General features: G+C 40.2%; 2 long non-coding RNA genes across 3 annotated transcripts; one reads left to right on the top strand and one right to left on the bottom strand.

Moving 5' to 3' along the window:
- Nucleotides 1–12,934: 12,934 nt before the first annotated feature.
- Nucleotides 12,935–49,275, top strand: LOC135438103 (uncharacterized). Of its 2 annotated transcripts, none has more exons than XR_010437843.1 (4): nt 12,935–13,149; nt 25,871–25,924; nt 35,575–35,609; nt 48,032–49,275. It is a non-coding gene; the product is annotated as an uncharacterized LOC135438103 (long non-coding RNA). The 2 variants fall into 2 exon arrangements; XR_010437842.1 differs by lacking the exon at nt 12,935–13,149 and adding an exon at nt 18,826–19,107.
- Nucleotides 13,763–44,995, bottom strand: LOC135438104 (uncharacterized). Its single transcript, XR_010437844.1, has 3 exons — nt 44,873–44,995; nt 44,655–44,770; nt 13,763–14,564 (listed from the first exon to the last, which is right to left on the bottom strand). It is a non-coding gene; the product is annotated as an uncharacterized LOC135438104 (long non-coding RNA).
- Nucleotides 49,276–72,089: the final 22,814 nt, after the last annotated feature.

Raw genomic sequence — 72,089 nt, 5'->3', positions numbered from 1 at the left:
CGGTACCTGTATCTGCATCTGCATCTGCATCGACATCGGCATCGGCATCAGCATCAGCATCAGCATCTGAATGCGGTGGCACGATTGATAAGTTGCTTGCTGCGTGGCCATGTTCAATGTCCAAATGCTGGCACAACATGTTCTGGAACTGGTCACACACACAAAAAGACACACAGACAGGCTTGCCCTCTACCCACCGCAGCAGCCCAAGAAATCAGTGCGAAAATTTATGTTGGTCCGCTGGAATTTTAATGTGCGTTGCCTGCCAATGAGGAAGCGATTTTGCATGCACAGCATTTGGCCATAGTCGTCGCCGTCGTCGTCGACGTTGTTGCCGTTAAATGCCGTTTAATTGCGTTGCAAAAACCGTTTGCTTTTAATTGGTCAGCTTTTGGTACCAAATGGCAGGCCGGCTCCGTTCAAATTACAAATGCCAGGCAGATAACTCAATAAATGTACAGATTAGTTACAGGCGCAATCAATCAGCGTCAAAAGCCAGCCGCACTAAATTGTGAGTGGCAAAATAATTACAAATCTATGACTTGATAATACAAGCAAAACACGGCGCATGAGCCAAGCCTGCAGATCAATCCTTTCTATTCAACAAATTGCAGTCACAAATTATAAAAACACAATGACACTAGTCGCCAGTGGCATCAAAATGTAATAGATACAAAGATGTGTTACTTACCTTACCTTAATTCAGGACTGTAGCCTATGAGAAGTGCAGAGAGAGGTCCAAGTGAGCATACATTGATTAGACACTTATTATTATTCGTTTCATTCTTTATCCATTCCACATAGAAGCAAGCTTAAAGGATAAAAATAAAATGTATTATGATTATTTTTATTGTTATTTATATTTTTATATATTTATAGATATTATATTTTTTATTTATAATATTCTTATTATCATAATTCGATTATTAAATTACATTAATATTAATAGTAGTATAAGGCTTTCATTTAAATAATAATAATAATTAAATTAAATTTAATCAAATCCCATTTACTCCATTTGCAGTTTACAACTGATTCTACATTCTGTTTAATTAATTGAAAACTTCAAAGTATGACTTTCAGCTTGTGTCATAAGAGATGCAATGCATCTCATCTATATATATATATATATATATAATTAAATATATATATTATGTGTGTGCGTGTGAATCTGTTTATGTGGGCTCGTAATTTGGTTGCCTTTCACAAAAGGCATTTGACGTGGCCAACAAGACGGCGGAAGACAGCGGACAGACTTTGTTGACAACGGACATGGCACATGGAAAACGGACAGCTTTGTCGTCGCCACAACGCCAGTCAGTCGTCCACGTCCGACAGTTGGCAGCCCGTTGATCATCATCGTATGTGCTATGCATTTTTTACGAGACACAAGATGACGCCGCGCCGCACCACGCCGCGCCGCAACCGTGGCCGTAGCCGTGTTGAGCGCCAACTGCGAGCTACATAAATTTTTGTGGCGACCGGCGAAAGGCAAAAATTAAAATGCGCTTATAAAGCAATAAAAATTCAACATAATAATAATAACAAATAATGACCACATAATGAAAACGTACGCAGAGATACTCGGAGCTGGCCGGGCAGATGCATAGATACAGATAGAAATACAGACGCAGACACAAGTTGCACACAGATACAGATGCACAGTTACGTGGATGAGACAGCCGCCATAAAGTGTTGTATTTGTGGCTGCGTTAAGCGAGAGGCTGTCAAAGGCTTGCCTAAAATGGCAATTGTATCTGATAGGTACAATATCTGTGGCCGATTCGTTCAAGCGATTGTAATTAAACTGACAGGCATGTAAAATGCATTTCAAATACCAAAATGAAAGTTAATCATCTATCAAATATACTGCATAAGATACAAATGTATCTCGAACAAGCCACAGTGGAATAATATCTCAGACACAAATCTCTTGCAGCAAAACTATGTAACAGATGCAGATTGGATTGCCATAACAGAGAAACGTATCTCACATGCTGACCGCGCGCGCTGTCAACGGCAATTTGCCAGAACATAAAATCACACGTTTACACAAATGACGCAAGTATCTTAGCCGGCGACCCGCTCAGCAGGTGAGCGGAGGCTCGCTATGTTCGGACCTGGACTTCTGTGATATGGCAAGCGTTTGGCGCCGGGCATTAAACGGGGCATAGGGCATCCTTTCTAAATTCAAGTGCATGTGATTCAAATCGTGTAACTGCTTTTTAAACCGATCTCCTTTATTTTCCAGCCACACACATCAATTTCTTGCCAAAGCAACCAGAGCAACTCATCAAGACTTCAACGTGGTAGCGACAGCAGTTGGCAGTTACAAGGAGAACAGCACAGAATCAGGCCAAAAGCAGCCGGCTACAACGGGTAGAAAAAATTAAATAATGTAAAAACGAAATGCTACAGAAGATTATTTTTTCTCTTTTCTTCCACAGGGCCGCTTCAAAAATCCGAAACCCAAAATCAAAAAACTTCATCAAACTTTCAGGGCACGTTTTACCATTAGGAGGCGTTGCACATTTGCCGCTCGCTGGGCGTGGCTATGCAACAGGCAACGTAGCCAACTTGATACATTTTAATTTGCCCGACTTAATTAATTTTTTTCAACGCTTTAAGCCAACTCCCTGGACTTTCAGTTGTTGCTGCTGCTGCCGGTTCTGCTTGCAATTTGGCGTTTTAATTAATTCTTTCTAAGTGAAAGATTGCATGGCTTTCAGCTGTCTGTCTGTTTGTCGTTTAGTCTGTCAAAGTGAAATGGGTCGGGCTGTCAGCTTGAGCTTTGGCTGTGAGCGGCATCACATTCGAAATTGAGTTTTCTCAAAGCAGATCCGTGCTGCAAGCTGTTGCACATGTGACAAACCAAATGCTAGCCAAACCAGACTCCTGACCCCAGCTCATAAAGCAGCCAGTCCAGCTAATCAGGCTGCCCATTAGGCAGCCCAAACGTCAACACTTAACAGCCAGCGATAAAAACTCAACAAAGCATTGGCAGTTCGTCAGCCAGACATTCAGTCAGTTAGTCAGTCTGTCAGTCAGTCAGTGGCAACAATCGTCGTAAGCTCCTCGGGTATCTTTCAGATGTATCGCAACGTGCATTGAGGCGATTTATGTGCGAATTTCGTTTGTTTGTTTGTTTGTTTTTGCTTTGGCTGCCCTGACTTGCGCTTTGTATGCAAACTGTCAATCAAAGGCAGTCGCTCAATGGCTCAGGCCTGCCTACCTGGTTGCCTGCCTGCCTGCCTGGCTGCCTGCCTACCTGTCCGCCTAGTCTCCTGCCCGCCTGATGCTAATCAGCGCACTGACCGCCAGTTTATGTACTGCGCCCGGAATTGGTTGCCTGCCACAAGTTATGGCGCCATTATATGACGCTGAGCAGCTGCAAGCAGATTGGAGAAGCTTTAGCTGGTTCCTAACTCTCGTGACATGTCACACAAAATGTCAGCAATTGGCATGCCCCGGTGAAAACATATTGAAAAAGCTGCCACGGCACAGCGAGCGGGCGATATCCTAAGCTACCGAATAGAATAAATAAAACCACAAAAAAAAAATTGTGAAAAAAAGAAACGAGAGAGACAAGAAAACCATTTGCCAAAGCCCAAAAGGCTGTAACTAAATGCAAATCACGGCGGTTGTGCGGCTCAAACGCCGGTGGTTAACACTTTGAGCGAATGTATCTAACAGATACTTTTAGCCTGGGCGCACATAGACAAAGTAACTTGGCAATCAAATGCATTTATTTTGCATATAATTGAAATGATAATTTGTGTGCAGCCAAGTGCTTTTGTAGCTGCCAATTGTTGTGGTTGTTGCCGTTGTTGTTGCTGCTGTTGCTGTGGGCGTTAAGGAGTTGTTGCTGCAGTTGCTGCCTTTTCAAAATGTCAACTTGTGCAGTTCTGTCAGATAAATCAATCAAGTTGATTAGTTTTTTGTGTTGCAGCGGGTAATTAGCGTGGCCCGGCACTGGCGGGTGTGACTTGATCTATAAGACTGTAACTGTCTCTCACACTAGCCGTCAGTCAGTCAGTCTGTCTGTCAGTCGGTCTGCCAGTTGGTCTGCCAGTCAAGCGGCTGGAAAATTATAGAGATAATTCAAGGTTAGAAATCAGCAATAGGAATTGTTTTAATTTAATGTGCTGATATTTCAATTGGCAATTTATTAAGTGAATTGCATTTAGCCACAAATTCGAACAAATCGTATGCTCTTAAGGCGCAATTGGTCTTTATATTTTGCAGCAGCAGCTTAAAAAGTAATGTATCCTGCCACTTATACTTCCTGTAAAGGCTAATGTGCAAAAAGCAGCTCTTGCCCGTTGTCTATACTCTTTTTGCCCCTCGGATAATGTGCTAGCATAAAATTTTAAGACCAGACCCAACATGCATATATGTATGTCTATACATACGTATCCATAAGCTACTGTGGCTTTTTTCTTATTATTAATTTTTTGTCTTTTTTGTTGAGTGCCCAGACAGACGGGCGACTTTGGCAAGTATTGAAGCCAATGCCAATAACCGAAAGAAAAAATGTCTATAATCCGTTTATGGCTTTAATTGCAGCTTCAAATTGTCAACTCAAACAGTTAAGTGCGAGCAACTTCGACTTATCGCTGGGTAAGTAGACATGTGCGCATTGTTAAGTGAAACAAATATCTTAAAATTTAAAGATACCGAAGTCTATATACCATCAGCGAGGTATAGAGTTCCTACGTGCAAATTGCAATAATCGTAGGAACTTAATACCGTGCTCTTGGAGGGCTGTCGACCAGCAAGAAAAACAATAAAGTGACAAAGTGAAACAAAAAATGTTTGAATATATTTTTAAAGTGAAATATTCGATTTGAAACTTTTTAGTGTTATGTAAGTTATGTAAGATATTATTAATAAATCTTGTATATCTGGGTATATGTATTTTAAAACTGCTAAAATATTATCAAATATTCTGGTTCTTCTAGCAAGACGAAGCTAAAACTCCTTGATATAATCAATAAATCTTGTTCTTCTAGCAAATTCTTATCTGTATCTATCTCAACTCTAAGTAAATTACCCCTAGAGAGCGATTCTTTTCCCAATCGCCTTTCTTCAGTCGGAACTGATATAGAACTTCTTCGCAGTTCGTCGACCTTTGTGCGCTCCTTAAAGGGGCGCACATGACCCTTGGATTGCGGGCTCAAACAACCCCTTCGCCTTCGACCCTCTGCGGCTCGAGGACCGTCGAGGACTCCTATCGCATGCACTTTATCTGCTGGCATTTGCATTACAGCGTTTAATTGCGAATGGGTTGCGAGCGCGAAGGATGCGTTTCACGCACCCGTTACGTAATTGATAACGGTTCATTTGGCCGACACGACGGATTTCCACTGCGTATCAGCTTGATTAACGGTAAAGTAAGCCAACGGGGTCTATCCGTTAGCCAGAAAACAAATGTGCCGTTCGATTTTGATGAGTTCCGCGGCAATGATGCGTTAACTTATGAATATGCATAGGGTAGAGCTGGGATGTTCGATGGGGTTGCGAATTTCAACCGAGGTGATCCTTCGCACAATACAAAAGAGACAAATATATAAATATCATATGCACGGCATTTGCAAGATGATCGCAAGCTCGGACAAAATAAAAGTTCCTCTAGAGAGCAGCCTAGTCAACAATTGTTGAAGAAATCAATGAACATTTTCACTCTTTGGCTTAATGTAAATATCAACAAAAATTGCAGCTATCCACTTTTTCTGTATATGCATCTCTCTTGATATCCTATCATTTCGGATAGGGTAATTGTAATGAAGCATTTATGACTGAGGTCGAAGTGTAAATTATATTAAAAATATTAATTATTATGAAAACGACAAGCTCTGTTAATGTAGCCAAGTCCGTCTGGCTGTTAGTCTCTTCATATCCCAAATTTGTTTTCTCAATTGAAGGTCTATCTTCATGAAGTTTGCGTAGTTCCGTCTTTTTGTTGCAGTCAAGAGGATCGGTTGATATCAGGTTCTTGCATTTACAACCTTTTTGATGTATTTTTATTAGATATCGTGACTTAACTTGGCCATTGCAAGATTCGCTATGTTTAGTATGTTTGGACGAAATCCAATCACTTTCTCATAGGAAAGCGGGTCAAAAGTTACTAACTTAAGTCTTAACCAAACTCGTAACAAGCTTCACGACTTTTTTAACATATAGGCTAGATCTAATGAATAGCGGACTGGTACTTCATGTCGGACTGCTATTTGATATAGAACAAGAGCTTTCAAATTGATATTTTTATATAATAATACTGTCAAGCAAAAAAATTGCTCACTTTTGGCATGCCCCACCTCAAAGATAAATGTTATTTGTTGTTTGCCTCAAAATTAATGACAATCCGGTTATAAATTAATACGCTTACAATTTCTCACAAATTTAAGATTCTCACATTTTACCTAAGAAGTTAATTGTTAAGTAATAAGAGAGCGCAGCTAAGGGAAAGGCGATTGTCAAGCAATCGAGAGGTCTCAGGTTCATTCTAGTATCTAATCAGCGTAGTCATAAAAAAATCAACTAAATTAATAACTTATACTCTCGCCTTGTGTTATATGTAATATAATATTCATTAAGTTTGTAACTATTAAAATAAGTATAATTCCATAGGATAAAAATTCAGAGTAAAATATTTATAATAATTAAAATATAAGAAAATAATTTCTGGTTTATTTCGACTAATGAAAATAATCAATAAAATTATTTAGAATTAAACATTGTGTTTTTGTATATACGAGCTTTGATCATTGTTTAAAAATGCAAAGATTAAGGAGCGACCAATTTCATCATTGTTCTAATACATACTTCGATTTTAAATAAATATAACAATAAAAAATGTTTTTATATATAACTCAATATAATTGTTTAATCAAAACCAAATGAACATGTTTAAATATATTAAAAACACAGCCTAAATGAAACTCTCGTAATACATGGATTTCAGCATCCTTGCAACTAAAAACAGATTATTTTACTTAGCGGAAAAACTTGGGAAGCATCAACTTGAAAACCAAGGCCGCTTCTAAATATCATCCTAGAACAGAGTTCTCAAACTCATTTCATCGCTCATTATACCCTTGTTTTGAGTATCATTTTATTTCCCATCCTAATAATCACAATCTTAATCATTAATTTAATAACTTTAATTAAATTATAGCGTGTCATATATATGGCCAACGTCTGTGAACCTGCCGCGCATGAGAATAATTATATTGGGTTGGAAAATTTCGATTTTGTACATTTTACGTATACAAAGAATATTTGTTGCTCCGATAAAGAATTGTCTTTTTTGAACCACTGTAAGCAACTTAGAGAAGTTCCGCACCTTCTAACGCACTTCAAATCGCATTTGAGGAATTTGACCGCCAGGACATGACACAACTCACATTTGTGACGCTAGATGGCGCGCATTATTTATCACTGCGGGATGGCAATTCAATCACTGTCTGATTTTCGCTTCCACATTGCCCGCCCCTGTGCCCGCCGCGCTGACCTGTCAGACGGACTTGCGACGGAAAGCGAATAACCCGCTGCACATAAAAATCAATTAACATGCAACATGAGGTTGCAAATTTGCAAATTTGAAGCGTTTGCCATTTGTTGTAATGAAAATGGCCAGCATGCGATTTTCAATGTTTATTGGATTTGGCGTTTGGCAAGCAAAACAAATATAGAAAGGCACAAGCGGGCGCTGAGACGTAGCCTGAGCCTTGACAGCATTTGCGTAGCCGTCCAATGAAATGGGAAATGGAAATCGATGGGGCTGCTGCTGCTGCTGTGGCTGCGGCTGCGGCTGCGGCTGCTGCTGCTGCTTCTGTTGAACTGGCGGCCACCTGCTGCGCCTTTGTGTGCGCTTGGCCGTGCCCAGGCGAGTCATGATAAGGGGGTATGCAGGAGGCACTGACAGTAATCTTGGCTTGTGTCTGGCGTGCGCATCAATTATGTTAATTTGTCGCAGCAATTACGAGCAGTTTTTTAAATTAAACTAAACGCGCCCGGGCGCGGCTGTCAAAGCATTGCGCGAGATCTTAAGACACCATTCGACAGTTTTATGGAGCTGCTACGGAGCTTCCAGTTATTGGGCGATAATAAAGATAAATGTTTGTGCCTGTTGTAGTCTCTCTAAGTATTAGAAATTAATTTGCAACTTTATACGCTCGTCTTAAATATCAGAATGTCACTCACAGGAAAAACATAGATTTACATGGCAAGAAAACTCACTCAAGGCACAAGTATTTAGCGGATACACCCACCAGCAAAATCACAGGCTAGCAAGGTTTCCGCGCGATGTTTTCTAAGGACCTGGGAACAGTTTTTATGCAAGCGCATAGAAAAACATAGCAAAAACAACGCAGCCAAATCAGTGGCAGACCCCGCCAATCGATTTCACTCAACACAAGCGATTCCACTCAAAGCGAGACAAAACACAAACACAATACGAAAAAGTAGGCGGAGCGCTCGGCACACACGAGTGAGCGGCGCAGCAGCAGCTGCTGGCGAGCCAAACAGAAAAACATCGCAAGACATCGCCGTCGAGTGGAATACCAGCATAGCTTGCCCCTTCCGTGCGTTTCGAGTGGATTTCGAATGGCTTTCGAGTGGATTTCGCTCGATTGGCGTTGAGTGAGCCAAGGACCGTTTGCGGCGCGGAAACCCACCCCTGTCCACAACACCACAAAACGAAACTAACAAAACAGATCTCAACCCTTTGGCTAACCCCCAAAGGTTGACACTTTCGCGCTGACCACACGTTCCACATGCCGCAGAGCGCGGGAGACACTCTGCCATGATATGGGACTGCCATGGGCCGCGTTCAAGGAAAACGCAGTAAAGGCGACAAGAGCTGGCGCCACTTACAGTTCACAGCCGTATTCAGTGGCTGAGTTGTTTTAAGTGCGTGCGCTGTTTGTTTGTGTTGTTTTTAAAAAGCCCCCCTCCCCCGGCCCACAACCCCTAATTTCTAACTGCGTAGAACGCGCTCAACCCTTTAATGCGTGTGCCCAAAATCGAACCAGGTTTGAGCGTGGAGTATACAACAACAACAACAACAACAATGGGCACGCAGCTTTTGCTTTTGTCTTTTCTCTTCTCAAGTGCCGGTCAAATTGATGCGTTTTTCCGCGACGGCGGCAACAACTTTCAACGCCGACAGTTTGCCGGCGTCGCTCGCGTCGAACAGAGAAACCCCAAAGTGTCCGGGTCCGCTGGGGCTCTCGAGTGCGTGTCGAAAGGGTTCAAGCTCTGGCCATAAAAGCCTTGTTAAACGTTATTGCTAAAACTGTGCTACTAGCGTGCGAGTGCGTGCGAGTGCGTGTGTGTGCGTGTGTGTGTGTGTTTATGTGTTTCGGGGAGTGCTTAAATTAATTTCATAGACTTTGCTTAATTTTAACTGAGTAAATTTGCTTAAGAGACAATTTTTAGTCATGTTCAATGCAAAGACATAAAAACATAAAACAATTTTAAGGAATATTTGCTGGTCATTCGTCCAAGGCTAATCAAGCGAGGAACTTCAAAAAACCTATCTATTAAAACAGGAATTTAAATTGAACAGCATTCAAGCCCGTGAGTTATATTTTATATATTTTTCAAAATAATAACATAAAATTTACTCAAAATCTGTCACTATTTGCAATGAACACTCGTAACATCCACAAATATTTTTAAATTATTGCAGCCAACTGCTGGCAATATATTAATAAGCAATAATTAAACTATCAGCTAGCCAAAAAAGAAATAAAATGTATTTAAAAATTTCGAGTCAAAGTACAAAAGAGATAACGAAACGATTATAATTTCCAGTTGGCCGAAACAAATGAACGGCAAACTAAAAACGATTGTCGTTTATAATGACATTTTAATGGGCCGCAAAATGAGCGCCGATTTGGACTGAAATTAATTAATTAAATTAAAAATATGCATGTGTAATTTGTTGCTATTTTCGATTTGGCCATTCAAGTTTCTAACGGATTGATTGCTGTAAATTTATCATACGATATTAGCTCGATTTAATTGCCACCGCCAACTGAATACGAATGCGAAAACTATTTGGGGCCCCGTCAAGCGGATGATTATTACATTTTCTGAATGGGGAGCAACAAAAGTTTATGGCCAAATATAGCGAAACTAGATTAAAACGGCTGTTAAAACAGACCTGCAGGCTTAAAGAGCCACGAGGCGAGATTAATGATCGGCCAGAAGCATGGCTAAAAGCAGCTTTGGCTATAAATATACCGTAAACTTGGCTAAGCGCACAACTAGTTAGTTCCATGCTAAAAATAATAGTTAATAGTTGGCCTAAACTCTGGGTAATTTCATAATTTTGAAATAATTAATTTGCAGCCTGCAGAAGGCCTAGAAAGACCTGATGACACATGTGACCCTTAAACGCAGAATCTACACACATGTGCGCGCATATGTGTGTGACTCTAACTGTTGTTTTTGTTGCTGTTGTTGTTGTTGTTGTAGTTTTGCTGCCTATGGCAATCACTTGCTAAAATGCACACAATAACATTTTCAAAATGGCGTCAAAAGTGCAAAGCACAAAAAAAAAGAAGAAGAATAAAATAGGAGAGGAAAAAAAGAATTGCAGAAGCCGCAAAAAGAAACACGACAACAACAAAAACTTGCATTACGTGCTGGCCGCAGCAGTGGATGGTAGGCAGGGCGCAGGGTGCAGGGGTTGCAGGGCTGCAGCCAGCTAGTGTGAGTTACAGGGGTTGCTGCAGGCGTTGCTGCCGCTGCACTCTCACATCACACTCAGAGCCGCGAGCTCAGAGTGCAAAGCAACTGAGTTTAATTATATCGAGGCTAACGAGTTTTTAGATGGCGCACAGACTCAGCGAACCGTTAATAAGCATTTAATTACTCAGAGCGTGCGAGCGAGCAAGCGAGAGAGCAACAACACATCAGCCAAGCGCTCAACGATATCACGATGACACTCTCCCTTGACACTCTCCGCTGCCGCTGCCAATGTCGCTGTCACTGCTGCCGCTGCCGCTGCTGCTGCTGCCGCCGCTGCTGCTGCTGCTGCTGCTGGCGTTGCGCCAGCATTGCTACCTTCGCGCAGACGCTTGTCTTGAAAAGGGGGCGGAGTTTTTTTCTTTTTAGATATAAATTCTGCGCGCCACTTGACGCCCACCCACCCCTCAACGATGAGCGCCCTTCTGCTGCGTTGCCAGGGCAAATAAAAGTTCCATGTACATTTTTTTTAACGTTCTCATTCTTGTTGTTGTTGCTGCTGTTGTTGTTGTTATTGCGCGCGCTCTCGCGACGACGTCGCCTTTGCTCTCGGCCGCTTTGGCAAATTGTAGCCATATTGGATTTTTAGTATATTTTGTTGTTGTTCTTGTGTTTTGTTTTTTTCCTCTCTCTTCTTTTTTTCTTTTTATTTTTTTTGCCAGTGACTGTGACTCAAATGCCGGTGGTTTTTGTGGGTGGTTTGTTGCGAGTCACCCTCATTTTGTGGCAGGGTGGCAAACATTTTTTCCCTTATATTTTTGTGTTTTTTTTTCTTCTGCTTTTACCGTTCACATAAATTTTGTATATAGTGTGCGGCACGTGTATTGATGGCTGCTGCTTCTGGTATTGGTGAATAGAGAGTTTGGGTCGCTCGCTGTTGCTAGGTGAATACACGCATACACATGCACACTCTATATACATGCATTGATGTGAGTGTGCGTGTGTGTTTGTGTGTGCATACAATTGTATTTTTATTCGCGTGACGCCTGCGTTTGCGAGTTTGATTTAGTAGCTGTTTAGATTGGCAGCTGTATGTATGTGTGTGAGTGTGTGAGTGTGTGTGTGTGTGGGTGTGTAGGTGTGTGGGGTTGTGTGCGTGCTCCTATATATTGATGTATCTTTTGATTCACTAGTCACCCATTCACTCGGTCTTCTGTGCTTGTCCATCTTCCATTTCCGTTGCCATTTGTTTATCATTTCTTTAGCTGGGGTTGCTTTATGTTGTTTTTGAAAATATATTTTTTTTCCCCTATAAACTTTTAGCATTTTTAGGAGCATTCTCCGCTTTTTTGAGCTTTGAGTGCAACTCAAAAATCGCTTCATTAGAAAAAACAAATGATGGCAGCGCTGCTGACGCCGGCAGCGACTTGCGTTGTCCTGCGGTTAACGTCGCCGCTGCTGCGGCTGCTCCATTTTTATTTTCAACACCAACAAACTGCCGTTAATTTGCATATGCATGGGTGTGTTTGAGTGTTCAGCATTGAGCGTTGGTGTGCACGGCTTTTTTTTTTCTTTCCATTTTGGTGGTTTGCGCAACCACCAACAACAAGGCAATAAGAAGGACCAGGGCCAGGACCAGGGCCATGGCCAATGCCACCCCCTTTGGACTATGGTCGCTGTCGACGTCGCCGCGAAGTGCGCGGATCGTGCGCCAGCTACAAGTTCGGGCCCAGGCTCCGTGGTTTATCCTGCCCGTTGGCCTTGTGCAGTATGACAACAGCAGCCGCTGTTGCCAGTTCTCAGTTGCCACAGAGCGCGACAAATAAATCTTAGTCATAGTCAAGAGCAGGCTGGCCAGTTGGCCAGTCAGCCAGCCAGCCAGCCAGCCAGTGCCACAGTAAGCACCCAGTAAGCCAGACCAGAACAGCCTGTCCCAACTGACTGCTGACTGTTGCAGCAGCTAGCGACGAGCGACGAGCAGCGAGCGACGACGACTTTGCAACTTGAAATTGATTTATGGCGCAAATTTTATTGTCTGGTTCGGGACTGGAACGTGGACCACTTGACAGTCTGGTGTCTGGTGTCTGGCCAGTTTCAACTTGTTAGCCACTAACTGTAACTGTTCAAAGTGCGTATGTGTTGGTGAAATGTGCGCGTGTCCCTGTGTTGTTGTTCTTGTTGTTGTTGTTGCTGCCGCTGCTGCTGCTGCTGCTGCTGCTGCTGCTGTTGTGCCTGCTGCAACATTGACTGAGTTTGGTGGTAGGGGGGGACAAAAGGCAGTTTTCATTACACAAACAAACTAAATAAATACTGGAGTGCACCTTTGTACTGAAAATCGATATAAATTAAGTGGCGCGCAAATTCATAAATTTAACTAAACAAGTGGAAACTTTCGCTGAGTCAAAATAAACACACGCCAACAGCAGGGAGGATCCATAAAATGGGCAACAAGTAAGTCTTAATTCATTTGCATAAAACCATGTGTAGACAACATTTGACAACTGCAAATGTTATTCAATTAATTAAAATTTTATGTGCTCATATTGTGGTTATTTTGATAATACGACTATATTCTGTTTATTCAATTAATTTATTTAGTTTCCTTTATGTTATGTGTTGAGTTTTTTAATGGCCAATGCTAATTATTTAATTTAATTTAGTTACATGTTAATTAATTATATTTGAGGTATTTTTATGGTCAAGCTTGATTTAAATTATTTTATTTAATTTAGTGTCCTAATTAATTTGTGTGTTAAGTTTTGCTTGTATTTAATTTAATTTAGTTTCGTTTTCGCTTTAATTTAATTATTTTATATAATTTAGTTCCCTTTATGTTATTTTATATTAAGTTTTTTATGGTCAATGCTTCTGTTTAACTATTTAATTTATTTCTAAGATTTTGAATGTTTAAATATTTATTTAAGAATATTTAAATGTTTAGCTTAAATTTATTTTTGGTCCGAAAAAAGAGTTATTTATGAGTCAACTAATTTATTTATGTATTTATTTATAAAAACTGATGCATTTTTAATATGTAAATATACTTTTTTCTCCTAATTTATATTCTATATATATTTTTATATAAATACTTTAGTACGACTTATTGGTTTGTTTGGCATTTTAAATTAATTGAGCAACTTTTTTTTTTAATTATACAACTGATTTATGCATTTAAATCAATACTGATTAATTCATTTGTTATTTAAAGCTTTTTATGGCTCACTTTTGATGGTCGCTCATTTGGTTTCTTGTGCATTTGCGGAATTCTTTAATTACTTGAAAGTATTTATTAGCAAGTCCTTTAATTTCTCAATGCAAGCTGCAGGTGCTTGCCACTTTAACATAAGTAAATTAAATCAGTGGCATTTTTAACGCCATTCGCAGCACAACGCGGCAAAGGAAATTCGAATCTCGGTGCTTACGACTATCAAATTAAATTGGTTGTTTTCTTTGTTGCTTTTTATTATTTTGTTGTTTTTGTTGTCTTTGTTGTTATTTTTTGTGATTGCCCCAATATTGATATTCCATCCGCGGGCCTGGCCGAGAGTGTGCTTTAAAATGAACAACAACATTCGATGCGGCCAGCATTGCTGTGTACTTTGGTAAAGCGCATTATGGCATTCGCATTACGTTGCCCGGCCGCTTATCAAGGACCACTTAAAATCCTCACCAGCTTCCCATCCACGTCGAATCAACCTGCAGCTGACTTGTCCAGTGGATCTCGTTCACTTGTTTTTGGGTGGTGCCGATGACGCTGCAATTTGCGCTGCGGTTGCGCCCGGCTTAGGGGTGCGGGCTGGAGCGGAAGCGCTCAGAACTGGACTGACAGCAGCATTTGGGGTATGGACTGGTGGCTGTGGTCGGTGCTGGTCAATGGCAATAAAATGTTTCATCATTAAAAAACCAACGTGAGAGCGCCAAAAAGGAAAAAAGGAAAAATGTTAATTTCGTATAAAAACAACAACAAGAACAAGAACGAAGCAAAATAATAGCAAGTGAAATGTGTTTGTTTTTTATATATATTGAGTATGATGATGATGTTGAGAATGATGTGAATGTGGTTGTGGATGAAGATGGCTCTCCCTTGATGAGCGTATGTGTGTGTTAAGTGCGTACACAAAGGTGTGGACCCTTGAATATGTGTCTCTGTGTGTGTGTGTGTGTGTGTGTGTGTGTGTGTGTGTGTATCCGCATAAATTAGTTCCATGGTGACCCATTTAAATTTCGGATTGTGTTGGGATTCTCCCGTATATGTTGTTTTGAGGTATATATATATACATAAGAATGTTAAGTGATTGAACTGCGTAATGCACATAAGGAAGGCAGAAAAAGATTTCGCTGATATCTTTGGAATATTTTTTAAAAGAATTCATGTTAAGGTATTCCTGTTTAGCCATTGGTCAGCTTTGATCATAAAGTAATCAATTATTGTTTTATATACATAACATTCTTTCTCATTCTTCAACAATTTCCCTTTTTCCAAAATGTCACATTCGCATAAGATACTCGAATTTGCTTTGATTTCAATCTTAACTTTGCTCATAAGTAAAATAAAATGCACTTCTTTCTACACAAAATATGTCTCCTTTCAGCTCCATTCACTTCTTTATTGAATAATACTTTCAATTTATCCTTCTATTGATATTTTCTCTGCTTGATACATTCGCACAAGATAATCGTATTCGCTTTAACTTTCGTTCTGAGCATTTTATCATATTTTCTCAATGAATTTTAAATGATCCCAAATGATCTATCCTTTCCGTATCATTCTCTCCTTTAGAAAATAATACTTTTCCATTTCCACCCGAACGATATTTCCTTTCAGTTCCATTCACTCCTTGAATGAATAAATCTTTTCCATATTATTATTATATATCTTTTAAATATCATCATTTCTCATTCTCTTTATATTTTCTCATCATGACGCATGGCAAAGCGCAAGATAATCGTATTTGCTTTAACATTCATTCTTAACTTTTTGCACTTACAAGTTTCTACACATAAATTGATTTCATCTTGTCAGCGCTTTGTCAATTAATTTCCCCCAAATGATGGCTCCTTTCAGTTCGAGTCGCTCCTTTAGTCAATAATCCTTTGCCATTTTTGTGTGCTTCCTCCGGTTGCTTTTGCTTTGAGCTGCTATGCTTTTAATTTTGAGCTGATCTTTTGATTAATGCCTAAACGGAAGGTCCTTTTTGTCCATTCTCGACTCCTTTATGCAAATGGCCGGCACTTTAATTAGAAAAACTCCGTTTGCTTCGAGGGGAGCAAGAAAAATGCCTTTCATTTAGCTACTCCCCTCGGAAAGTTGTCGCCAAGTTTTGCTCATTATGCTCAGTTTTTTTTTGTCGTTTTGTTTGTCATTTATAAATTGGAAAAGTTTTCTTAAGCAAATTATGCCATTTTTTTGTTTTCAAGAGCCGAACCCTTTTCGAGTAAATGTTCGTCTTTGGTTTTAATCGGGCAAATGTTTTTCCTCTTGCTGGAAATTCGTTGCGCTTTGCCATGCTGCAAGAATTTATCTCTAAATGCAAAGCAGCATCAAGCTGCGGCATTTGGCTGGCTGAAAAAAAAAACAGCTCCAACTCAACGAATTCAACTTTAACCGCTGCCAAGACCCTTTCGTCCTTGCAGCAGAGACAAACAAATTAAAGGGGGATTATCATCATTTCATCTTGTTAACTGACGACTGCCCCTGCTCCGCGTTTTTCTCGTTCTTGTTGAACCCTTTGTGGCCATCGCCATCAGCTGACGTTTCTCAAGCGACGACTGCGTCACTTGGTCGCCAGCCAGCCAGCCAGCCTTTCAGCCTTTCAGCCTTCCAGCCTGACTGCCTGCCAGTTTCCTTTCTTCTTCTTGGTTTTTTTTTTTTTGTCATGTTTTTCCTACTGCGACTCAGATTTGCCTCCCATTCGGACCTGGCTGCGGCATTGAGGTAGGCAAGGGTTAACTACAGCTAACTCCAGCATCGAGCTCGGGCCCAGCTTCAGGTTCCCAAGCGACGACTTTTGCATCCGTTCGCTCGCTGCTGGTGCATTCAACTTTATGTCTTTGATTTATTGTCGCTGCCCCTTTCCGCTGGCAAGGCAATGAAAGCGAAACAATGGCTGGGACGGGCAACTGCAGGAGCAGCAAGAAACGAGCCCTTGTTCTTAAGCCAACTGTCTTCCGTCTAGAGGTTTGCTCCGTAAGTAGGTCTATAGGCTACCGTGGCACTTTCAGTTTTCAGTCAGAGCCGCGTGGGTTTAGCCGTCTGTGATTGCTTCTGCTCCCTTTTGGCTTCTTGTGATGTAATAAATATGCGACCCTTTGTCTGCTGCAGATCGCTATCCCAACGCCTCTCCCTCTCCCTGTCCATCTCTCATCTCGTTTCTTGTGGCTGCATGTGAAAATAGTAACATGTGTTGTTCAAGGAAAGGGAAATGCCATAAATACTCGTTGAAAATCTGTTGATTAGTGAGCAAATAAATTCTTGTCTATTCTGTGGTCAGCTACGTCCGCACCAGGCTCACAGACGGAGCCACAGAGATTATGTAATAAAGATACTCGCAGAGGAAACAAGTGTTGCTGCGGGGCGTATCCATTGTAATTAGCCAAGTAACATAAATGTGGCCTACAGTTTGAGGTTCATCAGCTTGTTATTGAAACCTTTTTTGCTGCCTGCTCGAATCGCCGCCTTTTGCTTATTTGCCAATCCGACTCGAATTCTAATGGTTGCTGCAAAACGTTTGTGTGCGTGTGGGTGTGTGCTGCAAAAGTAGACCACAAAATTGTTGGTATTGCTATCAAGCAACCCCCCAACAAGCTCAGTGTTAAACCAAAACACAGAGCAAACAAATAACCACACAAATTTGTGACATGGCTCACAGCAAAGTTTTTCTGTTTGGGGCGTGCAACGCATACGCCGTGTTGCCTGCCACAGACTTAAACCATAAGCACATCCACTGGCAAATGGAAAGTTGTTGTTGCTGCTGCTGTAAACGTGATTGAGCGGCAGCAATTTGATTGATAACTGTTGTTTGATTCATTGAATAGATGTGCATAAAATAATTTGTTAGTCATATTTAAAAGTAGAAACAAATCTTTTAAAAATGATGCTTGACAGCAGAGATAGATGTGATTTGTATATTGGCATTCAATTGGGTCTCACATAAGTCTGAAATAATATTTCAATATTTAGCGCAGTATTTGCATGCAACACCTGCCCATTATAATTGCGGTTGTTGCTGCCGCAAGTGGGTGTCGCACAAAAACAATGCAATTGCCTATTGGCGACCAATGTGAGAAATGAGATTCACTCATTCACTCGACGACTCATTCGAGCACCTGCTCAGCACAGTTTTCCCCTCATTTTTCTCATGTGGGGCCTTATGCGCATGTCGGGGTTCTCTTTCCCTGGCTGTGTTTGAGCTTTGAGCGCCTGGCAAATGTCAACTTCGATCAGCAGCAGCAGCTGAGTGAAACCTGCCCGCCCCGTTGTTGCTGCCACACGTAGGTGCATCCAAGTCCAAAGGAAATGTCAGTCAGGCGACAAGCCCACAAGCAGCAACAACAACTTCAACAACTGTTGTTGCAACAGGGCTAATCCTGAGCCAAAACACGTGCAACAGCAGCAACAGCAGCAGCAGCAGCAGCGACTGTGGTGAGTTCTCTGAGCGACAAAGCTGCAAGGCGACAAAAGTTCGGGCAACATGTTGCAGTTGCAGATTGTTGTTGTTGTTGTTGTTGCTTGTGTCGCTGTCGCTGCTGGCAAAATTGCAATTTCACAAACACGCACACACACAGCCACACAGAGGGGAACTTGTATTGGTCTCGGACTCGCTTGACGACGCCAGCAGCAGTGGCAGCAGCGGCAGCAGCAGCAGCAGCAGCAACTGCAAACTGTGCCGCCCGGCCTATAAGACCAAAGCTGACGTTGCCGTTGCCGCTTGACGTCGATTCCGATTCCGAATCCGAGTCCGAGTCGCTTTTCAAGCAACCCGCATTCGCTTTTTGGCTTTCGTGCCGCGCGGCAGCCAAAACCCAGAGAATTCACCAGAGAACTTTTTGCACGCGTGTTCTTTCAACATACGTTTATGGCGTATCCTAGCGGGCTCCCAACAAAAAAAAAGAAAAACCAAATATATATATATATTACGTACTATTTATTGGCAGTGCCTTGTGTGTTGTGTGTTAAACGAAAACAATTGAAAACTGCGAACTGCATAAATTGTTGCAATCGTGCTGCTCGCCAATTTGCGACGGCAAAAGTTTTGTGACCTTTTTACGAAAGGAAATTGCATTTTGCATTTTGCAGTTTGCACTTTCGAATTTGCAATTTCGGCATTTTGACAATTTTGTCGATTTGTGTGAGGCCCACAGAATTTTGTGCTTAAATGTTGAAGCGACTGTTAAGCTTTTAGTCAATTGGTGAGTTCAGTTGTGGTTTAAATAAGGAACAGGATTAAATGTTTAAATATAATAAATAATCAAATTGAAATATGCCTGAATCGTGTTTTATACTAGCCTTTGGCTAATGCTTATAATTATTTTTTTATGATAAATGGAAGAATAATTGATGTCCAAGAGTATAGATACATAAACTTCTGCTTTGGCCGACTGTTAGGTTAAGCAATTCATAAATTTAATAAAAACAATTTAAGCTGAGAACAATAATATAATAGTATAAAATGCATTTAAAGCACTTTCTTTTATACTATAAATTGTTACCCAAAACATGAACTCAGTTCCCTTGACCAAATTTTGTTAAATTCAAAAGATTTCCAATTTTTTGAAAACATAAAAATTATTTAACCACTCAAAGCACATCACACAGCGAAGTGCAAACTAACTGCAGACCGCTTGGCAGCTGTCTAACAATCAGTTTCAAGATAACTGTCAAACGGCCAAGTTCTTCCGGCTGTGGTTGGACTTGACTTGATTCGCAGTTGCTGCAAACGTGCGCAAAAAAAAAAAAAAGAGCCCGACCAAGACCCAGACCCCGAGCCAGACTCAGATACATGCAAGTTACCACTAATACCAAAAACCAGTAATCACAGACATATGTACATGGCTCATACGAGCCATAATCGTCAGCTTCCTTTTGGCCAGCGCCATGGCGCTGCTTCCTGCACGACACTGAGGCCAACAACCACAACAACATCAACAACAACAGCAGCAGCAACAACAGCAGTAATAACCAATTCTAGAGCTATGCAATGGCAAGCTGCAGTTGGCATCTCTTCATGCAGGCTGCTGTCTAATATAATTTTGAAATAACTCAACTAAGCAGCGCTCGGCATGGCGGAAGATGAGATCCAGACTTGACCAAGTGGCCCATCGAAATGCCAAAACCAAGTTAGAAACAAAATAATTGCAATCCACAGTTGCCAGTCGCCAGTCGCCAGGCGGTCGTCTCATTCAGCCTGAGCCAAGCCAAACCAAAACTAACCAACGAGACAGCAACAACAACAACAACAACAACAATAACAACAAAGGAACCACAACAACAACAACAACGTGGAAAAAAGGGATAAGCCGGAAAGCAACACGGAACCCAAATTAATACAATAATTGAAGCCAATTTAGTATAATTTTCTTCAATTTCATTGTTGTTGTTTTTGGTCTGTTGTTGTTATTGTTGTTTATGTTGTTGCTGGCTTTGCTGTTGTTTGTTGCTGTTGGTTTTTACTGTCTAGCCAACTATTATCGCATTTGTTTGGCATTTGGTCGCTCCACCTTCCTGTTAGCCTCCCCCCCTCTATGCTGTGCCTTGTAATCTGTTTTAAAATAACTTGAACTTAATTTTCCACGCATGCCTTGTAAACTTCTCCAAGCCAGACTCGGTCTCAATTGCCGCTTAACTACACCCAAAGTTTATTTAAACATTCTAAATATCTCTTTCAATTGCTTGAACTAACATTTTATTAGCCAGTCCGCAGACTCTCTCGTTAGCTAATTACTTTAAGCCAGGCAAACCTAAGCATTGCCTTGACCAAAATCTTGAGCCAGAGCTGCACTTGGCATTGGTCAGGGGAAAGTGCCAGTTGCCCACTCGGGCCTTTCACAAGAGCTTAAGCGCATTCGCATCGGGGCTTATCGCTGCATTAGACCATAAAAAGCCAGGCTAGTAAAGCGACAGGGGCTTATATAAGCTTTGGCTCTATTTTTAATAACAACATTAAGCTTTTGGGCCAAAACTCCTTTCGAACTCTTAATGGAAATACTATTATTATGCCAAAAGGAAAATTATTGACATTTAAACTGAAAGGAATTTAAAAAATATTTATAAAAGACTCGTTAAAGGTAGACAATTTTAGCTACCAAACTCTTTCATTGCTGTTAACAAGATGAAAGTGAGAGCCACTTAACAGATTTATGTTATAGCTAACAGAGTCAATTTCTATATGCAAAATCTAATTACATAAAATGAGTGTAAAAAAAATTTTTGATAATGTCTCGCAGTGCCAAAAAGTATTATGGCAAACGCAAGTATTAATAAAAACAGAAATTAAAAATTGTGTTTTTCATTTTTTTTCCGGAATTTTCGTCCATTTTTTTCATTTTTCATTTATTTTTGCATTTTACATTTTGCGAAAATTGTTTTCATTTATGTTTGAGTTTTTCTTTGCTGCTGTTGTAAGTTGTAATTTGAAAAACATCACCGCAAACTGTCAAAATGCACTGACATTTACAAATTATTTTGCTGGCAGCAGCCATGGGGTGCCGGTGGTGCCGGTGGAGCAGTGGTGCACTTGCCGCACTCCGCCGCCGCCGGGCGAGCAACCGACCAACCGACCAACCGACAAACTGACAAACCGACCAACCCATTGGCAGCAGTTGGGGCCGTTTGACGCTTTGAAATGCGAAATGGAAGCGGTCACCGTTAATTTGCGTCAACGGGCTAATAAAGTTTCGTGTCGCCTTTTTGCTTTTGATTTTGCTTTTTGGCGTTTGGCATTTGGTATGTTGGCAACAAAGTTGGCTAATGCACTCGCCGCCATATCTCGGCGACCGCATCTGGCATACGCTGGTCAGTTGTATCTGTATCTGCAAATTGCATGCCGGCCAAATAGCAAATTAGCAAAGGCAATCACAAAACATATGAACAACTGACATTTCAATAGCAAAACATAAAACCAAAAAAAAAAGTAAAAAAGAAACTCTACAGAGTAAAAATCCGCTCTATCTAGTCAACTGGACGTTGCGCCGCGCATCTGCATCTTCAACTTTGTATCTCCCTTTGGCTCTTTATGAAATTCCGATTGCCCATTAATTACTTTTGATTGAGCACCTGAGCTGCTGCTGCTTGCTGCTGCTCGCTCGCTTGCTTGCAACAAAGTATCAATGAACCTTCCTTGCGCCGCGGGCAATGCAACCGAATAAGTGAGGATCGTTTGTCGCTGTTGCCTTCGTTGGGGTTTCTTTTCCAGCTCGCAGTTGCGCAAGGTGCAAACTGGCTGCATAGATTGGCCCTACCTGTGCCCACAGCTGCCTGCCTGGTTTATTGGTCTGCGTGTCTAGGAGTGGCCGCGCCTAATAGCTGAAGAACACACCGCATAGGCAGCGTATATGTAGAAGCAGAATTCTAGGCACGGACAGTGCGGGGTTGAGGGTAAAAAATGAATTATGATTTGACGGTAGGCATTTAATGGATGGCCATGGATCTTTGACTCGAACAAAATTCTCGTTTGGCGCCAACATATTGACAGCTGTACACATGTGTGTGTGTGTGTGTGAGTGTGTGTGCCTGTGTGAGAAGTTGTTCTGCTGGACAGGTGAATGCCATTTAGTTAGAATGCCTTTTTGTCTGTCCGTCCGTCTGTTAGGTTTTTGTTTCTTTTGTATTTTCTAATTGAATTCAGTTGGCAGCGCGACAGCGTCGCATCGCATTTTGACGTGCCGTGAAAGGCCATCGATGAGGAAGTGCACTGCACCACAATCCGCTCTAAGCAGCCACTGAAAAGCATTCGAAATTGGAGCATGACAGCTCCGCTCACGTGTGGTGTTTGGAGTTTTTGAGTTTTAGTTTTCGGCACTTGATGGATAGGTGTTGCTTAGTGGTTGACCTGATGGCTGTTGATGGCTGCGATATGCGGGGCGTGACCTCATCACGGCCGCCCTCTTTCCGGGGCATGCAAGCCAAAGGTGAAAGATACTTTGTGGCATGTGTCGTATGAGTGCGTATCAAAAATGTAGCTGGAATAAACTAAGCAGTCGGTTGTCAACGATCATGCTCGGTGCTTAAATTTGATGTACAAGAAACTTGAAGTGCACAACATATTAGCTCTGCCAATTAGCCGCAACATAATGATTCTGTGTTTGCTGGTAAATGGCCGTCTCATAGCCGTGATCCTTTAGTGCTCAACCTCAACCTGGGCCACTTGCTAACGCCCACACAATGGCACAACTCACAGAGCAATCGCATGGGCGTTGCAGCGGCCGCAAACAGCGACAACAATAATAACATCATGTTGCGGCATTGCTATAAAAACGTTAAAAACCCTAAGCAGTTCAAAAACACATCTCGCAATTTAATGGCTCAAAAACACGGCCAGCTAACTGGTAACTGGTAACTGGAAACACAACCGCCCACCGTTGGGGCCTTATAAACAATGCCGATGCATAAATTTGAAGCCGCAAAGATCGCTAAAGGAGACGAACTGAAAAACTCATTAGGCGCATCGCCTACTATATATAAATGCAATAATATTGTAGAAAATTACGACCCTAATAACATAAATTTCACAGACAGGTCACAGGCGGGGCAGACGCGAACGCAGTCGTTGGCGAACTATGCGGTTTTCTATCTATGAGATACGCATTGCGTAAAAGTTCATTATGTAAAAGGAGTTGCCGTTTTTATCGAAACTTATGGCCCAGAAATATGCGTCAAATAGCGTCATAAACATAAACTAGGCGAATTAATTGAGATGGCCGAGGGAAGATCCCTGTGCCCCTTGAGAGCCGCTCATAAAGCCAACAAATTATGCATTTTTAAGGCGAATGTTGCACCTGCAACAGCCGCTGCCGCAGCCGCAGTCGATGTCGATGTCGATGTCGCATTAGAGCCGCATTTGGTCAAAAGCGACGATTCGTGCCATCCAGTTGGCTCAGTTGGCTACCTGGCCGGCCGGGTCTAATTGAGTTTTGAGAGTCGTTACACTTCATCGCAATGGGAGTAAATTAAACTGTCATTAGTTTACCCTTTGGCACTTTTGTCGCCCCCGTTCCTCGCCAAGTTGCGAACCCGATCCAAACGATCTCAACATGTGAAGTGGCGCATTATTTTGTGTTTTTCTTCTTCTTTTCCTTTGCAGCCGTAATAATTTTGTAGGTTTTACGAGTGCCGCCAAGACAATTAGGCATTTGTTGAATTGTTGTTGCACACACACAGGCACACCAACACACACACACACACACATATGGCCAAGTGTGGGCATTTTGTTTAGCGGCATTTGACGCTTTGATGTGCGCAACTAAAAAACGCGCGCGAGACGCGCGACTCGCGAGCCCGAATCGAATCTAACGCCTTTTCAAAATTTTGTTAGCTACATGGCTTTTAGCTTTTCGCCGTGTTGTTGTTGTTGTTTTTTGTACCATGCTGAAGATTTATTTTTCCATTATAGTGTGCCGACATCGACAGCATTGTGGGTGTCTGTGCCTTGACACAAGCCGTGAGGCCATGACGTGCACAAAACAAAAGCAACAACAACAGCAGCAGAAAGGTTGGCCTTTTTCTGAAGCTCTGTTCAGATATAATGATTTTCAATTTTAGGCTGTTTTTGGAAAGAATCTGAAAGTAGAAAACTTCAAAGAAATGCTTATGCAAAAACTAAGCGAAGTTGTGCACAAGACACAAGTGCGACATGCTTGATTTTTCCCCAGTTTTTGACTTTTAAATTGAAAACTTTTTAACATGCAACCGATTTATCAATTTTTTGAATCGTTTTCAGTGTCAGTTTTTGACAGCTTTGAAATGTACATTTAAATATTATTTAAAGCATATGTATTTTTTCGCTTGAGTTTCAATTAGTTTCATTATTTTAGAGTCCATTGTTCGAGCGATTTGTGCGCGTTTCAACTGCGATTTGAAGCGCAGCGAATTCTGTCCGCTTTCGCATCTATTAAGTTTCAGTTTTATTTCGGCCTGTGGCCAATGCATAAATTGACCAACACACCAACTCAGCAACTATAAAAATACAAAAAACTGACAAGCTGAGAAATTCAATAGCCCAGATCACACAAATCCGCCACAGTTTATTGCACCTGCTAAAAAAATAAAAGACAGAAATATAAAAAAAATAATCACGTAATGTGTGTGAGTGTGTCTGTTTATTTTATTTTTTTTATGGCTAGCTAAAAGTTATAAAAACCACTTTTTAATTCGAATGCGCTACAAAATGTTATGGACCATCAAATATTTTGCATAATTTGCATAAACTGTCCGGGCACGTGTCACCGATTCGCCAAACACACAAATAGAATCAAAACCCAAGTTTGTAAAATTTAATTGTTTAAAAAAAAGCAAACTATTTATAAAGGTTGAAGAGTAAAACTAATATGACTACTTTGCGCAGAGCTACCAAAATGCAACCAACAATTTTTATATATATTTTTAAATATATTTTAACTGTGGATTTGAGCAGCGGCAGATAAAACAGAAAAGACTCATTCGCTTTTTGGCTTACCTTTGTTGTTAATGATTCACTTGCCTCACACTGTTGTTGCCATTGTTGTTGTTGCTGCTGCTGCTGTTGTTGTTGTTGTTGTTGTTGCTGTTAATGACTTGACAGTAAAGTAGCCTACACAATTTATGGCAAACTTGTCCGCCTACAATCAGTTTTCATTCAGTTCTATCTGTGTGTGTGTGTTTGTGTGCGTTTTAATGCCTTCGTCTAGTTTGGTTTTTTAATTGAAACATTTTTGACCATATTTTCTTAATGATCTGACATGACATGGCGTCTGTTTTGTGTGTGTTAGCTTTAGAAATTTTGTCTTAGCTTTAGAAATTCAGCGTTATTTTGGCTAATTTAATACAAAAAACTAAAACACAAAAAGGGGGGGCTGCTGTCCTGCCATATGACTTCCTATATATATAATACTACTCATATAGCTTGTATTCAGCACACACATACACAGATATATCATTATTATAATTTGTACATTGTGTTCTCCACTCTGTTTATTGCAGTCGCCTTCAGAGAGGCAACGCCAACGCCTTTGGGCCACAAGCTGCAAATGCTGGGTAAGTTTTCATTATTGTTGTCTTCATGTTTGCTATTATTCGGACATGTTGTTGTTATTGCTGTTGCTGTTGCTGTTGCCAAGCACTTTTATAGTCACTTGTCGTTAAAAAATATGTGTTGAAAATGTTTTTTATGACACGAAATGAGCAGGGCCATAAAATTGAGCCGAGTGAGCAATATAACGATGTGCCTTGCGGCCTGTTGAATTCACTAAATGCCATTTGCATTTCGTATGCAATAACTGTCGGACACTGAACTGCAATGAGAGCTTACATATGCCATAAAAAAGGAGCAGAGGCTAATTTCCGTTCAACACTAAAAATGCACATCAAAAACGCACATATCTTTCAAAGAATCTGCGTTTCGCAGCAATCAAATCAAATACGTGCTAAATATTAAAAGCCGTGTAATTAGAGCTAAAGAGGCAGGCTGCCAAAGTTAGTTTTTTGTTAGATTTGGGCGGCAAAATGTGGCAAAGAATATTATTTTTATACTATGATAAAGGTTTTGGTCTATCAATTTTTTTTAAGCTTTTTTTTAAAGAAGTCATACACGCTTTATATATATTTTTTAATTAATTTTTTTATGAAATGCCGACATTTAAAAGACAGAAGAAACAGAAATAAACGGTAGTCAGATTGGCACCTGTATTACGTAAATTACAATAATTACAAATATGAAAAGATACTTAAAATTCTGCTATTAAAAACATGCTAATAACATTAAATTTTGATCTGAGCTGAGCTTGAGTAACCTTTGAAAATACCTGCAAGGGATCAAGGTACAAGCACGCCCGCTCGAAAACCTTGCTAAGCTATTCTTTTACCAATTTTAAAAGGCAGATAAACAGATAACGATAAGCATAATGGCAACTAATTGAATTGATTTATGCATGTCGCGCATTTTAATGAAGTATTTTCCCTGCGTTGTTGCTGCTGGGACCGCTTCGCATTTGATTAATTTGAATTTATTTGGTTTCGATATTTGTTGCCATAGCATAATTTTCGTTTTCTGCTCTATCAATTTCAATAATAGCACATTATACATAAGTTTCGACTGCGTTGTTCGTTGTCTGTTTTGTGTCCACACTTGCTATTATTTATTTATTTATGCATATAGTCAAAGAGCTGTGGCCTCTTAGTTGTTGGCTGTTAAAACTGCCAGCCGAGAGCTAAGCAAACTCATAACCAAACCGGGCAGTTGTGCGGGGTTCAGGAGCGCTGCCCACGAGGAAGAGGAGGCGTCATTGATTTATGCCTGGCATTTTTTATGGCCATTTTGTTTGTAATTTATTAACAAGCTTGTTAACAACGTCGTCTGGCCAATATGCAGATGCAGATACAAAGCTTACCAACTTACTGTGCGCACTACAAGCCTGCGCCTGACCAGTTCGCAGAGGTTAAAGGCCATTACGGCAGCCAGGCAGCCAGGCAGCCGGGCAGCCATGCAGCTAGGCAGCTTGGATGCACAACAGCAGGTGGCTTTTAGGATCGTAAGCATGTTTATAGAAAGTTTTTTTATTTTTGCCAAAAGGCTTGCATTATGCACACACACACGCGCGCAGAAGTAAAACAAGAGCCCGCGCTCTTAAATATTTAATCACGAAACAAAAAGTAATAAACAAAAAGAAACTTCAACCTGTAGTTCTTCAGTTCGATTCTCCACATGCACATGATTTGTTTGCCGAAGCGCGCGCGGTAGCCAAGTGGACAAGTGTCGGCCGGGCCGTTGGAGCTGTTGCTCAAATATTCTAAATATTTGCTAAATAATAGAGAAGACAGCAGCAATCGGAGTCGAACCGGTGGCCGATGGCAAAAGACTTGGCCCGGCCCAACAGTGTAGGCAGCCAAGCGTAGACCCAGGCACAAGCACAAGCACAGGCCCAGACCCAGGCCCAGACAGAGGCCGCTGGCTCATAGCTAATGGCAGTTGCTTTTGCCGTTTAAATAGCGGCTACTATTTGCGTAGTAAAGTGTACCCAACTGACGAAATGACGAACTGACGGCCCAACTCAATGACTGCCTGTCAAATAGGCACACACACACACACACACACACACAATCCACACACAACTGAATCTATGGCCAGAAGTAACGTCGGGCACTCGATGCGAGCTGGCAACGTCAATTGAAGTCGTCGGCTTTGTCGTCATCATCACCGGACATTTTGTGTTGGACAGCTGACAGAGACAGCTCCGAGAGTTTATTTTTTCGTTTGTTATTTTTTTTTTTGTGCCCGTCACAGACACTTTAATATTTGAATTTGTTTGAGCCATTGATATGAGCTCTTGCCAAGTTTCAAGAATGTCAATGAGGCATTTGGCCAAACATAATTGAGGCTTACTAGAGAGCAGTCCATAACGCCAGCTGAGTAACTGATTTATCTGTGCAACAATCTAATTTCAATTGTGCGCCTGAATGACTTTAAGCCAAACAGCACCAAGCAAGACTTGGACTCCAACTGCTTGGAGCCCAGTTTAGCTGCGGAGCTGTGGAACAGCTGAGAGCTGTGTCAGCGGCAGCGCCAAGTTGTCAACTTAATTTACAGCTAACATGTGAGCTACAAGTTCGCGGCGATTGAGCAAGCGATAAAAAGTATTAATTTCATAGCTCTATGCAATTAACATAAATTGGACAAACGGACAGACGGGCGTACCGGCGTACCGGCTCCTATGCAAATACTTATAAATATGCAAATAGTTCAGATTACAAACAGGCGAGCTTTAGAATGCAATGCCTCGATCTGGCCAGATATCGTAGATACTCACTCGCCTATCAATTGGCAATTTCTGTTATTGATACACAGTTTTATGTGACCGGCACAAGTGTCGACATTTGGCTGACAAATGTGCTGATGTGTTTGACTAAATGGCAGACCAGACACTTGCCAAAGGGGCGATCGTCTGGTCATATATGGCTCATATGATCTGGGTATCATCAATTGGCAGACTGCAGCAGCCGCCATTCAATCGTATAATTTGCATAATTGGAGATGAGTTTGAAATGCCAGCCAAGCCATAAAAACTAAAGGTTAGCACATTGAGACCATAATATATAAGATTATGCAGTACGGTGAATGGAGTTTAATATAGAATTCAAGATTCGAACCTTAAAGCAGGTTCGGACAAAATCAGATATGGTTATTCTATAAGAATATATTCATTTAACATTCTTACTGTAATAAACATGTCGACATTTTAATACACAAGACGCTCATAAATAAGTTTTATCGTATTTATATTAAAACGAAATAATATATTGTTAGACGTTTTCAAGTAACAAAAGCCGCACAAGGCAACAACGACCATTTACTCTAAATTCAAGTCAAACTTCAGCAAAGAGATCGACCTTAAGGTTCTCTGTACCAAATCCAAGATATTCCTCTAGTTTTAAAGACCCTTGAGCTCGTATCAAATCGACTTTCAGAGCTTATATAAGAGTACCTGACAATTGAAAGCTGCGCCTATCTCCTTTAGCTACACTTGCTCAACAATACAGGGTATATCAGTGTACGCATCGCACTCGAGCTGCGACGTTGCAGAGCAACAACAATCGATAAACAATTTCAATAAATCGTGCTGGTATCATAAAAGTAAATTAAATGCTTTTGTAGCCGCTCCTGTCGAGTTGTGTCTCAATTTGCCGGACCGGTCAAAAGTGGCCAGCACAGTTCCAGCTCCAGTTCCAGCTCCAGTGCCTCTGGCCAGTGGCCAGATCTGATGAGGTGCCGCAATATGCGTAAGTTAAATGCGCAGACGTGGCCCAAGGAGCAGCAACAACGAACAACAACTTGGGCACCTCACGCAATTACGTGGAAGTTGCCATCGAAAAAACAAAAACAAGAGTGGCTAACTCTGGCAAGTCGACCAATAAATACCCTTGCTTGAAACGATTTTTAAGAGACAGACAAGTCGAAGTTATGCGCTTCTGTGCGTCACAAACTTCGTGGCACTATCATTAATACCCTCTGCAAGCAGAGAAAAGACAAAGGCTTCTGCGAACTTTCCACATTTTGCCTTTTAAGCAGCCTCGAGGGCTACCCTTTCTTGGGCGTCAATGAAATGCAAATGTTTAGCTGGCCGTTGTTGTTGTAGTTGTTGTTGCTGTTGTTCGGCTGCTTATCAATAATCTATTGGCCCAAAACGTTGAGCAGATAAGCAGCGGCCTTTCTCTTGTTGGATGTGTCCTGCGCCTATTAAGCCATAAAACGCATGCAAATGAAGGCGTTGAAATGCGCATACAACAAAAGTCTGAGCCAGATACTGAACTGAACTGGTCTGGTCGGGCCCTAAAAGTTGAGGCGTTTTTCGCCTGCTTAAAGGGCGCAACAACTAACGCGCTTGTGCTGCAGATGAGCGAATGAAGGGGCAGCTGTCTGCAGTGGCAGAGGCAATGGCAGTCGCAGTGGCAGTAACAGTGGCGGTGGCAGCTTTGCTGGGGGTAAGTCGCAGTCACAGCAGCTAAAACGAGCACCGGCTGACTGGCAATTAATTATGGCTCAGTGTTGGGACAGTGGCTGGCATATGTTTATTTACTTAATTTACTTAATGACACACATACAGAGCAGAGCAGAGCAGCAAAAAGATGGGCACGAGTCGGCGCACATTTTGGGTGAGGTCATCGTCGTTCTATAAAGGCATGTATCTATGTGCCTGTAAGTGTGTGTGTGTGTATGTGTGTGTGTGTCTAATAAATAACATTATTAATTACCAGTGCAATTAACTATAAGTACACCAGCACCACACACACACACACGCACACAGACACAGCTGGACGCCCACAAGACGACAACTTTGAAGACGACGCCTCGACTTCGATTTCGGTTCCATGAATCTACAGATACATAGATACTTATATACATCTTATAGATACACACAGACACATGCTACGCTGCACTTTGTGACCCAATTTGAATTATTTTTTCATAAGTTTCTCGCAGTTATTAAAGCGAATTCTGTTTTTACAACGCTTGTTAGGCATTCAGAGTTTCTGCTATTAATGGATCATTTGGTCGCATATTGAGTGATATATGAATGCATTAATCTTAGTTTATGTTTATTGCCATATGTTATGGCCGTGTGGGTATCGAGTTGTATGCAAATCGTGCAACGTGAGACCTTATTAAAACCACAAATAAGGCATAAAGATCCAGAGATGACAATTTATGTGAGCTATGTACGACTTTATGACTGTTTTATAAAATGATCCAATCGGATAAATAAAAATAGATATATTCAACGATCCGTTTATTACCAGTCAGTCGCAAGCTATCATAAATGATCATAATGCATTTGGGATATAAATTAGGCATAAAAATGCATTTATAAAAAATCATATATAAAGTATACATAGAATGATTTATGTCATTAACATAAACAAGTTGGTGTGCTTCAGAGGCAAGTGCATAAATGCAGTCTTTTGAAATCTTCAGGGCCCAATTAGTTTGATGAATTTAGGGGGAAATCGAGGACAATAATCATAAAATTTAATACTCTTTATCTGAACATAGTATAGTATACTCTTATAATCTTCGAGTTATGCTTACAAAACCATGTCTTATGATCGATATTTATCGATGTGAGAGGCGATATTGAAATATAGTGAAAAACTTGTTACCCGAGTATATATTTTTAATTTTAAGTCTCTGGCTTTTGAATTTTCCGCGATAGACGTGTTCACACAGTCACACAGACCGACAGACAGGCGTACATGATCGGCCTGATCATATGAGAATTATACCCTTCTTTTAGGGTTGAAAGCAACGATGCTAGACACAAAAATTATACCTAAGATAATGTGAAGTATTTAAATAAATAATAAATACATAAATTAAGTGTTCAAATTGAAATGTGCCACATTTAAAACGTTTGCATGGGTAGATATTTCTTAGAAGATTATTTTTATATACACACATGTACTAATTTTACTGTCTGCTGTTCTAAAAACTTTTCTTCATTAATCTTCTCACTTTTCTCTTGTTTCTTGTTATGCTAAAAATATTGAAACTGTCAAGTGCATAATCATTTGCCCAACAACAGCAAAAACAAGAAGAACAACTACAATGGCATCAAGTGAACGCCAAAATTACAGAGCAACTAAAAATGTTTCAAGCATTTAACCCGAACTGCATGGTAAAACTTGCCCGCTTCTCTCGTCTGTTTAAACTTTGTTGACTTGTCAACCCGCCTGCTCATCTGCCCCGTCGTCTGCTTCTGCTGCTGCTGCTGCTGGCTGTGTCACAGCGCTTAATCTTTATTAATTACAGTGGAATAATAAGGCAGCAACAGCAGCAACAGAGGAGAGATAGATGGGAGCTAGAGCTGCTCGTGGGCATGGCGCATAGTTTGGCAGCCAGACAGGCAGAGCCCATAGCCACGTCCAACCCCAGCCCAGGCCCACCAACTGATTAATGCCGCAGCCAAAGAGCCAACAAGCAAATATGCCACATGCAACAGCAACAGCAGCAGCAGCAGCAGCAACAGCACCAACTTTGATGGTTAGGAATTTAAGCAGCGCGAAGGGTTTTTGGTTTTGGTTTTTAGGTTTCAGTTTTGGTTCTGTGTGTTGGCTTTGCTTTTGGCTTGGGGATCTGGCTCTTGCTTTGGTAGCAAGTGCGTTGTAGTTGCGCTCTCTGGCGTGGCGGCGCATTCATCAACGTCGGCGTCAACAAATGCCCTCCACATGCAAAACAAGACTCCAAACTGCGCGCTGCCAAATGCACAGCGGCGCAGTCAGCCATAGAATGGGAATGGGAATTTGAATGGGAACGGGAATGGGTCTGAAAAGCATATAAAAGGCGGTGAGGCTAAATTAGATAGTAGAGAGCATAGTAGCTATAAAAACCATTTGATCCTTTGTGCGCGCCGGCACCGCCTCTCTATATCTGTATCTGTGTGTGTGTGTGTGTGTCGACCTTTTTTTACGAGCTGCGCCCGTCGCCTAATTACGCCTCTATTTTGGGCTAATCAGCAGCAGCGTTGACCCCGACTCCACTGTTACCGGCTAAGAGACAAGGGTCAGCTGCGCGTCATGTAAATGAAGTTGCTTTGCGTTTTGGGCCTGGACCCAGCAGCAGCAGCAGCAGCAGCTGTGCGGGAATTGAGTTGAGGGGCATTTTGTAAGGGCTTTGCCTATGCTTCGAATACCCATTTGGCTGTCAATCAGTTTTGGGTGCTGTGCAAATATTTGTCAAATTCTGCGGCCGTTTGCATATTTGCACTTCAGCTAAGTGCAACGTTAATGCAATTGAGATAACTGAGAGACAACTCAGGGAGAGCAATTATATATGCGCATAACTGTTAATAATCATTGAATCAATATGCTGACAATTTTCTCACGCACAGAGATACAAACGGAGCCGCATATTCAAATGAGATGCGACCGTCTCATCCCGGGCACAGGCCAGGACAATGACATCAGCTCAAGGGGGTTCAGCTCGAGCGAAGAAAGTCAACGAGTCGAGCAGGCGGAGGGCTTACAAGGGGTCGATTTGTGTCGGTGCGCCGAATTTTAACTAAGACCATGCAAACCAGCCAAATATGAAAGGGCTCTCTGCCCGAACCGAGCGTCCCCGTGATGTGGCTGTTGATGCTGATGCCAGAAAAAAGGATTTGTAATTTGAATTTTAAATAGCAGCCGCCGCGACAGGAGCAAAAGTCGTAGCAGCAGCAGAAGCAGCCGCAGCCGCTGTTTATTGTATTTACTGCTGAATTAATTTCTACTTTTATTTTCATTTCTTTTCCATTTTCTGTGCATCGATTTGTAAAGGAAATCGCAGAATCAGAACCAAGCCAGGGTCCCAACTCTTTCATGCTCTGCTGTTTGCTTAGGTTTCTCTATTAAAAGCAAAACCTTTTTTCTTGGGTTTTCTTAAAAGTTTTTGACGGACGCAGTCATATGTAAATACATTTGCTCAAGAAAAAACTGAAAAAGGAAGCTAGCCGAAAAGGGGTGTGGTGAGCCCAAAAAACAGGCAGCTGCTAGTTCAAATTTCAATTAATTTTTTCTACCATTTCTTGGGATTTCATCAGTTTTGGCTGTGAAAAAAAGGCGTTACTAACGGTCATGAAACCATTTTAGAAACCATTGCAAAGGCAAAAACATTCTAAGTGCATTCTAAGCTCTGGCAAAAGAATCAATTTAGCTCTGGCCCACAAGTAGACAACGCCCAGGTCCTGCTGCACGCAAAGCCCCACCCGAAATGCGTCTGTCCTTTTGGCAAGCGTTGATTGCTTCAATGGTAGAATGTTCAATTGCAGCAATAATATTGCAACTGACATCGATATGTGCCATTTGATTTGCATAATTCTAGCAGACAGCACAGCACAGGTCGATATAGGGGACCGAAGACTGCGGGGAGGGATGCCTAACCCTTGCCGCACAGCCCTGTGTGCCATGTGAGCCCTGCCCACAGAGAGAGAGAGAGAGAGAGAGAGATAGAAAAAAACCCAACTTGCAAAATATTGACAGGCAGGACATGCCGAACGTCCTGTGCACAGGGACCAGGGACTGTGAGCCGCTTAAGCTGGCAACGGGCGCGCCCCTTTCGCTGCCTCGCTGTCTGTTTGTATTTTTGCAAATTCATCGATAATTGGCAATTTGAAATGGCAACATCAACAAGAAGAGACAAACGGCAAACAGCAGACAGTAGACAAAGGCGCGACGTGGCAAGCAGGGGTTGCTTTTGACTCTTTGACTTTGGCACATTGCCCTCAGGTCTGCCCCTCCGGCTACCCTTCGAGCGAAAAAACAAAAAACATATCGGCTTATGTCAAGGGCGCATTGCATTTTGGCAACAAACCTCTCATAATGCCAAGCTGATAATAACCTAATGACATTTTAATTGCACACAACAAGTTAATTAAATTCATTGTGTTTATTTTCGAGCCGCCAGTCAAAACCAATTCCAATCAATGCCAAATTTGATAACTTGTTGACTTGATGGCCAAACCGTTGCCAAAAATGTGGTTTTGTTATGCCATATTGTGATTGTCTGCACGGTGGCATCAATTAACGTCGCGCATTTAATGGCCAAACAAAAGAACTATAGAAATTATAAAAAAAATGCATATAAAAGAGCGAGACAAGCCGCGTCAAGCTGAGGCGAGTAAAGACTTTCAGCACAAACCCAGTTTGGCCTTAAACAAATATATGTAAATCTTTTCATAATTAATTTACAACACGGAAATTGGGCCCGATATTAATGGATGCTCAATTGCAGTTTGAAGTTAGATGAGGAGCAATTAAACCACAAATAGCATCTTTCAAAACGGGTCTCTTATATGCAGTCTTCACTGTATATTGCTGTATTGTTTCTTCTTTCAACAATGCGGAGCCAGAAACTATTAAAGTGGTTCCGAAACGTTAACACAACAGACAAATTAATAGCCCACGTCTTGATGCCAAATGAAATCGATTTGTCTAACAATTCATAGTTGTTTTTTTTCTTCCTATTTTTTGCTTGCTACCTCGTAAGTTTGTTTGAACATTACTTTCAGTCATGATAGATACATATAAATCCATATATCTTTACGTATTCGAGGTTATATAGAACCCAAACTATTTGCTCGTTTTAGTCTCTATGAAGCATACTTGACTTTAACATATAGAAATCTATCTAACGAAATTCAATCGTTCTGCTTACATTTCAGCTGACTGGCACATTTCTCTCAAATTTACCAAAAAGGTAAGCAAAATTACAACTTGGTAACATGCCAAAGAAAAAGAACAAGGGCCCCAATGCCCCAAGTGGCAATAACAAAGAGAACAAATACATTGCAACTTTTACTTGGGCGCTTCGAGGCAAGTCGCCAGTCTTGGACTCGGGTCTATGTCTCGGCAAAACTCTTTCAAGTTTTTTTGACAGCTGCTGTCAAATGTTGAAAGCCAGCCAGCCCCATACACCATGCACAGAACCATACAGAAAACCAAAACAAGCCAGAGTCAGCCATGGCCTAAAGTGCCCCCAAAGTCCCTCATTCGTCGCATATCAGCGAACATCTCTATACATATGTATATACATGATATACGTACACATTCTTGTAGCCTTGCTTCGCTCTTTAACTCTCTAAGCAAAGTTTTCAAAACTAAAACAACAACAAAAAAAAAACAGAAACAAAAAAAACGTAAAACAATAAAAAGCATTTTATAGTTTTCATGCACGAAGTCCACGAAATGAAAAATTCAACAATTTAAACTGACATTTAAATTGATAGTTCAAGAGATGCACACGACAGATATCAGAGAGAAGAAAAAAAAAACGGCGAGAGAGAAAACAGAGAAGTACATATGATGCTATAGAGGCGTGGCAGATGGGGCAAACACACACACGCACACAGATAGCCAGACACATATGCTCTGCATGCTGCAATGGGTGACGTACTACAACTTGTTGTTGTTCTTGTTATTGTTATTGTTGTAGTTGCGGCTGCTGCGGCTTTTGGCGGCTGATGATGTTGCTGATGTATGCTAAGGTCTTGTTGTTGCCAGCCCAATAGCATTCACAACCATTAAAATATTTCAACTAAAGTTGCAGTTGCTGTCGGAAATAATCGGAAGACAAAAAGGATGTGCGTAGATGTCCTACATTGTTATTTCATTTGGCAGGCTGAGATAGAGAGTGAGAGAGAGGGTAAAGAGCGAGATACACTACGCGAGAGCTTCTAGAGATATTAAAATCATATTCTGAACTTAAGGCCTTAGCCTAAAAATGGCAGAGTCTATAAATCGGAAGACGAAAAGGATGTGCGAAGTTGTTCAACACTTATTCAACTTTGCACTCTGCGATAGAGATGGAGTGAGATAGAAAAAGAGAGAGAGAGAGATAGAGAGAAATACACTACGTGAAAGCTTATAGAGATATTAAAACCATATTATTCTGAACCTTAAAATGGCAGTCTATATATCGGAAATAATCAGAAGACAGAAAGGATGTGCGATGATGTGCGACTTTGCATGCTGAGATAGAGATAAAGATAGAGATAGAGAGAATAGAGAGGGAGAGAGCGCTGGAGACGAGGTACAGATATAGAGACAGCGAGAGAACTAGAGATATACTTCACCTCTCAGTTAAAATCATATTATTCTAAATGAAATCCATATAATCCTTTCTGTTTGATGCATTCATATACAACTGACATTTGTATAAATAGACTGTCCAAAACTGAATTGATAATTGAAAGTTTCTGAAAGCTTCAAGCGAGATTAATTGTATTTAAAATTATTAAGTAGTTTTCCATACAGATTTCAGGTTTTAAGCTCCGTCGCTATTATGTAACGTTCTATTGATTCATAGTCCAAACCTCAAAATGGCAAAGAGTCTATAAATCAATGTTGGCTGGCAACCACATTGGTCACACACACACACACACACATACAAATATACATTTATGCATAGATATGTGTATTTATAAAGCGTGTTACCAAACATATTATCTAACACATTGCGCACATATATTTCTTAAATAAACATTGCATTTCCACACTGGCATTTTCATGCATAAAACAAAACGCGAATGCGAAATAAATATATTGCAAGGTAGAGAGAGAGAAATAACGAACGACCACTCAGTGGGCAATATGCGGCCACATAAGTTCGTGTATCTATGGCTGTATCTCGCTAGCCGTATCTGTATCTGTATGTGGTATAAGCCGTGTGGCAGCAAGTATCTATATCTGCTGACAGGCTGGCAAAGCCAAGCTCAACATTGTTGTCAACAGTTTGCCGCCTTTGTCTCGTGTGCGTGTGCGCTATCAGCCAAGTTGCAGATGCAGAGATATCGGCTACTTCATGGCGCATAGTTCGGTCTCTCCACTAATCTTATAATTAGCATTCTTGGCAGATAACAACAAATGCAACTGCAGCAACAACAACAACAACAGCAACAACAACAACATGCTGCCCGCTTGGACTACAAATAACAAACACTTTGCAATTACGAGTACAACCGAATGGCTTGAGCTGGGGGCAAGTCGCGTCGAATCGACTCGAGTGGAGTCGCCTCTTAATCGGATTGCATGATAACTGCACATTAATTAAAAAAATCAACTAATACTTTTATGAAACGAAACAGTGCTAATTGAATTATTGCCGCCAGGCACTCGCTTCGTTTGCTTTCATTTCGTTTCGTTTCGTTTTCATTTCGTTTTGTTTTCTTGTGTTACAATCAGCTTGTTTAATTGGCACTTCTCTTTCACTCTCCCACTCAACCACTCTCTCTCTCTCCCTCTCTCTCTCTATATCTCGCTCTGTCTCTCTCGCGATCCGCACCGAAATTTAGAATGTACCGACTGGGAATTCCGCACCCGCAGCGACATATTGCTTACGCTTCCAGGAAGACATAAAAATGCCAGAGACTCGAGAGACTGAGAAAGTGAAACAGAACTTAGGATATACCCGCCTTCTAACGGTAACCAGCTAAAGCTTGCTCAAACCGGACCCCAGACCCAGCCGAAGTTAAATTTTACTTTTTTGGGGCAATCCATAAACCAGCAAAACAGCACGAAAACAATAGCAACAACAACAACAACAACAACAACAGCAACAGCAAAAACAACTGTCAAGCTCGGTTTTCAATTGCAACAGCGACGCTCGCATGTTCTTTTTTTCGGGATGTAATCCGAGAGCTGCCACAACAACGACAACAACAACAATTTAAAGAGGTAGCCAGATAACCCAACCATTGTCGTTGTAGTTGTTTCGGGCTTGGTCTGGGTCTGGGTCTGGGGCTGCGGGCTTAGTCACTTGGTTCTTTGCTCGCTACTTGGCCTGGTGCTCCTTTCATGGCTCGGCATATTAGTTTTCAAGTTTTACATTCACATTGTTCATTATGATGAGCCACCGAACACGAAAGAACAAAACAACAACGAGAAGCAACAACAACAACAGCAACAACAGCAACAACCGCAACAACAACAACTGCAATCGGCTGCAAAAGACGAGCCCAAAAATTGACAATGGACGTTGACGCTCAAGTATCTGCAAGTGCACGCAATGTACTTCGTTTTGTATCTTTTATATGCATGCAACGCGCTGTGGACAACACAAGAGCAGCCCAGGGCAAGGGCTAACACAGGCAACAGGGAACGGATCGGATAGGGCGGAGAGGGGCGCTGCTGACTTGAGGGCGGGTTTGAATTAGGGCGGTGTAGACATTTCAACAGCATGTCGCTTCATTTAAGTTTTTTGCATCAATGCACTCGTGACAATTTGTCATCAAAAAAACACAAAACAAGAAAAGAAATGCTATGTGTAGCCCCATATATTAAATTAATAAAAGACGTCGCTCAGTTGGCATACAATGTGTGGGTGGGTGGCACACAAATAAGAAAATAAATTATATGCGTGGAATTGCAGGTTCAGTTGAGCTAACTAACTAACTATATCCATCTATCTATAGACACAAAGTGAATCACTATGAAAAAGAAAAAATACTCTAAGCAAAAGCTCTTAAGTTGCAGCTAAAAACTTGGGAGATTAGTAATACAAAACCTTTTGCATCAACAAAATATGTATTTATAATTTCCATATAATTTTGACAGACCAGCAGGAACCACTTCAAAAATATTTATGGCCCAAATATGCAGAATCTCTGAGGCATTCATTTTTTATTATCTTCCGCAACCATTGAGTAGCTTAATGAAAGCTAAATTGCATGAATATAAAAAACCCATGTTTGGTATTAACCGGGCGACGGCCCCTCGCTGCGAGCTTGGTACAAGATTTCGAATTGAACCAAAAATGAAAGAAAATTATATATATCTATATATAAAGACAATAACAATAGCGCCAAGAAACAGCTAAATGTCAGCAGTGCCCACTTAAACTTAAACTTATGCATATTTATATAATTCATTTTTAAATACATATTTAAATTCACACAAACGGCAGACGGCGGACGGCAGACGCAGAGACAGCTCCCAAAACATACTATATTAAATATCAAGATTTTATGATGCATAATGCGAGCAGGAAGGCATGAGGGAGCCATGAGGCAGGCAAGAGGCAGGCAAGAGGCAGGCAAGAGGGAGGCATGAGGTAGGCAGCCAGCAGAGAGAAGGTGGATTTTTATTACCAATAATTTTTAAATTTGTTGCGACGAGTGCAAGCAGGCAACTCGTTATAAATATAACCACAGCTCGAAATATCTATATACATATATATAAATACACATATATGTATTGCACATACATATAAATATTGGTATATTTATAGGGTATACTCGTGTGTGCGCTGCGTGTGCAAGTGAATTGATTGTAAAGCCGCCCGAACGTCCGACGCGATTATTTACGGTTTATTTTCAACGCATCAGAAATAAATATGCGAGTAAAAAAACACACACACAGCATGAATTTCTTTTTGTTTTAAGTTGTTTTTTTTTTTAACAAAAATATTGCATACTAATTTTAATACGTAACACGCGGGCTTTGAAGGCGCATCAATCCAAAAATAGCCGCAAAGTGAAAAGATACAAAAAAAAAAAGAGAAAAAGAAAGCCAACACGAATGCAATCATTGTGGGAAATTGAGAACGGGCAGCGGCGAGTGGGCAGAGCGGTGCGTAGCATATGCGAGAGCGGGATGGGTGGACGGATGATGGGACTCCGGTGGGGCTGGGTTGCATGGCAAAAGTGTCAAGCGACGACGTAGCGTGTGTATTTTTGAATTTTTGGCAGGTGGAAGCCACGACAAGTGCCACAAGTCGGCAGCGGGAACAGCCCCAACTGCATTCATATTTCAATATTTTGTTGCTCGTTTCGTTTATTTGTTGCTTTTTCGTTGTCTATTAATAGACGGCGAGAAGCGGGTCGCGCGGACGTTGCAAATGGGCAGCATGCACGGAAAACACTGAAAATTAATTTCCACATAATTTTTACGAGCCAATTACTCATCGACACTCTTCGAAGTGTATATCCTAGGGCAGTGGATGCTACAATATCAGGTACATAAAATATTATGTATTATTTTATCTTTTTAATGCGTTTTGTTTGATTCACTCGGCATAAATGCATAAAAAGTCAAAGAATAGCGAATAAAAAACGTGTTACTGTTTCGATTCGCGGTTCGATAAAAAACATTACCTTTGGGTTCGGCTCATGGTTCGAGCCAAAGCTTAGCCCTTGGAATCTGGTTTGTCATAATCATGTGCCCAGGTTTCGATTCGAGCTTTGCCTCTTCAGCTTTTTTCATTTGCCATTCACAATAAGAAATGAAATATCTTTAAGCAAACATCTATCTTTGCTGTTCACGGATATGCGTTGTTCTATATGCAGAGTATACAGACCCAAGATATCGATGCTTTTGGACTAAGTTTCCGAACTTTACTTTAGTTTCAAACAAAATAAATAGTATTTACAAACATTTTCGTAAATTACGTAAAGTTTCCGCGAAAATTTGATCAAATAAGATCTAAAATATTAGGCACTTACTTCGTAGTATGGCAGCTAATTAACTAGATTCTCTTAGCACGTAATACCCCAGTAAATAATCGCGCACAACTGTTCTCTTTCCTTGTGTGTCATCCATATGCATATTGGATAGGATGGGGGAGGGGCAGGGGGTATTCATAGGGTATTCATATGCCCATTACTGACTACATAATTACGCAGACACGCCCCACAAAATATTCAAAAGAATAATATGCCATAAACTGCATACACTATTATCATGTGACGTGCACTGTTGGAAATATGTTGTAATTATTTGGAAATGCTTTCTAGCGATAATTGCGGGTGCCACTTTTCTCTATACATATTTATTATTATTATTCATTTTTTTTCTCGAGCTCAGTTGAGTTCCACATTTTTCTTTTTTTTTTCAGGTTCGTTTGTTCTTCAGCTGGTGTTTTTGTCAAATTATACAACATTTATCATCAATTATCGGAGTGTTGTTGTTGCCGTTGTTGTTGTTGCCGTTGTTGTTGTTGCCTGGCTGAGAAATGTTTGTACTATGCTATGTGACGCACGCGAGACTAGCTTGGTGTGTTTTGTGTGGCGACATCGTGTCATGAAATTGAATAAGCAAATGACGTGCTGAATGCCAGTTGAAACAATTCTCTATTTCTACTTTTTTTTTATCTTTAACGTGCTTGCCGTGTGTGGCATTCACCTCAGTCGGGAAACCGCAAAACGCAGTTTAAATGGGAATCGCTCTCCATACATGAATGTATGCACATATATATACATATATATATGTATGTGTAGCTGTTACAATTGTTCATGACATTTCATGCCAAAATGTGGAAAATTGTCAATTGTGGCAAAAACAAAAAACAACTATCAAACAGCCCTTATTGCAGGGCAATCGCAACTAGCTAGTACTCGAGCACGAGTCTATATAGATAGACATATAGATAGAGTATGGATGGGCCAGATATATGCATGTAGCTCTTTGTGTGTGCGGCGCACATGCTAAACGAATGTTGACAAACAATTATTATTTTATTATTATTTGTTTGTCTGGCTGTGGCCCTGCCCTACACAGCCCCTGGCCCATTCTTCTGCCACTTTCCGAGCGCCCTAATATAGACGCTTCTCTCTGTCTGTCTGTCTGTCTGTCTGACTGTCTGTCTGTTGGACTGTCTGTCATTTTGCATGACTTTCCTGCATGGCTCCACAATTGAACGTCAGTTGTCGTCAGGTCGTCTGCCTGCCTCATGCGCTCTCTCTCTCTCTCTCTGTGTCTCACTGTCTTTCTTTCTCTCTCTCTCCCTCTCCCTCCCTCTCTCTCTCTCTCTCTGAACTGAGCTCTACTATCTGGTTTTGTTTGTTTATTTGTCTAACTGCTTTTGTAATATGATTCGTTGTTATATTTGTACTGTTGATTATATTTTATTATTGTTTGTATTTTTGTTTGAACAAATTTTCACATGCAATATGAACCTTTCCCGCTCTCTCTCTCTCTCTCATTCTCTCTCTCTCTCTCTCTGCTCATAAACGAGCCTTGCACATTTCAATATCTAAAATTAGCTTATATCAACAACATTTGAGTAACCAGAACCAAATGAAAAAAAAAGATAGTAAATACAAATAAACAAACTTTTGACAGTTGGAAATCAACACATGAAAACCGCCACATTTTATTTTGTTGCTGTTGTTCTTGTTATTGTTGTTGGTTCTAATGTTGTTATTGTTGCTGTTGCCTTGCCGGACTAATTGTGGGCACAATTTTAATGAAATTTTCAACTGTCTGTTGTCAGTTGTGCCGGAATGAGAGTCATTTGTTGTTGACATCGCCAGTTGACGGACTGTCAGACAGCCTGGCGCATAAGTTAGACGAGACGTGGCTTAGTTATAGGCAAAAAATTGAAGGAGGAACTTTTTTAGCATACCTGCCGCATAGCCCAGTGGCAGCAATGCCCCCACATGTTGCTGAGTGCAACATGTTGCTAGTGTACGCTGCCTTTTACATAGTTGAGATCATCTATCAATTTAACAACTTTCAGAGAACATAATACGCATGAGCATAATCTCACAAATTGATTCTATGGACTGCCACACAGTTTTCCAGCTGAGGCGTATCTAATAACTTAATTCGTTTCGTGGAAACGCATAACATATCATCTAAGCATTTTCTTCACATTGCCAGTTGCTTGAGATAGACAAACTTTGGGCGTATCTAAACACAAAAATCTAAAGCTTAATGGCTCATTAAAAAAAAAAAACCCAAGAGAATACAGATAGCAAGTGGGGCACACACAACAGAAGAGAACGCACACACGGATGCGCTCAGTCAGTCAGTATCTGTGTTTTGATTACAAATTTATTGTTGGTAATATGTATGTTAAAATGAAAATGAAAATTCTTTATATCTCGCGACTCGACTGAGACTCAACTCTAGGCTGCTAATTATGCATGCCACATATGCAGCGGCAGCGAGCCAAGCGGTGGCAGATACTCGAGCCCCCCTTTAGCAGCAACAGGCTGTCAGTGGGCTTATGCAATGCGAAAAAATAATAAATAAATATAAGAAGGAAAAAATACAAAATAGAAAGGAATTATAATAATAATGATGCATTCGACTAAATAATGAAAAATAGTAACAACAACAGCACGCAGTCGGCCTACGAAATGAGCGGCAACATTCGCATCGTGTGAATTTCAATTAAGCCAGCAGCGAGTGCAACTGCCGCAGTTGCAGTTGCAGTTGGCTGCAGTAGCTGCAGTGGCTGCTGGAACAGTTAGATGCACTGGAAGTCATGAGTTTACTGCTAATTAAATGCAGCATATGCTGCTAATTAAATTTATGTGCCAGTCGCACAGCTCTGATTATCAAAAATTATTTATGCAAAATCTGACAGGAAATAGCTGCAAGCAACCGACAGGCAACGTGGCAATGTGGCAACTGGCGATGCATGGCTGATAAAGATAAAGCCGCAGCCAACAAAAGCCGCGGCGAGTGGCAACACTCTAGCTACCAACAAATATCCAACTTTGGTTAATTTAATTGTACATAGCTTTTGGTTGCATATTTAATTATGTTGCCACTAACTAGTGCCTGAGCTTGCTGACAGTTGATTACAATTATTGCTGTTGTTGTTGCTGAGAGCTGCATATTAAAGTTGTGGCTTATAATCAACCAGTTGCCCACTTGGCATGACTGTATTTGTGTAGCGTGTTTATTGGCATAAGCACAGTTTAGATAATATCTATATTTAGTTATTAGCTAAATATGGTCTTGTATAGACTATGTTTTGTATACATTTATATATTATTATTTCCATGCTCGTGCTTACCCTTTTTGCTCATCGCATCCAAAAGCGTTTTCTTTCTTCTTCTTGAACACAGTTAACACTTTACAATGTCTTTAAACACACAACATGTGCATAATATTCTTCAATTTTTACCTTTTCTGAAAAGATATCGGAAACATTATATTTATTTTTATTTAACTCTATAAATATGTAGAATACATTCAAAGTAACAACTTTTTCAACTTTTTACAAATGCTTACCCACAATTACAGCAACAAAATGAAAAACTGTTGCACAAGCGCTCAACTATTAACAAAATCCAATCTTTTCAGTGAATATCGCACTTGCAAGCTAGTTGAAAATATAAGCTTTAGTTATGTTTTATTTCCATGCGGGCATATCAATTGCTCGTCAATTGATTTTTCTGAATGCATTGCATGCACATTTTAGCTGCAATGCGTTTTATTTTATGAATGACAAATCCCACACAAATAGTCGGATGTGTGCACACGTATGTGTGGCAAACGCTTTGCATAATAGAACAAAACCAAAAAAAAATAAATGGAAAAAGCTAAAATTGCAAATAAAGAAACTCACTTAAGCGTAGATATAAATGTATCTATAAGTTTATATAGTGCCAAGGCGACAAGCAGGCAGCCCTCAAAAAGTGACTCAGCAGGCAAGGCGCGGGCGAGGGGGCCAAATTCCACTGCTGATGTCTTTATATATATATGTGTATATATACACTGGTCAACGTGTGTGTGTGTGTGTTTAATTCATTAAATTAAAATTAATGTTTATTTACGCGCAATTTTACAGCGTGCCTGAAATGTGGCGTTGCTGCTGCTGGCCAAAAGTATTGCCAACCGAGCATAAATTAAAATATATTACAAGCAAACAACAACAGCAACAATTGCAGTGCAGAGAAACTTCAGTCCAAAAGTTGTTGTTGCCATTTAAAATTAGCAACTGCAACTGCCAACTGCAGCAGCAGCAACGGCGGCAGCAACAACATTATTATTATTATTAGCAACATAACAACAACGTTTGTTGTTGTTGCTGTAGCTGGCACATAGTATGTACATTCGCAGCGTTTCCTTTGGCTAAGTGCGTATGTGAGTGTGTGTTGTATCTGTGTGTTGTTATTGTGAGCTTATCTGAACATTGAAAATCTTGAATTTGCTTTTCACTTCACTTTTAGCTGGCTGCTGTTGCTGCTGCTGTTGCTGCTGCCTTTTGCCTTTTTTGCGTAATTTAATTAGTATTCTGCGGCCAGAAATCCGATATTGTTTATGGCTCGGCTTTAGCACTGACGTTGATTGACAGCAAATAGTATAATTTTAGTATCTATATAAAGTATGGTTTTGTGTCTATGCATCTGCGTCTTCTGCATAAGCTTTTTGAATAGCTGCAGCATGTATGATCCAATCCCTCACACCCCCCTTCGTAGCCATAACAAACACACTGCGCCATGCTGCTGCATGTTGATGACAGTTTAATAAAAGCGAGCGCATTTAACGACTGCTGAGTGATTGTCCAGCCTAATGGAGCTCAAATATTTGTTTAAGCTACATGCATTTTGTCGCAGCTGCAACAAGCAGCAATTTTCAACTGGTTTCCCACTCCACATGTGTGTGTGTGCGAGTGTGTGTGTGTGTGTAAGTGGCCTATTTAATCAGTGGGAAAACATGAGCTCACAATTAGATAGCGATCTACAATAAAATCAATTTTGGATCACACATTGGTCTCAGCTCTGTCAACAGTATTTTTTATTTCACTTTTTGTTTCTGTCCAATTCAATGGACTAGAAATAGTTAGCTTAAAATCAAAAACACAGAGGCTTAGTTCGCAGAAGGGGTTGAAAACGTGACTGGCCTTAAAGTGTGTGTCTTCCAGCTCGTGCGTTAGTCACGTTTCCTGTTTTTCATTTCTTCTCAATTTTATCGCACTCGTGAGTCAGCTTCACGCACTCACTCGGCTGGCTTCACTATGACCCCTCTTCTACGCCCTTGTGCTGGACTGCAGCTAACTAAATACGTTTCTAGCACTATAATTAAATGATTGTTGGCCAGCGATAGGAAATTAAAAACGTTTTAACAGCGATACACGCTGATAAGACCTCGACCAAGCCAAACACAAAGCCCCAAAACAAAATTCAAATAAAAAAAAAAAAAAGAAAAACACAGACAGAAAAAATAAAAACAACAACAACGGCCAACGTGTAACAAGCCCGACAACAAAACTAAATACATGTTTGACGATTAGTACCATTATGTACTTTTATTTCTATTTCTATGAGCTGCATGTGTGTGCGTGCGTGCGTGTGTGTGTGTGTGTGTGTGTGTGTGTGTGTGTGTGTGTGTGTTTGTCATTAGAAATGCCAATTGGACGTAATACGTCAAATGTTTAGTGAAATTATTTTTAATGAAATGTTGTGTCATTAGAAGCGCAAACGGCACACACCAATACAGACACAGGCACAGCTACAACTACAGATACAGTTACAGTTACGGATACAGATACACGTACTCACAGATACACGTTCTACACTTCGAAGGGGCGCGTCTAGCTGAGCTCGCCACTGCCTGCCTTTGGGCTCTATCTCCCTGAATCTCGCCCTCTCTCCCTCTCCCTCGCCCTTTCTCTCTCTTGCTCTCTCTATGAGCATATGTTGGCTTTGTTAATTTAGCTAAGAGTCCATTAAATGTTTTAGTTCTTATTGCAGGGCTTCCACTAGTAATGTAATGCTTTAAAGGTGGCAGTAGCTTTCTCTCTCCCTCTCACTCTCTCTATCCCTCCCTCTCTCTCTCTCTCTCTCTCTGTATCACCTTATAAGCTGGCTCTGGGACCAGCAATAGCCGTAATTATTATGATGTGCGACATGCAGCGGGACAGCGCAAAAGGCGATTATCATTACAGGCAGAAAAAAAACGGGTAATAGCAACTGATATAAAAATAATGTTAATTGCACAAGTGAAAAAAGGTTTTTAGAGAAGATTACAAAATCAAACATAAATCTTTGACTGCCCACCACATGTTGGCACTTCTATGAATGCCTGGCTTTGGCATTTGGTCAGACATTGGCTGTAAAAGTCAAGCACTCAAAAAGAACTCAACACTTGTCTCGTTTTATTGCATTTAGCAGCGGTTAGTTACATTTTACAATCAAAGCCAATGTCCCACCCTGTCAGCCCCTGCAGCACAAAGTGAGTCAATTCAATGGGAAAGAGACGCTGACTGCGATTGTGAGTGTGCGTGTGTGTGTGTGTGTGTGTGTGAATGTGAGCCAGTCTCTGGTTGTGCCTGCTTTAAATGCCTCACTTTACTTAGGCAAACAGATTTTTATCATCGCTGCCGTCGCGTCGTTTTATGAGCATCATCAAAAACTAATAAAAACTCAATGCGTTCTTTATTTGCAGGCGACCGCAGGCAAAAGTTGAGGCACCAGCAACAACAACAACTACGACGACGACGACAACAGCAATAGCTGCAACAACAACTTGTACAGCAGCAACATGTTGCACTCGTGCACTCGCCCAAGCAATTTGCATACAAATGTTGCCGTGTGGCACTTGAAAATGCAATCGCTGTCACTAAAGGAAAACGGGCAGAGCCAGCCTGAGTCCCAACCAGAGGCTGCTCCAGGGCCCGGCAGCAGCAGCAACAGCAGCTGGCGAGGCTGCCGTTTCATAATTTGATATTAAACATGCGCCCCGTATGTAGAACTTGTAAATTTGCAAATTGCTGAAACGCATGACAGGCGCAGAACGAAGGCAGCTGCCTGATTCTTTTGCTGCCCTCCTCCCCTTCTCTATACCCCTGGCTGTCCTACTTCTTGCACCTTTCTCTCAGTCCGAATGCTGTGCCACACAGTTCAAAAGGCATTTTGCCCGCCAGCGCTGCGTGAATTTGCATTTACATGGCTCGACCCAAACCCAAGCCCAAACCCAAATTGAAAGCCGAACCCGCTTAGTGGCAGCAAGAAGTTAAATGCAGCCACGCCCCAGCCCGCGCACTGCCCACAAAACGTCGCTCAATTGACTTTCAATTGCAAAACAAACGCAACACAAAGCAGTCGAAAAACAAAGCAAAAAACCAAACCAGAACAAAAACCAGCTGAATTTATTTCAATTTTTTGTTTTCGTTTTCGTTTTTTGCCATTGACTGGGTTATGATATGTTGATTTCCAAGTGCGCATATAGTATATGATTGACATACTCATGTTGCCCGATCAATTGAACGCCTGCGAGTGGATGTGGAAGCTGCCAAGTGTTTATTTTGCAATTTTTTTTTGGTTTGAAAATTTCATTTCTTAAAGATTTGTTAATACAATATTTTTTGCTTATATTACACTTGGCAGCGTTATAAAACTTATGAATCTCAAGTGTGTTCACGCTTTCCTCAACGGAAGAGTGTCTCGAGATTTGGCTTAACAGCAAAAGGTAAACCCACAAGACGGGCTGAGAGTACTTGAAATATCCAGAGAATTTGTTTATAAGATCTTGCCAGAGAAAATATATAAATCTAACTAGTTTTCTCTGTCTCTCTCTCTCTCTCTAAATAGTTTTTCTCTGAACTTGTCAAATTGAGAATCTCAAGTGTGCTCACGGATTTACCTAAGAAACAAAAAAATAAACCTATAAGACTGGCTGATAGTATTTGAAATATCTGGAGAACTGTTTTATACGATTTTCCCAGAGAATAAAAGTATTAATCTAACTAGTTTTTTTCTACCTCTCTCTCTCTTTCTCTCTCTCTCCCTCTCTAATTAGTTTGTCGCCAGTTTTCTCTAGCTAGTTCTAATCTGCAAAATAAGTTTTTAGATTAGTTAGATTTGCCTTGTTTCTGATTTATATGAACTTAAGCGCAGTTGCCACCTCTGCCCACTTGTAATTAAGAGCGTCATGTTTAAGTATAAACGGATAAATTTGATAGTTGGAAGTCCTTTTCGGCTTGTGCCATCAGGCGGCAACACTTTGCTACTATTCAAGCAGAGCTCCAGTAATTTTTCCAACCTAAAAAGCACGCAATTAGCCATTAATCATTTTTATGAGACATTTCTGCAAAAGGAAACACAACACAAACAGACGAATATTTAATAGTCACGCAACATGGAAAAGGCACAGATCGCATTGAGGGGAAACCAAAACATGGCTAGAGAGCTAGAAAAGGATAGCGATTAGATTAAGGCAGCCGCTTCGCTCGCACAAGCACGTGAGTGCTGCTTGTGGAAAATGTCAATCTAATGGAAAACAATAATCAATAGGCCATACTGTAAGCAGCAGGAAAAGGACCCACAACCAACTGTCAGACAGTTGAGCAAGCAGAAAAAAACATACAGCACACAAAGTCGTCGAGGAAGTTGCGCCCAGGATAATAAGAGCCGTGTGTGCGTGTGTGGGCCATGTGTGTTACGCACCCCCACAGGCTACACAGTCATGTGTGTATATGTATGAATGTGCTTGTGTGTGCACTTTTCTGGGTAGTTCATAACTTTTGTGACTTTTATCGTGGATGTTTGTGGTGGTTTCTTGGCCCAGAGCCGAGCAGGACTCACAGTTTGACTGCCATGTTTTTGCCTGGCCCCGTACACGCCCGTGCTCACACACTCACACACACACACACACTTATTTGTAGGCGTCGCCCAGACGCTCTGTCTCACTTGCACCCGCACAGTTTGGAAACTGTGCCAAAAAGTTTGGCAAAGAACTTGCCAACTGACACACATGCCACGAACCGTTGCAACAAAATGCGTCTAAAAACCGTTGTGCATGCGTACAGAGCTCTAGTTTATCGTATACGCAATTTTTAGCGTGTTTCCTTGTAGCAGACCCGCAACACACGGTGCGGTTCAGAGAGATCGTCGAATCTTATCAGCGCCCACAATAATCGCACATGGTGTGGCCCGCGGCTTGACATCGCCGCTCGATGAGCAATTGAAAAGCAATCGGCAACCGTTGCGAAATTTAAATGATGTCACACCTGGGTCGTCAACGACCGATACTGTCGCTGATAGTCCACACCCAAGCAGCCCAGGCAGACATCAAACCCTATAGAAAGCGATAAGAGAGAGAGAAAACTAACGACCTATCTGCATATACAAGTCATTAGCCGGTGCGTAGGATTCCTCACAGCTGATTTATGTCGTAGGCTCCCATTGAAATTCATGAGTGATCAACAAGAATTATATTCAAAGTGAAAACATAATAGCCAACACAACATTTCTACAACAAATTTTCGAAAATGAATACAAGAAATAAATGAAGTCAGCTTGGTAATAGAGTTTGTGCTCAGCTAGAGGATACCCTGTAGTTATCAAAGCTTAATTCAACAATTCCTTTTAAAGGATAATCTGAAACATTATCCTGGTTAGGTGGACCAGAAAATCAAGCTAAAGATATCGTATCTTATTTTAATTTCAATTCATGTTTACTTCAAGAATTCTCTTCTAAAATCTATAAAAGAAATGTAGAATATTCATCTAAAATTCTTTAACAGTATCCTGTCATTAATATTGAATTATTTTCATGAATTAATTAAAAAGTTAAGCTAAGTTCAAAAATTGTATTTATAAATTATTATTTGATAGTGATTAATCGCAGAGTACGACAATCTTACTACTTAATCTCAAATTTTTCTCTATTTTCAAGTTTCTTTTAAAACTATTTGAGTCGTTTTTTTGATGGATATTCAACTTTTTTTCTTAAGCCATTGCTTTATTTTTGTCTAGTGAACAAAACTAAAATGCCCGTTAGCTGTATTCTGTACAGGGTATGAAGAGGCAACCGAAACGGGGCGTGTTACGAGCAATGAAAATGTGTGGCCGTTGTGGCTTTGGCTGCACCTACGCGTCGCCTGAAATTTATATATATGGGGAAACAGTCGTAGAGCATATACATGATGTCGCCCTACACGTTAGCATATAAAACAAATTATAATTTATTTTATATTTTCAAGTTTTTTTTTTTTGTTTGAAAACAACGGACAGCAGCTGCCCGAGCATAATAAGTATAAAAAATAATAATAATATTAATAATAAATATAAACCTGTCCATAGTTTATGAAAAGAACTGTTGATGTATGAATTGTATGCGACTGTATAGGCAGAATCATAAATCTAATGGGCCCCGTCAAGGTGTGCGCTGAAGTGTCAGCCATAAATTACAAATTTATGTTCATCTTCTCTTTTTTTGGTCAAAACGAAAGCTAAGGCTAAAGAAAATGCTCGCTACATTGAGAAAGCGAGAGAGAGAGAGAGAGAGAAAGAGGGGTCCGCTTTTGGGGTTTTAGTTTTTCCCGCTGATTGCCATAAAATCGTATAATTTTTATTAAATGCTGCCGCATCAATTGCGTCATTTCGACTGACACATTGGCCCCCTTATGGCGTTAATTTCCTTGGATTTGGCGACGTCGTTGTCGCCCCCTCGTGGCCCAATCATTGTTATGACTTGGCAAAATTGCCGCTAATCGGCGGTCTTGTAGACGTTGACATCTAACATTTATCTTTGTCTTGCCGGCTTTGGCATATTTCATGTGTACAACTAGAAAAGCGAAACTTTTCCCCAGTCGATGGGAATTACGCTATTCGGGAATTCGACAAATATTATTTAATGATATGATACAATCCTAAGGACTGCTTCCTTCGAATGCAACTAGTTAGAGCTCTTTGAAATCGTTTATTGAATTAAGAAAAGTGGCGTTTAATTCCTTCTTTATTCCATTTCACTTAAGATCTCTTTTTACTTTCGGTGCCTTCCAGTTACAAGCAAAGTTTACCGTTTCATGACTAATAAGTCGTGTCGTCAAAGAGTCAATTCTCACCCAATCAGCCCACATATTCACGGAAACGGCTCATTAAACTCTCGGGACAAAAATATGAAGGAAAGAAGTAACAACTCAAGATTGCCCGACTTGGAAATACTCTATTTCCAGAGAATATACTTTGCATACACTCAAAATTTCTTCAAGTTCTTTTTCTTTTTTTAAATATTCTCAGTCTGTGAGCACACAAACAGAATAATGTGTTTCCAGTTCTTATAAGCCTTGAGTCATGGGATAGTTTTAATATATAAACTTGGTCTACACTTAATACACGATATCCTACATATCGATACGATACCCTACAAAGAAAGATAGGCAGACAGCAGAAAAGTAAGACAGACTTTCAATAATGTCCAAGAGTAACTTTATAGGGGCGAAGGTGTCTCATTCAGCATGTTACAACCAATGCATCAGACCCCGTTTTTAGACATACAGGGTATATACAGAAAAAAAGGCAAAGCCGAAATATATAAAATAAAAGTTGACCTTCAAAAACGCACAGAAATCAAACAGCAATTACAAAAACAACAAAGCAACCCAACCAAGCGAAAATCAAACCCAACAAAAATATAATAATGTGTGTGTGCGTGTATCTATGTGTGCGAACGTGTGCTTCTATGTATGTAGATGCGAATGTATATTTGTATGTGGATACACATATTATATACATATGTATATGCTGTTCGCTTGGAAACAGGTTGTTGTCTGTGTCAGTTTTTTGTGTTATTGTTAACATTTATTTCATTATGCTTTTTCACAGCCAAAAAGTTGAGTTGAGAGCTACGCAAACTTTCGCACGCACACACACACGCACGTGGCAACACACACACACACACACACTGACAGACAGCCAGTCAAACAAACAAAGAAACTCAAATTGGCGCGCCAAAAAGTAGTGTAAAGTTATGTATGTATGTATATGTGCAGGTAGATAAATGTACCCCTACATGCACATACACATGTGCATATATGTTCACAAAGATTCTAGAATGTGATTGCACTTCAATTTGAAATAAATTTGAATGATTATTTCTGTACAATCTTTGAAAATAATTGTGCAATGTGTGACGTCATCAGCAACTAAATTTAATATGTGCAATCAGACAAAGGGAACAAGGCAGCGTTTGCGAACTAACGAATATTAAATACTCTTTGGGCAAAGAATTAAGATGTCGCTTATTTTATTGCCCTAAATGGAGCTCCATATATAGATGTGCAGGTGTTGTAGAGTAATATGTCATATACTCACTTTCTATATATCTCGTAGTTCCCTCTATTTGAAGTTTTCTCAAATCCACATTAATAAAATAGAAATAGTTCTACGTGGCAAAGAATCGGCAAAAAAAAAAGTTTCAAAGCGCCAATCAGCGACCGCGGCGAAATAGAGAAAAGGCGCCAAACATTTCGGTTTGACTCGTCAACCCGACGAATTTCTTATCAGAAATTTAATTTTTTTCTTTTTGCAGTACTTGCAAAGAGACTCGCGATTTGCTCTGTGAGTTGCTTGTTTACTTTATGGAGGCAGCTTTCGACGCCGACGGGGTGTGAGTACGCGTCTTAACGGTTAACAGTAGAAAAGCGCGCACGCGTATCTAGATAAATATCTATGACTACATAAATATTCATACAAATTTCGAAACTATCCAATGTCCGTTATTGAATGCATTTCTATCCGTATACGCACACACACACATACACACAGACATAGGCTGGTTATAAAGAAAAGCTACACCTGCAGGCCGCACGTGCCAAATTTGCTAATGAATTGGCCAAAAATAAAAAAGCAGCGGCTATGAGGTGTTAATCAGCGGCAGCAGAGAAACAAAAAAGGCGCCAAAAAATGTTTAGCGCTAGCAGAGAAACAAAATAAGGCGCCAAAAGCCGCAGGCAAACGTGCGCGCGTATCTAGATAAATATCTATGACAACATATTCAAATATATGTACATACATACGTACAAACAAACATATTTAAGTGTCAATGTGTGTGCATGTGTATCTGTGTGCAAATACACTTGAGGCGTGCTACTGTACATACGCAACGCCGACAGCGAACGTTAACTGCGCTGCGAGCGTCGTGTAGGCCTATGTATCTACATACATACATACATATGTACATGTACATACATATGTACACACGCTGATTCTGCTGCTGCTCGTGAAGGCAACGACCAACAACAGCAACAATAAAGAACCTCCACAGCGGGCAATCGACGACGCGGCGAAAAACAATCGTAAACAGATCATCGAACTCCCTCTGCAAAGAGTTGCTCTCGTTGTTGTTGTTTTACGACGGCTCCTGCTGCTGTTATTGGCCTTGAAATGTGTGCGCCTTTTTATATTTGGTCACTATTTAATTTGCACTAATTAAAAGTTGCTTTTTTTTGTTATTAATTGAGTTGGCAACGCGTGCGGCGCCCACGCAAAACAGCAGAACAGAAGCAGTGGGAACAGCAGCGACTGCAGCAGCAGCGGCAGAAACTTCAAAGCGACAACCAAAAACAGCTTTCACCGTTTGCCTTCGCTTGCGTCATACTTGCGTGCGCGACAAAGCTACAAATACACGAAGCCGCTGCATCGGCATGTTGCTGCAGCAGCAGCAGCGACGGCCTCACTACTCAACACACTCGTTGAGGGCAACAAACCACCACCAAGCAGCAGCAACATCAGCTACAGAAGCAGCAGCAATAGAAACGTAAGCAGCGACGCAGCAGCGCAGCAACGCAGCGGCAGCAGCAGCAACCAACCAACCAGCGGCAGCGACAAACCGACAAGCGGCTTCGGCTTCGGGTTTTTGTAGCTTTGTGGCGTCAGTCGCATATTGACGGCGAACGTGTTCAGTTGTGTTAACGGTAAAACGTATGTTGCTGTTGCTTGTTGTTGTTGCTTAACTGGAATTTCTTGATCGTTCGTTTGTTCGTTCGTGTGGGTGTGTTTGTGTGTGAGTTGCACTTGTAGCGCTGCTGCTGTGGCTGCTAACTGCGACTGGGGGCCCGCGCTGCTGAGTCTGCTGCTGCTGCTGCCGCCGCTGCTGCCGCCGCTGCTGCTTACGTGCTCAAGTGAACGTCGACGTTTTCTAATCTGACGATTATCGATTGATAGCAACAGCAGCAGCAGCAGATAAGCAACCGCTGCAACGGCAGAAACACCAACACATACGCACACACACGCCGATCCCGCGGCCAAACAGTAACAGCGACAGCGACGCCGCCGCGCAGCCGCAGTCGACGCCGCACTCTGTGTGCTCCGCTGCCCGATTTCGAGTTATTTTCTGTGCGACTTTGTTGCGTTTTTCTCAGTTCGCTTTTGGAGCTGCCACTAAACGTTTACAAATCGCTCCGTGTTGCCGACGCGACGTTTTTTGCGCGTTTTCAAACATTTCGTATAAAAAACCAAGTAAAAGAAATTCAAATGCCTTTTGCCAAAATGCAAATGATAAATATTAAAACAAAAGAAAACGTTTTGCAGTGTTTTCCTTGCTTTTAACTAAATGTCGTGTGTGTATTCCTCAACAGAAACTTAATAAAGAAAATAAATTAATAACAAATCAAAATAAAACTTTGAACAAATTTTACAAGCAAACGCATCTATTCCATTAAAAAAAAACAAGGAAACAAATGTATTCAAATGTATTCCATAAAAAATATTACTAATTTGCGGAAAACCCCACAAAAATAGTTTTAAAAGATTTAAAAAAAAAATGCAGATAAAGTATAAAATAATTTCATTCGAAACGTTAGTAAAATTAAAATTTTTTTGTATAACGCTTATAAATATATTTGTTAATGTTTCAACTAGAAATCTTTTAAACGTATCTCTCAAAAACGAAATTTTAAATTAATTTCAGTGACAGGAAACTGAAAATTTAAACTGTAAAAAAACAATAAGGACGGCAGAAAGCAGTGCAAAAGCATCGAAAAAATTCCCCTGAGCACACAAATCCCAAGAGCAAAAAAAAGAAGACAAAAAAATGTTGGATTTTTTAAGCTGTTCTGTGAGTTGGAAAAGAGGAAATTGCTGCAAGAAGAGAAGAATTTGAAAATATGCTACCTGGTTTTTGCCATCAGCGAGGTATAGAGTTCCTACGTTCAATTTATATACTCGTAGGAACTTCATACCGTGCTCTTGGAAGACCAAAAAACAACGAAGAAAACGCAACACACGGCAAAGAGTGCGAATCAAAAAACGCACACATAACGCTAGCGACTTTTGCATGCAGAAAATCGCCTACGTGCGCTGTACAAAGTAGTCAGAAAATAGCTGGCTAATCAGAAAATTACGTGCTTCGGGCCAGCATAACAAGTGCTAAACGAATATAAAATAAAACAAATAAAAAAATAAACTTTCAATCGTGCAACACATGAAAAATGATTGAAATCCATGCAACCCGCAAGAATTGCAACACGAACTGCGATTGAACTGAAAAGTCCTAAAGACAAAGACAAAAAAAGATTCATGTTATTATGTTGAACGTTAGAAGCATTAGTTTAAAGTCATAAAACAGGTGCAGTGCTGCCCATTTCCCTCAAAACATGCAGATCAGCTAAAGTGCAGTTGAAAAACGTTAGGGGAAAGAGAGAAAGTCTGTGTTCTATGAAATACTGTTCCGAAAACTATTTTTAAATGTTAAAAATCACACTAAATTTGAATTGAACGAATGTTTTTATTAACATTTGTGTCGAGCAGGCAACATAAAATAAGTGCTACCAATGTCTAATTGGATTTCTAAGTGCAACCTAATTTATTAAAATGCGAAAGAGAATGCTTTCTTAGCGATAATCAGAAATCAGGAATAAGAAAACGTTCATAACAAACAGAACCTACTCTCAATGGATATTCGTTTGCCAATACGTACATATATTCGCTTAGATTAATGGGCTGTAATTTCTTGGCACAATCATTTGAAGCTTGTTTTCCCATTGCAAACGTACATTAGGCCCTGCTATTGTGGCCTGTTGCCGTACGGAGTATTTACGGCAACAGCAGTTAATGGAAAAGCTTGATTAACAAGAGAATTGTGTAATTACACTCAACGGTCTACGTAAACTAAATGTACACCGAACGAAAAGGGAATGAATGTATCTAAATGCGCTCACTGCAATAGCTTGATGATAATTTTTCTATGTAACAAATTTGTTAAACTAAGACTAAGTTGAATATCGCATACAAATACTTGAAATGCGCGTTTAATTAATGTTGTATGAGGGAAAAGATGTCTTATATTGTCATATTTTCTTTTTTAGCACTTAACAGAAATGAATTAATAATGAGTTAAAATTTCTTGCAGTTTTAGTACGCCATTAAAATCTTTTTTCATATGCAATATATATGTATTTCGCGGCGATATTTGTTATTTGAAGTTTTGTGCTAGAAATCTGATAGCCAAGTTGCAAGCGGCCGCTGCAACGATTACCTTTGTTGCAGTTGTTGTTTTTGTATACCATTCCAAAGACCTTCGAGCGTTGCAATGTCAAAAACCTTTTGGCAAAAACGTCGTCAGGCAGCTTGACAAAAAAGACGCAAAAATAATAAAAATAAATTGTAGCATATAAGAAAAATGCTGCAAAAATTGCTGAACGAGTAGACGACTTTCAAAAAGCGCAACGCGCCAAAGCGCCCAAGCGCTGTTCGAGTTAATGGCCCAACAATAAAACAGCAAACTAAAGGCAGGCACAGGGCACAACAACAACAACAGCAGCATCAGCAACAACAGCAACTCCTGCAACAACTCCAGCAACAGCAGCAGCAGCAGCAACAACTCCAGCAACATCATCATCAAGTGCCAGAGACCGTCGCCAGCAATTGCACACGCACATTTTGCAGCTTTTGGGCTTTTGAGTACGTTCCTACCAGAGAGTCTGTGTAACGCACATGTGCCGACAGCAAAAAACGAAAAATGAAAAATGAAAAAAAAAAGAAACCAAAAACATAAGCAAAAGATATGCATTTTATAGATACGCCTCAAGTTGAGTCTGGGCGCTGGGCAGCTGCTGCTCTTGTTGTAGCTGAGCTGAGCTGAGCTGATATGAACAAGCAAAATGCATACAACTATATTTTTTGCGCTATGCCGATAAGCGCGTTATAAACTATATGTACAAGCTATAACAGCGAACACACACACACACACAGATACACGAGCGCGCGCTCACACACACACACACAGATACTTTATCTATACTTTATCGTACGAAATGGGAATGGAACTGCGACTGCGAATGGGAATGGGAATGGAAATGGGCATGGAGTACGAGCAGGGCAATGAGAATTGGTTTCCTTGTGGTTCCGAAAATGTTGCCGCTTGCAATTTTCGCAGCCTCGTCAGCAGCAGCAAACGGCAAATGGCAAAAATAATAACAATTTCTGTTGATTTCTTTTCTTTTTTTATCTGTTACTTTTTATTTTTTATTATTTTTTGCTGTCAGTTGGCGCAACTGGAACTGGACAACCCAGCTTGGACTTGAGGCATTGTGTTTTCTTGTCCATTTCAACGCTTGAAATTCTTGTGGCTGCTGCTGCTGCTGCCTCTTGCACTCTTGTTGTTGTTGCTGTTCCTGTTGTTGCTGTTGTTGTTGTCGCTGCAGCAGTTAATTTAATTTCAGCTCATAAATCAAAACTGTGCCGCGCAAAATGTTTGCTTTTGACGCGGCGTTTTTGTCGCCAGCCTCACAACAGGCCGAGACAATTTTTCAGTCTGAACAATTTTTGGCGGGGCGACTGCCGGACAGCCAGCCGGAACTGAATACTGAACTGAACTGCGGCTGGGAACTGTTAAGTTAGTCAACTTTACAGCCGCTTGACGCTTGACAAACAATGGACACAACAACAACAACAACAACAAGCCGAAATACTTTGGCTTAACTTGGTCAGCTGGCAAACACAAATTGCAGGCAGCTGCAACCTGGGCCAAACGAGCGCAGAATAAAGAACTCTTTGCAAAGAAAGTGGCAAGAAACTGAGCTTAAATTCAACAGTTAACTGATATGGATTATATATATGTATATACTTGAGTGATATTTAGCTCAAAAATATTAGTTAAAGGGCAAGCTGCTGGATTAAAATCTTCTAATCTATCAAAGTTGTTTTTATGAATAGAAGAAATAATTGCATAGCCACAGCAAACAACAATACGACAATTGATCTGGCTGCTTGGCCCAGCCCAGCCCACATGTGGCCCAGCCCAGCTATTTGTGCCCATCGTCAGCAGCCGCTTGAAGCGCACTTGAGAGCGTGACAGTAAATAGTAAACTAAATGACAACTACTGGATAGATAGCTGGCCAGCAACTAATACACACACACACACACACACACACTTGTGTATCTACTGGGTGTGTTCTGCTGCCTAAATGTTAACCCTAGAATGCGCATTGGGCGCCAGCAGTCACAATGATAACTCAGAGTCGATACTAGAGGCTCGTTAAATGTTAATCGCTGACACGACCAAAATGCTGACTAAGTCCACTTCCAATCCTAAGTGGACACTGACAGTGACTCGCAACGGATGACGTCGGCAAACTTCTATAAGACAGGCAAACTGAGGCAAATGTACAGAGGGCAAACGTACTTTTAAACTTAGTATATATGCTAACTATGTTGACAAGCGGCAACGTTAAAATTAACAGTAAGGGTTTGCGTAATGAAATCGCAATTAAAAACTAAATAATATTCTCTTTTCTATCTAGGCATACATACAAATAAAAAACCTTTTACAATTTCAAACAAATGCTTTTATTTATTTAGTTAGATCTCAGTTGAAAAGCAGAACACATTCAAAGTTTCATTTGAATGTTTTGGCTCCCAAAAGACATGCGACTCTTCTCGGCTGAGTTGAGCTGAATTCAATACCCGTTCCCATTCTCCAGCCCAACCCAGTTTTAGCACAAATGCTGACCCATATCAGCGCAAAATATGCTAATTACCGATGGGGTCCAGTTAGCTGGGTTAGTTTACTTCATAGTCAGCCAGTTAGCCGGCCAGTCAGTTAGCTAGTGAACGACAACAGTGTCGACGGTCAAGGCTATTGGGCAAAAGCTGTACAAAATGGTCTACAAAGTGAAGCCGACATATAAACACACTCACATATGAACACAAGATTGTGCATATAATAAATCAGCCACGTGCAATTGTGTGATTCAGAGTCTGAGGTTGACTCGAATAATCCATGTGGCAGTCGTGCTGGTCCCACCGAGATTTTATGTAATTACCGCTGACGTCAGGCACGGCAATTATATACAAGAATCAATTTTCAATCTACCAGTTAACAAGTAAGTATACCTATCTGCGACTATTATATACTAGACGCGATTGTAAATCGAGAGCCCCTGCGGGCAACATGCTGCTTGTCACTTCGGAAGTTGACTCAGCCGCAGCGCTCCGACTGTACGTAACTTTGACATGAAAATAAACCTTTTCTAGCCCTACAGATGGCCCTGAGACAGAGAGAGAGAGAGTGAGAGAGAGTGTGTGAGAGAGAGAGAGAGAGAGAGAGAGAAAAAGAGAGAGAGTTGAGAGTGTATCTAACAGTTGCGCACGCTGAGGAAGTCATTTAAATCATGTATAGCTAGCCCCATTATTGCGCTGAGATACATTTGTATCTTGTATCTCATATGTGACTCGTACTATTTCGCTGTCGGATTTGGCCAGTCAAAGCTGCGCATTGTTTGGCATCGGCGACCTAAGCCGATTTTAAGCTATAGCAGACCAAAATATACACGTATTACCTGCCCCAGCAACAGCAACAACAACAACAGCAACAGCACACAAAACGCCTCAGTCAATCTTTACATATATATGCCTAACGGTCTACGTCTATGTCGCTGTCGATGTCTGCGTTAGCGGCGACATAAGCTTTGATGGATTTTGACATAAATATGAGTTGGAATTTAGTGCCAAGTTTGGCGCACAGAGAGCTTATCAGGCGAGCTCCATATATAGACGATCGCCACGGATCGATCCGATCGCTGGAACGCTGGATCGCTTGGCAGCCAAACTGTCGACCACTTGGCAGGCCAGAAAATAAAATCACAAACTTTGCCATGCCAACAAACTGGGCCTGAACCTGGCTCTGGCTCGGACTCTGACTCGGGGCTGGGGCTGGGGCTGGGTCTGGGGCTGTTCACAATTTATGCTAATCCGTGCGCCATAATTTGTGTTGTTGTTTTTGTACTGCTGCCAGCCCTGGCTGAAGAATATGTTTCTGTTTTTTTTTTCTTTTCAGCTTTTTTTTTTTCTGTTAAGCGTTTTTAGCGGGCAAAGCGCGTGTTGCGCATTTCCAAGCAGGCATCGGTCCATTTGGGTAAAATGATTAATTTACATAAATATTTTTATGATTTGCCAAGGCAGCAACAGCAACAAAAACCAAAAAACCAAAAACAAAAACAGCAGAAACAACTGCTAGCTGGCCAGCTGCCAGTCTTATGCAATCAGCCAACAACAGTTTGAGCCCCTTTTTTTTGCCACGTGCCGCTGCCTCTGGCTCTGTGGCTCTATCGCCGTCTCTGGCCTCAAAAGGGAACTAGTTCAAGCAACTGTAAATGCAATTGACCAAAGGCCTGCCTGGGTGTCATCAACCTTTTCAAAACGTCCTTTGTCTTTAGCTGGCAACAGATGACAGCAGCTACTAACAGGACGTGCGCCACATGTGACTCAATTTCCCAATTCTCAAAGCTGCAAATGCCAATGAACCCATGACCAGGCAACCAACTACAAAAGCAGGAAGCAAAGTTCTGGCAAGTGCAACAGGTGTTCGATGCCGTTTCAGGTTCTAATATATTGATCTCGAAAAGCCCATTTACTTATCCATAGACGCACTTTAGCGAGGCGCCAATGATGATTTCATTAGCATGAAAATTTATCGTATTTGTTGAGTGCATTTGTGGAAGAGATGGCGACGTGTCGAATCGTATCGACACGAACACGAGCCACAATTTTAGAAAGAGAAACACGTTCAAAGCTATTAACAACACGCTTCGACACGCACAACAAGTTTTATTTAAATTTTTGCTTCGATTTTGTTTAATGCAGTGCATTATTAAATAATATAAAAATGTATTTGTTATTTTGCAAGGGCTATAGTTATGCTTTTCTATTTTTTTTGTAAATTAAATTTTAGTGGGCTTCCTGAAAATTAATTAGATTCGAATAAGATTTCGTCGATCAACTGTTCACAAAATATGCAGTGTGCCCAGCTGAACTAAGGAAACTAGGGCCACACTAAAGGATTTAACGAAGTCAGCTTTGATTTCGTTCTGATTGCATGTGTGACCGTTTTTTTTGAAGAAAATCAAACACAAAATGTATAGTGTGTTCACTTTGAAGACATTTACACAAAATGTGCCCAGATAAAGTAAGGAATCTAGGGGCTCACTAAAGGACTTAACGAAATCAGCTACGAGACTGATTCTCCTTGAAAAAAATTACACAGCAACACTTTAATTTTTATGTGAATTGAATATGCAGATCGTAGTGTCTATTATGCATTTCAAATATTTATAATTAAAAAAGCATTTATAAAAAGGAGTTACAAAAGATGCAGATGGAAAATGGGCTAAAAGAGCTAAAACGGCAGGTTTAAATAGTAGAAAAATAACTAGAATTTCTGCAAGCAAACTATTATTTTTGGAAGGTTTAGGAAAACAGTTTTCTTTCGCCATTTTGTGAAATATAAATCAAATCTAAACAATAAAAATAGTTTTAAAATATATCCCTGATGAAGGCACGACCTCCTCGAAGTTATTAATTTATACTCACGAGAGAAAACACGACACGCGGCCAACTCTAATTTGCAGGTACCTTAACCCACTCAACGTCGCGAGTGCGCGAATGTGTGTCTAACGAGTGCAATTGCACTGTAAATGTTGTGATTGCTTATCTGCATAATAAAGTAAATATTGAATATTTATAAATATTTTAGAATACACAGCGGGCACAAGCCCTGGAAATTTGAGGAATTTATTGCCCACAGTAAATATGTTTGATTTATTTACATATGTCCATTCAAATGTATCAAATAAAGATCTCGAGCTATTCAACTTACAATAAGCTGAGGCCTAACGCCAAATATTTAGAATACTCGTATATTTATATGGCCTAAGCAGCTTTCGGCTTGTTATCTCTCGTTCAACAATGCACTAAGCCGGCAAGAATGCGACAACTATTTTATTTGGATATTGGTATATAAATTGATTGTTGGCAAAACTTTAATTGTTATTTATATATAGATTTGTTTATAAATTTCTCAATTTCCAAGAGCTGGCTTTGTCAGAGGCTGATTGCTCAAATGAATTTTAGTTCTTTCGTGCACTGGGGACTTGGCCGACTAGCCCAGGGGCGTTGTTAGGCCCCACCCTGTCCAGAAGAAGCCCCGCCCGAAACTGGCTGCTTTTGCTGTGTGTTTTTGTTGTATTGCTGCCAGTTAATCTTCAGTTACTCAACCCTCTTTATGCAAATGCGGCTTTCAAGTAATTTAGAAAAAATACGAGTGAAAAATATACACACACAAGAACAACAATAACAACATCAACAACAACAACAACAACAAAAACAGCCACAGCAAGTCAAAGCTGTATAAATTTATACATATGCGAACATATATGAGTATCCACATATATATATATATATTATACATGTATTTATAAGTTCATATGTGAGACTTGTAGATAAATTTGCATATTTCAGTCGTTCATAATCCAAGTCTTTCCTTAAGTTGAAGTCTCTCTCTCTCTCTCTCGCTGGCAGCGACTTGTACTGCGACTGGGACTGGGGACTGGGACTGGGAACTGAGGACTGGGACTGGGTCTGGGGACTGGAACTACTGCGGGCTAACAGCTAGCCCAGCAACAACAACAGCAACAACAACTACAACAATGACGACCCGCGTCACTTGCGAGGCGTCGAACCATTTGAAATGCCACACCTAACTACAATTTTGTAGTGTGTTAGTTTTTTTTCAAGTTTTATTTTTTTTTTTGCGCCTACTACCAAGTTTGTCGCTTATTATTATGTTTTTTTTTTAGCTTATCGTTAGTAGGTTTTTTTCTAGTCTCTGAGTGTAAGAACTCTCGGACGCACCCCTCGGGTCGATTAGCATATTTGTCGCGTATTTAATTTGATTTTATTGAAATTCATATAAAATTATCTATCAACTTGCTGAACTACTTAGGGCCCAAAGCGGGGCTTAGCCAAACTGTGGGCGCCGATCATTTCCCAATAGGTTCGGCTGGCTCCTGCACGTGCCAGCTTCGTACCTTGACAGAGATATATAGAGAGATAGAGAAAGAGAGAGTTCTCTAGCTACTTCATTGGGATGATGAAGTGCCGCCTGTCCACATCATCGCGCCGTTTTTAATGTTTAATTAATTTTGCGGCGTCAGCTGCGATCACAATCTATGCAGATTTGTATTGACCACAATAAATAGCGCTGTATCTACTTTTTAGTCATATGTATAGCTGCAGCCGTGTGCTGAAAGGGAATTTACGCGCATATATATATATATATATATATATATACACTATATAGCCAATACAAAGCCATGCTAATTAATTGTTCGATCAGATAAGGCTTTACTATAAAGACATTTAAAAATTGATATTTAAATGAAATAAATTTTCAAAACTGCAAGCATAGTGCGTTGTTTTTGTTCCTTCTTCGTATTTTTTCTTTTCTTTTCTCCATTTAGTTTCTTTAACTGTGTTTGTTAATTAATTTTATTTATGGCCGGCGTTGTGCTAAACAAAATGAGTTGGCTAATTTTGTGATCCGCTCGATGTGATCCGCTGGCATGGGAGCGTTGCATATGGAAGGAAGCAGCTATTGAATCTTGATTTTAAATGTGAAAAGATCTGAGCCATAAATTTCAACAGATTAAAGATATACTTGGAACAAAAAAATATCAAGAATTTCCAGTTAAGGAAAACGATAGCAGCATTTAAAAAAATCAATGACAAGGTTATTGGCTATGTAAAGAAATCAAAACCGAACCTAATCCAAAGCTCTTTTATGGAACACAAAAGGAAATGCAGATATATACAACTTGGATACTTCAAGTATCGAAAGTATCGTATTATCAACACAACTAACAACTCGGTTTTAGACCATTTGTATGCTCGCTTGTAGCCATGCCACCTTCAGTAAAAGTAATTGGCAGAGCAGGCGAAAGATTTGGCAGCAGAGCGCACTAAATCACCTCAGCGCGGCGCATAGAAACAACATGACAACAAAATGAGCACTTCAACAAAATTAAGCAAACAAGAAATAAAGCAAAAATTAACAACAAAAAAGTTTATATAAATAAATCAAAAAAAAAAAAAAAAAGTATATTATAAAAACGACAGCGAAACAAACGAAAACATTATTCATTTAAACGTCTATAAAAGCTGCGGAAAAATATTTTAGAAATATATATATAAAAAATAAAATAAAAATTATTCACACATATGCAGCATGCTGACAAGGGAGCTGTTGCTGTTGCTATTGTTGCTGTTTATATACCCTTGTAGAGGGAATTATAATTTTGTCATGAAATGTGTAACGCATAGCAGAAGTCATTGCTAAAACTATAAGGCGTATTTATACTCTTGCTCGGCTTGTGTGGCTTATGTGAAATTAATCTTTGAATACATCCGTCTTTCTGTGGCAGGCGTTCGGACTATATCATTGGAATTATCGATTATGTTTGTGCTTAATAGGGAGTCATCTCCCACTCCACAAAGTATATATATATATATATTCTAGTCCGTTCGTCCGTCTGTCTGTTTCTATGCGCACCAGTCTCTCAGTTTTAAAGAGATCGTCTTGCAACTTCACAAGTCTGAACCGGCCGGATCGGATCACTATATCATATAGGTCCGATTATTCAAAAATTAAGTTCTTGTATGGTACACTTTTTTGTAATATTGACCAAACACGATATTTTTTAGTTTCACTATGCTTAAATATGTACGAAATCTTATCAAAAGATATTTATATCAAATCTAGCATTTTCGAGCTTCACTACTCTCAAATATCTGAAAAACTCTGATGCAAATACAAGGGCATTAAAGCTTCGGCTTGCCAAAGATATCCTTACATTCTCGATTTTTATTTTTTGTTTTTTGCTTAAATAAAAAATCAGCTTGGAAAACAAACTGATTATAAATTATGACTCTGCCAGCTGACTGACTGACAACTGTTTAAGATTCATACATTTATGATTTATGATGGTGTGTGCGAGTCGCCTGTGTGTGAGTGTGTGTGCGTGTGTGTGCGTGTGTGAGAGTGTTATATCCATACACTCAGGCGATATATATAAATTAGTATATATTATAGCATATAGCCTATAATTTAGCGCATCTAAAATCCTCAAATTGGTGACAACATTTTGAACAACTGACCAATCGCCAAGTTCAGATTGTGTTTATGTGAATGTGAGTGTGTTGGTTTTATTGTACACTAACCACGCTTAATCAACACCAATATTATAAAAAAAATAGCAATAAAAAACAACAACCAAAGCATTGTAGCCATCAATCATGAAAAAATTAGTCATTTGATTTGGCGCATATTTGGTGGCGTGTTCAAGGCATTCGGCTCGGCATGTTTTGGCTGCTGTGTAGCCAGCTTTTGGCAAACTTTTGAGACAGCCCCCGCACACATACATTAAATACAATGTACTCATGCTTGACATCTATGGCTTTATAATGAGTATTTAATAGACCACTTTTACAAGCAAGCGACAAATATGAAGCTGAAATCATGAAAGTCAAGTTCAAATTGCTTCACCTCCAACAAAAAAAAAAAACAATAATAAAAAAGTAATATAATTAAATTATACGAATAATCGCAATTGTAGAAAACTACTACATTAAATTGTTATTTGATAATATGTTAAATTGTTATTTGATAATATGTTGAGTATTTGAATTATTTGCAAAGATTAACCTTTCGCTAACAAATCTTTCCCAGAGGAACAGCTTCCCAAGAGCACAATAATTCTTGAACAAATTTAACATTTGATTTTTTAAAATTTTTTTTAATAGCTGAACCCAAATTTTTGTATAATACTCTTTATTGGACATGTCATGCGGTTAGGAGCTCTAAAATATAGAACATTTCTCATATTTTGGGCGATTATTTTATTAGAAAAACTCAAAGAAAATCAGTTGCAGCTGTTACTTTACGTTCTCATATATTTATGATATTTATAATGCTGTTTTGTGTTTTGCAAAAATACATATAGACACACATATAAATAAATGTATATATAGATATATTGAAATCAAATCGTGTGCAGCTGCTGCTGCTGCTGCTGATAAGCAGATAGCAACTAAATTTTTCATTTTGTTTGGCTTAGCTTAAATAGTAATCAAAGTGATTTATGTGGCTGGGGTCAATGCTGTGGCGTTGGTAAATGTTTTGAAATTCTCTGCCGTATTTTATTTAAGAATTTGCATGACAAAAACTTGATTTATATGAGACAACGCTGCCAAAAAGCAAAATGCATAAAAATATGCCAGCCAAAAGTTTTGAAACGCATTCATGGATTTTAACCAGCTCTATTATTGATAGCTTGCCCAATGTTTGCGGCATTTGGATGTACGGTTCGTCAGCAATAACAGAATGATGTTGCCGGCTGGCATACCAAACCATATTATTTAGAAATTTTCGCATTTTCTAGCTAATTAAAACGGGCAAATCCGTTTAGCAGCCGGCTGTCTAGCACACTGTGCTAGTTGGACACGCTTATTCGCCTGCCCCTAAGCTGATTAGCGGGGGGCAAGCACCAAGCGAATCCCAATACCCAGCACCAACTGGTTCACTGGAACTCATTTGCCCTGCCATGACAATGTTATCATACCAAGTATATAAATACATTCAGCTCTTAAAATAGAACAGCTACAAAGTTGTAAATTGTATTTAATTGCGTTCGGGCGACACAGATTAATGAACCGATCGAACTGTGAAACTGCCTATAGCGAAGTGATTAAGGCAAGTAAAAGGCTTTGTTTATCACTTGTTTAAGGCGGTTGCCACATGTGGTGCAAAGCTACCAATGCTGAGTGATTTCTACCAATATGTACGTTTCTATCTTTGTGGTTTGATAAGCCCATTGTGTTTATCCTAACAGATTGATTGACTGATTGATTAGTAATCAACGTGCAGCCCAATTTGTAAGAAGCTAGAAAGCTAAATGAACTGTTTAGACAGGGTTTGGAAAAGCTCAGCCGAAAATGTGCCTCGTGATTGACTTAAAATATAAAAAAAGAATAACAAACGAAAAGTTTTCAATTGTTAATACAATTTGGTGACTCAGTTGAATTGATGGATTCTCGAAGTATATTATTCATTCTCATTTCTGCTCTTCTGCAGCTAAAACACTTGATTATTCATGAGTTTAGGAAATTGCACACAATAGATTAATCATTTACTAATTAGGATTATATTTTTTTATGATATCCATGATTAGAATTATAAGAATAGATAAGGAAAACTACATTTATTAGTCATTTACATTTATTAAGGTTCAAGCCCTAGCTTCAGCCAGCACAAGAACCGATTGGGAATTAAAAAAAAACACGAATTATAAGTTTCAAAAACTTAAAAGGCATTTGAAAAATCAGTTCTATCGCACATTCTATATTTAATAGCCTTATTATGTTTATGTTCATATTATAATATCCATGATTCGAATAATAAGCATAATCAGATAGAGCAAGAACTAATTGGGAATTCCAGCAAATTCATATCTATCAGAAATCGTGAGTTTTATCCGTTTATTCTTTCTAATTTCTTCTTTGTTTTCTTCGTTTAAGATATTAATAGTTATGATAGTAATCAGCTAGTTCAAGAAGAAATTGGGAAATACAGATAAAATAAAACGAACTAAAAGTTACCAAAGTGTTAATGTAAGTTCTATTCCCACTCATTTCTTCTTTCCTGCATTCACTAATTCGTATCATATTTTGCCTATGAGAGAGAACTTATTGGGAATTACAGCAAATTCATATTTACCATTTACCATAAGTCCATATTTTACCATATTTTAATTTTTTAATGTCTCTAAGTTATCGGAAATAAAAGCCGCATAAGAATGTGCCTAAGTAATAATAACTTTTAAGCCCAATGCCCCACCTGAAATGGACACAGTTACTCGTAATAACTAGTTGGCAAAAAACACGTATACACCCAAGTGCAACTATCTGGAGCTGAAGCCCGCTTATTTGTTAGATGATAGATTGTTCGTTGAGGGCACGGGCACGAGCACGGGCACGGGCACGGGCACCGTTATTTGCACATTACTTTACGTTTTAACAACACCCAAAACATTTAAGCCCAAAATAAATAAGTCGAGCGTCATAAAACAGAACGACACGGATATGAACATGGACATGGACATGGACACGGACATGGCCATGTATATAGCGCTGGGATTGTTGGAACTGGAACTGACCGATTGCTGGCAATACGAAGAAATTTGCAACTATTCATTTTAGCGAATTTTTCATACTTTTAGTGCGCCAGCATGTTTTAGATGTTGTTTGTTTGTGCTCGTGTTTTTATGTTTATATTTATGTTTGCATTTGAGTGTTGCTCTTGTTGTGCGTTGCATGTTGCTGCTGTCGTCATCATAATGTGTGCATTACTCTGTCCATTGTTGTTGGCCCCCTTTGGCCATGGCTTGTGTGTTCACTGTTCGCGCAATTTTCAAATCAATTTTGTTTACTTTTAATGCACACACACACACACACACACACACACACACACACACATTCACAGACAACAACTGCGACACACGCACCGCCACTTTTCTGTCCAACACCACAGCTCTCTAAACGCAAAGTGAGTTCGGGCCTGGTTGCACGTTGCCGTGTGTGTTTAACAACATTTTTATGGTTTGGCACACACCCTAAGCCAAGCGACAACAACAAAAAAAAGTCGTCAATGTTTGAAAAGTGCATCGGTAGGCGAGAGAAAGACAGACAGACAGGCAGGCGGACAGACTGACGGACTGACAGACAGACTGACAGACAGACTGACAGACATGCACATGCATATGCAAAGAGCAGCAGCAGCAGCAGCAGCTCTGTAACTGTAAATTACACATTTCATAAATTTCGCTACATATTTCGTGATAATCGCATGTAATTGCGTTTTATCTGCACCTTTCATCCGGACATGTGAGCAAACAAACGCGCTTAACGCAAAGCGCCCTTAAACAGCACGTTTTGGCCAACCCCTTGGCCAAAAAAAAAAAAGGCAAAAACTGACCACAGTAACTAGCAGAGAGTAAGCAGCCAGTTACCAGTTCCATTTGGCAGTCAGCAGGCAGGTTTGGTTGGGCTTTTTTGTTTTTGTGCCCAGGCGCGCTTCAATGGGCTTTGGCCATGTCCAGCGATTTACGGGCAGCGATAGCAAATTATACGAACATTTTCTTAATATTTTACAATAATACAATATTTGGGTTACAACAAAAGCCAACACACACGCAACTTGGCAACTTGGCAACTTGCTAACTTGTTTCAACCCCTCTCGCTAACCCACTCTTGTCTCTTGTAAATTGCATTAAAATGTGGCGACGGACAGCTTATGCATTTTTTCACAACTGCGTGTGTGAGTGTGTGTGTGTGTGTACGTTGTTGTGATAACAACTCACGCGATTATCAATTTGACACCCAAACATTGTGTTGTTCGTTGGCCGCTGGTCGCTGAGTCGCCTGACTGAGTGAATGACTCTGAGTATACTCGTAACTGGATGGCTGATCACGACATCGGGCCAACAACCACAAGAGCAACAACAGCAAAGCTGTCCGCGTGCTGACTACTGCAGAATAGCAGCAGCAGCAGTGGCAGCAGTAGCAGCAGCAGTAACAACAACAACAGTGACAGCGGGGATTAGGCAAATTTTGTGCAGTCTGCCCTCCTGCCACGTTAACAGCCTAATATAGCAGTTATGCACTAAGCAACATTTTTTTAAGGCTTAAAGGGTCGCAAGCCACACACAACAGCTCAAATACCCTGTACTAAATGCTTAAGAAACAAAATATGTACATAAATAAGCAATCAAATATATTTAATATCTGGCGCGATAAGGCTTAGTCAAATTGTAAAAACAGCGAAACTTTACATGTATTCCAAATTAAGCTGTATTTTTGTCGAGCTGGAAGACATATTCCAAATAACTCTCCTTTGAAAAAATTAATAACTAAAAATATATTTTATTGCTTTTTTTAGCTATTAATTTTATTATCTCATTTCCTCATTTCAATTTGTATCTATATATATTTTTTATGTTCGCCCATTTTGTCAATTTTTGCATAAAATTTATGTGAATTTTATTTAAAGATTATTCACGAAATATGTGTATGTACAAGCCCATGTTTTTTTGTGCTCGATGAGTTTTGTGAATTACCAATTTGCCTATCATTTTTTCTCGAACCAAACGAATTTCAAATAATTTTGAAAAAAACTAACTATGACACTCCGCTATATTACAATATACACACGACCTCTCAACTGTTTAGGTGTAATTATCTAACATACATATGTTTAGTTTCAGTTGCCAAATGCTACTTGACCAGCGTCGACATCATCGACAACTTTTACTTATCTACATAATTTGGTGAAGAAATTTGTTAAAAGCATTTTCAACACTTTTGAAAAGAAAATGTACTGACCGACAGCTAC

Source organism: Drosophila montana, unplaced genomic scaffold, assembly GCF_035044405.1.
Source record: "Drosophila montana isolate Dmon_TW-CO22-7 unplaced genomic scaffold, ASM3504440v1 contig_3846_1, whole genome shotgun sequence".
Lineage (NCBI taxonomy): Eukaryota > Metazoa > Arthropoda > Insecta > Diptera > Drosophilidae > Drosophila > Drosophila montana.
Note: the sequence above shows the minus strand (reverse complement) of the source record. Positions and strands in the feature narration are given on the sequence as shown.